The sequence below is a fragment of the Dermacentor albipictus genome, chromosome 1 (genome assembly GCF_038994185.2).
Source record: "Dermacentor albipictus isolate Rhodes 1998 colony chromosome 1, USDA_Dalb.pri_finalv2, whole genome shotgun sequence".
NCBI classification, from domain to species: Eukaryota; Metazoa; Arthropoda; class Arachnida; order Ixodida; family Ixodidae; genus Dermacentor; species Dermacentor albipictus.
In genome coordinates this window covers 484,986,230-485,058,318 of record NC_091821.1, presented here as the reverse complement: position 1 = coordinate 485,058,318, position 72,089 = coordinate 484,986,230, and the positions used below count along the sequence as shown (strand labels likewise).

Sequence of the window (72,089 nt, the reverse complement as noted above, 5' to 3'; positions counted from 1 at the left end):
ACAGAGAAGGGCATGATGAATGCTAAGTGCTTGTTTCAAATAAGTTTGCAGCGCAGCGATGAATAACTTGTGGCAAAGTTACATCCTATCTACGCAGCTATGGAAGCTCACACAGGAAATCAACCTTTATGTGATAGTGGAGTGCAATTGGAGTGTTGTGTATCCGTTGGAATTGTTATGCACTCTACCTCTATGTCATTTACAGCATTTCAATTTGACTCTTAGCAACTGCTGTGTAGTGAAGTGCTACGTATGCTCGCTGGTGCATCACAACAACTTAGTGGCAACAACAAGCTAGCTGAGGCAACCTCACTAGTAAATTATGACAAAAGCAAAGCCAACGAGGCTCATGTTTTAACAATATGTAAAGCAGCAAGTGGTCTTTCTTTCCCAAACAGAAGGTATTGAAATGAGTCGATAGAAAAATGAAACAGGGCGCATTGCAAAGGTGCACTTAGTGACAGCTGGTGCTTCCTTTGCCATCATGCAGTTATTCCTTCCTGCACAAGCGAAGCCAGCAAGTGCACTCGTGCTGCAGAGCTCCCACAGCACCTCAACAGCCCGGCATAGCACTCTGTGGATGTGTGACACCTGTACATAGTTGCAATCAAACTTCACGTGCAGTGCTGCGTAAGGCGCGTGCACAGTTGCCTATTTTATATCTTTTTGTGCTTGCAAGTAGCGAGCAATTGTGAAGCACTGAGGCCTTACCGTTATTGTGTGGATAATATGTAATTCGCGCAGAAACATTTGTATTATTCAACAGTGCTTTGTGCCAGGATGCAAACACATTACTTGGACTGATATCATCCTTGTTGCAGTCTTGTGTTGTTCTATGTATTTCGCCTGCAAATACCTCTTGTGAATATTCATCCCTTTTGCGTATGTGCTTAATTTGCAAAGGCTCCAATTGTGCTCTTCCACAAATTTTGTTTTGTTGTCAGGCAATCATGGCGCGGTAAAAGGAAATTGCACAATGTGAATATAAATGCTTAAAGTCTTCACAGATGTGTGCTTTATGACGTATACAGAAGTTCGTGTTTGTTTTTGCAGTGAATACAGGCAAAAATAGTGTGCTTCTTTTCAAAGGTCATGTCAGACATTTCATATGTCAGTGATATAGCAATGCACTGGCATCTATAGAAATAACGTTAGCCTCAGAAGAACTTCAGTTTGGTCTAGTTGGTATTTACTGCAAATCATATTGACCGCAAAAAAGACGGGGACAGGGACATTTTGATTATAAAAAGGGTTCAGCTTAATACCCCTCCTTGCGGCACGCCAGTTTCTTGTGTATATGGCCTGGATAGAGCGTTGCCCACCCTAACGCGAAATGTACGGTTTGATAGGTAACTTTCAATTACATTAAGCATATTCCCTCGAATACCCATTTCTGAGAGGTCTTGCAAAATCCCATACCTCCAAGTCGTGTCATATGCCTTTTCCATGTCTAAGAAAACAGAAAGAAAGAACTGCTCATGGATAAAGGCGTCGCGAATGCCTGCCTCAATGCGCACGAGCTGGTCAGTAGTCGACCTACCCTCTCTGAAGCCGCATTGATAAGGGTCGAGCAATTTATTCGATTCAAGGAAATGTAAAAGATGACGATTTATCATTTTCTCGAAGAGTTTGCATAAGCAACTTGTGAGTGCTATGGGACGGTAACTTGAAACATCGGATGGGTCCTTGCCTTGTTTCAAGACCGGTACTACGATAGCTTCTTTCCAGGAGGATGGGAGGTATCCAGCAGCCCAGACAGAGTTAAAGAGCGCCAGAAGTGTCATCTGTGTATCAGTGTGTAGGTTTTTAATCATGTCATACATGATTCTGTCAGCTCCAGGTGCAGAGTTCATACACGAGCGCAACGCAGCTCTAAGCTCGGCAATATTGAAAGGGCAGTTGTACGGTAGATTAGGTCTGCATTTGCGGTTTACTGACCTAAGTTCTGCTATTTGCTTATATTTAAGGAATGTTTGTGAATAGTTTATGGAACTAGATATACGAGCAAAATGTAATCCAAGCGCATCGGCCTGGTTTTGCAAAGTATTTCCTCGCTCATCAATCAAAGGTAATGGATTGATCTGCTGCCCCTTTAGCCTTTTCAGACCGTGCCACACCTTAGCCTCTTGGTTATAGGAGTTGATGCCTGAGAGAAACCTCTCCCAGCTTGCTCTTCTAGCCTGCCGTCTCGTGCGCCGTCCTTGTGACTTGATATGTTTTAATGCAATGTAATTTTCCGCCGTAGGGTATTGGCGCAATTTGCCCCATGCCTTATTTTGTCTTTTTCGTGCATCTCTGCACTCTTCATTCCACCAAGGAACTCGTTTCTTAAATGAGTGACTATTTGTTTGTGGAATGAACGTTTCAGCTGCATCAATAATAAAATCGGTAAAATATGCTACAGCGTCATCCATGCTAAAATCCCGTATAAAATCTTGTGATAAGTAAGTAGATTCCTTAAAACCCTTCCAATCAACGGAGTCAAGTTTCCAGCGACGTACCTGTGGGCGAGTGTCGTGTCGTGTTAGTAAATTTAAAGTTATCGGAAAGTGGTCACTCCCAAATGGATTTTCTATAACATTCCATTGTAAGTAAGATAAAAGTATAGAAGATCCAAGAGCTAAATCTATGGAGGAGTATGAATTGTGCGCAGCATTGTAGTAGGTGGGTTTTTTCCTATTAAAGAGGCACACACCGGACGTAACAAGAAAGGATTCGATTAGTCGACCCCTCGAATCAGTCCTGGAATCTCCCCAGAGACTGTTGTGCGCATTAAAGTCCCCGACAATAAGAAATGGCTCTGGAAGTTGATCAATGAGTTCGTGGAATTCGATTTTACTCAAGTGATAGTTTGGAGGTATGTAGATAGAGCAGACGGCTACTAACTTCTTAAAAAGAATTGCGCGAACCGCAACTGCCTCGAGGGACGTCCGAAGCGGCAACTGTTGGCAAGCAACAGTTTTATGGACAATTATCGCTACACCGCCGGATGAGGTGTTGACCTCGTCACGATCTTTACGAAAAATAATGTGTGACCGGAGAAAATTTGTCTGTGTAGCTTTTAAGTGCGTTTCCTGAACACACAGTACCTTTGGATTAAGTTTGTGAAGGAGTTCTGTTACGTCGTCAAGATTATGGATGAGACCTCTCACATTCCATTGCATAATTTGTGTATCCATTTTGATGGAGTTGGATACTGTGTGTTCTGGAAAGGAAAGGTTATTTTACCGGCGCTTTGCAGGCGCCGTGACGGGAGTTTTATCTGTTTTGGAGCGATCGAGAGATCCTCGCCGCTCCTTAGGCGCTGGTGGTAGTGTCCATCGCCTCTATCGAGGCGCTGGACACGCGGTCTTCCGAGCGCTTTGCTTGATGTGAAGGCCTCGGCACGTTGGACGACGAGACCTTCGAGGTCACCTGCCCGGAGGTAGATGGCCCCTTCTGCTGGGGTGACGGAGCAGCGCTAGCTGCAACCGCCGCGGGGGCAGGTGGCGTAACTGCCGACTCACTGCTTGCGGGTCGGACAGCCGCCGGAAGCCGTTGTGTCGCTGCCCCCTGACGCGTCGCATCGGCAAAGGCTTTCTTGGGCAGGTACGATACCCGCCTACGTGCCTCTTTGAATGAAATATTCTCCTTGACTTTGATCGTTACGATTTCTTTTTCCTTCTTCCAGGAGGGGCACGACCGCGAGTATGCGGCGTGCTCCCCGTCACAGTTCACACAGTGGAGAGCATTCTCACAAGCTTCAGATGTGTGTTCGTGGGCACTACATTTAGCACAAGTTTGACGGCCTCGGCAGCTCTGCGAGCTGTGGCCAAAGCGCTGGCATTTGAAACAGCGGAGTGGGTTGGGCACGTACGGCCTAACACGGAGCTTGATGTACCCGGCCTCGATTGACTCGGGCAGGACACTTGAACCAAAGGTGATTATTAAGTGCTTCGTCTGAATTTCTTTACCATCTCGCCTGATCTTTATTCTTCTAACATTGATAACATTTTGCTCACTGAAGCCCTCCAGGAGTTTCGCCTCAGTCAGCTCAAGCAGATCATCATCGGAAACAACACCGCGGGTGGTGTTCATTGTACGGTGTGGCGTTACTGTTATAGGGGTCTCCCTGAATGACACTAGTTGCGGTAGTTTCTCATATTGTTTTACGTCGCGGAGCTCCAAGAGGAGGTCGCCGCTTGCCATCCTCGACACCTTGTAACCTGGTCCAAAAACATCAGTCAAGGACTTTGAGACAAGGAATGGTGAGATGTTTCGCACTGCTTTGTTTGGCTTTTCAGAGTGAATGACGTGGAACCGGGGAAAATTCTGGATTTGGTGTCCGAAAAACTGAAATACATCTTCGGTGCGCCCTCGTTTCGGAGGGCGATCAGGAAGTTTGGGGAAAGAAGTTTCCATGAGAATGTATAAGATTCGGCAACAGCGCCGACCGCCCACCACGGAGCCCAACGTGGGGACGCGGCAGAGCTTGTGTACAAGCCTGCACGACGCCAGCCGTACGCCATCACTATAACCCAATATGGTGTACCAAGGTAGGATATCCACACAAGGATAACCCTTGCCGCCGTGGAGAAAGGAAGTAAATGGAAGAGAGAAGAAGACAGGAAAGATATAAAGTGAAAGATAAAGACGAAGGTTTGATAAGAGAGAGACAGGAAAAGGCGACTACCGATTTCCCCCGGGTGGGTCAGTCCGGGGGTGCCGTCTATGTGAAGCAGAGGCCAAAGGGGTGTGTTGCCTCCGCCGGGGGGCCTTAAAGGTCTAAACACCCAGCATCAGCTCAACCCCCAGGATCCCCCTTTCCCCAGACACGGCTAAGCCACGCACGGTTAAACGCGGGAGGGTCCGACCCTCGTGTGCTCGGGTACGTGGTGTCGCAACACACCAAACGCCTGCTAACGCAGACGCCCCTGCGGGGTAAGATAGTAAATGCTAGGGATGGATGTAGTACTGTACGTGCAGAAGAAAGCAACTATTCTAGTTGCATTTGCTTTGCTGTGTAATACTGTGCTCCAAGCAAGCACTTGATGTTGAACATTTGGCCGGGGTAAATGCATTGCCTTGCATAAAGCCACAATACAGCGAAAACTTTGCAACCGAACATACACTACAGCAATGACAAAGGCCAAAAAGAGGTATGACGTTTGCGCTGACTCACCAAGGCGCATACAGTGACAGAAACCACAAGTCTGTGCCCCACGGAAAAAGGCTTTGTATCTGCATTGTAAACAGTTTACATGCTCCACACCCAATACCTGATTCACGTACGTTCCAGCTGCATTCGCATGTTCAATGTTGAAAAATTGCGTTTGTCCTTCATGACTATATTCTTCACATGTTCGCAATAATATTCATATCGTACACAACTGACAAATGCATCCTGTAAATAGGAGTGTGCATGATATTGCGAGATGTGTGCAGGTGCCCACCAGATATTGTCCTCTGTCGTATGAATGTGGCAACAATGTGGTACAACAAACACATGTAAGATAGCTGTACAGGTGGTGTAAAGATATGTATAATTACATAAGTACATTCATTTTAATGTGTGTTTTGTTTTGATTGCAAAATAATTTCGTGTTACATAGCATTTCAAAACTTCTTTCTTTTGAGCTTTTATGTTCGGCTTTCTGTGAACAACAAAATGTACATGTAAAGAGCTGTCACATAGAGCACTCTTAAAATGTATATATACCCGCCACGGTTGCTCAGTGGTTATGGTGTTGGGCTGCTGAGCATGGGGGGGTAGAGGTCGAGGGATCGAATCCCTGCCATAGCGGCCGCATTTCGATGGGGGCGAAATGCAAAAGCACCTTTGTACTTACATTTAGGTGCACCTTTAAGAACCCCAGGTGGCCGAAATTTCCGGAGCTCTCCACTACGGCATGCCTCATAATCAGAAAGTGGTTTTTGCACGTAAAACCCCATAATTTAATTTTTTAAATGTATACGTGGACATTTGCATAAATAACTTGGCAGTGGCTGGCTTGAGCAGGTATCGTACCGAAGTACTACTGCGTAAATGTATGTGACATTAATGATTTAAGTGAAGCAATCTGCAGTGTCATATTGCAACTTTCAAGGAATGTGTTAGCATTTATGAGTATGTCGCAACACCTTGTCGTTTCTTTTTTTTTGTATATCGAACGTAATGGCTGTATATCTTTCAGCTTGAAATTGCTTCAGTAGTATGTAATTCACATCTCTTTTGACACTGTGTGCTCATTTGCGCATGCCAAGACAATACCAAAGGCTATAACTGTATTTAGAACAGCACAAACGCTTTGAAACAATCGTGATTATACGTGTGCTACAGGTTTGAATAAAATGTGCCATTTGCTTTAGTAATGCGATTGTTTTAGCAATACTGTAAGCCTCTACAGGCTCATACAGGAGTGGGTCAGAAACAAAACAAAACTGGAGAAAGCAATGAAATGTGGTAATTATTATAAAGCGAACAAATAAGATGCAGACAGCTGGAATAGTACATACAAAACAGTGCAAGGCAGATAATACAGGCAAGGGGGAAGAGCTGCGAAAAATGCAGACGTGTTGCTGAGCAATGAAAACAGTTGCGCAGCACAGCGTTGTAGCAGAGCATATTGACAGTAGGTAGCAGTGTTTGCCCTAGGTACAAACATTCCATGTGAATGAATGGTCGCTTTGCAAACATTGAAGACATGATGCAGTTGATGCTCTAGTACATGTCTTTCCAGCAGGCAGTTCCTGTGTGGAGTGTTGTGTAAACTTGAGAAAACTCCCTGAAATGTTGGAAGTTCTTTAAAAAGCAGTATGATTTTCATGGTTCTGAAGATGTAAAAGCTCTTATGAAACTACATTTTCAGTGTGCAGAATGAACTGGTGGCTTATTAGCTATTGCTAACTAGGTACCCAAAAACAAACTATAGCACTCATTTTCAGTGATACATTAGAGGCTCAAGTGATCACATTACACCACTATAAGACATGGCAGTGTCTTGTAAATGAGTGGTCATGGTAATTGCATAGGCACACTGGTCGTGGTTGACAAAGAAAATGTCCTCACCTATTATACCCTCGTGAACGCATAAACGAGGAAGAAATGTAAAGAAAAAATGTACTTCTCAACCGACTAGGAGCTACCACTACTTGCTCAGATAACAAAAAAAAATGAATGAACTTTTAGAGCTGCCATAACGTGAACATACGCATTCATAAAAGAACCACACCTCATGATGCCTGTTACGAATTTGTATAACATTGGTGCGTGTGACAATATACGTTACATTAAGCCACAAATATCAGGCTCACACAAGAAGTTAAAAACAAACTTTCAAAATAAACATTAATCACATGACTAGAGCAACCAACAGGTGCTAAGATCAAACCAAATTACAAAGAATAAGTAAACATTCAAAGTACCCATAACAGAAATAATGCACTGTTCATAAAACAACATATCATGCCACATTCATAATTCAACATATCACATAACAATTCATATCACATGAAATATGACTGTTTGATGCAGCATTTCAAGGTAAATTCATCTATCAAAATGAACACACTCTGGGACTCTAAAAATATGAAATTTTTCATCATCTGACTAGTAATGACCGCCAGGTGGTCAGATCGCAACAAAGTACACAAAATAATTGAGCTGTCATAGTAGTGAGAGGTATTGTTATGGCTTTCCATGGCATGAAATAAAAATGTGCATTGCAACATTTTGCGTCATGTTCATCCATCAGGACAGCTTTTCTGTTGTAGAACCACTGAATATCTCCTCTGGATTGTATTGGCAGCATGCGCACGAGTAGACGCCCTCTAGAAAAAAAACTTTGGCAAAACATCGATGGCCTGTTCATTTTACTGCGATAGCAAGTATGTGGATACTCCAGGTGCATCTAGTTTTCCATATATTCAGACAAAGCAGTTTTGTTAGGTGAACTAACTACACTCGAGCATGTTTATAATAAAATGTTTGGGGCCTCCAAAACAATTGATTATACAGATCACTTCGTTGTAAAAGTCACACAGCTCACAATAGGAGTGGGACAGATTAATGCTTTCGTTACAAAGGTCATTTTATCGTAGAGTTGCTCGACTTTACAAAATATAAAAAAAGAACGCCACGCTTTAGCAGTTCTTTGCGAAAGGGACTTTGCACAACAGTCAAGGGCAAAATGGACGCCGACCAGAAACATAAAACAGAAACAGAAAAAAGAAAAAAAAGCTGCACTACACTTAAAGGCAAACTGAAACATACACGGGAAATAAATTAAACTGAATTTTCTCGTCCTTGCTGCTCGGCAGCGGCAGCAGTCCGTTCAGCAGCAGCAGCAGCCCGCTCGGCAGCCGCAGCGTTTCTTTCCACAGCAGCGGCCATCTGCTGCACTGTTGGGCCTAGCTGACGTAACATCTGCAGATACATACGTAACTTGCCAGATCACAATTTGCTATGCCGTGTTGCCAAATTTAGGTATCCACTTGTGATGAATCGATTGGAACATTTATAAAACTCATGTGAGACCTACACCTGGTAAGCGCTGCACAGAAATGAGGCACAAACATTCCTATGAGTAATGCTATTTCCTGGATCTTGCCACCAACAAGGTTTTCATTGCCTTGACTTTGACGAAAATATTACACTCATTTCATAACGCCAGTAAACGCACTGCCAAAGTAGTGTCGCAATTCCATGGGCAAGAGAGAATCGCTTCCCCTCCTATATTAAGAGTACTTAAAAGGCACTGTCTAAGGCATAGCTGCACTTGATGGCGACAAGCTGAAAAACAAAATGTGTTCTTGCTCCTAGAATCCATTTTTGTGAAACAAAATTCACGAAATGTAACTTGAAAACATATTATACTACATTGACAGTATTTTACACTCTTGCATCTGACATTGCCAGAGACAGCTTGCCGTTGATACCAGCTTCTTGCCAGCCTTTCCAAAATTTCTTGATTGTTCCTACAGCTATAACTGCGAGAGGAACAGCGTTGGCATAGAAATGCATAATTTTGTATTGTAGCAAACAGTTAACACAATAACTGCAGTGATACTTGACACATGTGGTGGTAATCAACCACGAGAAGTTGTGCACTTTTAATTCACATGGATTGTTTAGCAGCACACAAAGTAAGATGGCATAGTGCGCACAAAATTTTAGAACTGTACATCGATTCCAACATTTCATTACTTGTAGATATCTATGTGACAGTGCACAATAGACATACCTAGTTATTCTCCTCATGCAGCCTCACCGACTGCAGGTAGTTCTCCGCGACCTCACCCATCACCTCCTCGACAATTACACGAGGTCCGCGATTTGGACGACGTGCCTGGCGTGTAGGTGCTGTGAACATGGAAATGGTACTTTCTAGAACACTGTACAAACCTTTAAGCAAATACACTGACTTACAGCAAGCACAATTAGGAAAAACCTGGCAGCATAGGAAATTTTGGATGGATATTCATTGCACTACTGTAAACCAAACAATGTGCTATTCAGAAAACGTCTCACAAATCATCGTAAACGAGGAACATTTTATGTATTTAGCAATGCAGGTAACAATGCAGTGTAGAAGCAGACAACTACCACCATTTTGTCCTTTTTGATTTGTCATAATTCCTGCTCCTGAACACATACCTCACCTACACACCTGTGAATAGTCTGGCTTAAGCTGAACAGATTTCTTATGAGCTTGCAAATGCCAGATAAAAATGGAGCAGCCTCAACCTATTTATTGTGGCACAGTGACTTATGCTGCCATTCATGATGCTTCACTGTTCTACTGATGAACACTCCATGTAAGGCTTTACATCAACATGTAAGATATCTTTGGTGTGAGCAATGTAGACAGAAGGCACTAAAAGAAGGGAGAAGGGACACTGCTTTAGTGCACATTTTTGTAAAACAAGCTTTTTGGTCAAAACAGCATGGATGGTAACTCCATGTATGACATGCATCCAGGACTCCTTTATAAATGCATGAGCACACATTAGAACAAAATAGCAACTGTTAAGCAACAATAAACAGCTACTGATACATAGTAATAGCACACATTCAAGGTTTGTCTGCAATATTTTCTTCAAGTATGCTTCTTCCATCCTTACTTTGCATAGCAGTGTGTACTTCACGGAACGTTGTACGACTGCCTTGTATTTAAACAGTTATATCTGTTGAAGGAAAAGTTATTAACCGCATTTTTAGTACTAATAAAGGGATAAACCGACAGGCAAAAAGGTTTTCCTGTCGTTTTATTTCACACCCACATTTCCTGCATAGTGGCAGGGTGACAGTAGCTGTACCTACAAGCTAAGAAAAAAGTGGCACGATACTAAGGATCACACAAGGTGCATTCCACAGATGTGCCACTATGCAACATCACACTGTGCAGTTCACCTTCACGTGCAAAGGTGCAAAATTCATGAGCAAAATAACAATTACATTTCGTGAGCAATGACTAGTAATAACTGTGATAATAACACAGTACTCCATTTCACCACTGAAAGTCACTCAGTGCTCCAATTCAGTAAGTATACTCGACAAAACCCTCTTCAGTGTTACCTGGCCTAGTCGGTGGCTCCGCACGATATTCATGGTCCAGCAGGCTGGCTGCAGGTTGTGCTGGTCCCTCATGCGTCTGAAGCTGCTGCGGCTCCTGGCGCTGCTGCGGCTCCCGATGCTGTTGCTGCTGCTGCTGTTGCGGCTCACCACCTGAGATGTGTTTGTAGAAATGATTACTACATGTACAGCGCAGCTTCATTTAGCAAAGGTACATCCTACAGGGAAGGGATAACATATGTATAGTGCGCAATGCGAATGAACAAAGGGGGCTGCCAGAATCAGCAAATGTTGCTTACGCGCGACACCACTCGTTCCAGGTCTCGTGCCGACGGCCATGCGCGCTACGCGGGGCACACCTATAGTAGAATGCGGCGCCTGCGTAGAAGACGTTTCAAAATACATGCTGTCCCCAAAATAGCGACTGTTATGTCGCACGAACGGGCGCGGTGGCTCATTTTGTTGAATAGGTGCAGGCGGAAGTTATAGCTACAAATCGCGCGAAAACAATGGACGCCTAGCTTAACACGAACCTGCCTGCTCGATGGCAATACGTAGGCTGTGATTTTGATTCTCACCTGCTCTGGTGGAACGAAAAATGGCGCACAGACGCCGGTCGCGCTGCTGCGGCCCACCAATGTAAGAATGCGGCCGCGAAGCCCTTGCAGGCGCCCTCCACCAGTTCCCCTGCAATGAGCGCGTACATGAACTGCATATCAGTGTTTCATCTCAATGAGCGGAACTCCAGTACTTACTGTTGCTCGGCTGATAAGACAGCGGCGTCGTGACGGGAACTGTAGGTTTCTTTCTTCCAGTACTGCCGCCACTGGGCCGCTGTCTTCACAGCCGGGCCTTCCATGTTGAGCAAGGCCGCCAGCTCGTTCCACAGCTCGCTTCTCCGCGCCACGGTAAGCATTGGCCCCAGCACGCATGACGCCTTCGCCAAGTAGGGGTGCTCCTCCATGAAGGAGACGAGCAGCTCCCTTTGTCGGTGAGAGACGTGTGGCCCGAGGACGACGTCTCGGTGCGAAGACATTTTCGAAATTAATGGCCGTACCAACAAATATTCAAAATTAGCGCGACTGATAGCGATGATGGTGTGGCTATATTTTTTTCATCGAGTCGTTATGATTTTTAGCGCGTGGGTTGCCACCTGGCGACGAACAGTTAAACAAACGGTAATATTATATTTCCAAATGTGCAATAAAAGATATGTCAACGCGCGATGATTCCTGAAAGCGTTTAACAAGATGTTTAAATAATAGCTCACATTTATTGAGCAAGCAGAAACATTCTGCAGTTCCTCGATTAGTTCGTCATGTGATGACGCACACTTCAGAGGCGGCACCTTCCCGTCTATTGGTCGCGTCCTCCCCTTCTTCCACCTCTGCCTTGGGCGTCGCCCATTTAGTGACGTAAGCGGCGAAGCGGACGGTTCGTATTCCGAACCGTTATAAGACTCGGCCCCTGGACATTCCGCCATTTTCTTCGATGCGTGACGTAGGCGCGACGCAAATAAAATGGCGCTGGTGGCCCCGTTTTGCTTACGTAACGTGACGCTAACTTGACGTTTCGCCTAAGGAACTGTAATGAAGGCACTGAATGTAGAGTTATCGGTAAAGCAAAACAGTTTTCCTCCGCAGTAAAAGTAAAGCAGCGATCTCAAAGCGTATGATTATTCCGTCGAAAACGCTTCTCGCTTCCGTCGTCTGCTGCGTACAGGCCGTCGTCTGCTTCAATAGCTAGGATGCGTGTCCCCGGAAAATGGAATGAGTCATCGCATGTTGGCGCTAACGCGCTTGTTTTCTTGCTTGAGACAACATACGCGACCTACCATTGTTGATGCGTGCACGTTCTAGGCAACGGTATCGCTATCTTGTGAAACGCAAGTGACTCAGCCCGACTCGGCTGGCTGAGATACGGCCGAATATCACCGATAGCGTTGCGCGCGCCAGAGATATCCACTAGCGCGACGCAAGCCCCGGCGCTGCCATCGCTTGTTCATTTCACTGGTTACTCGCACCGCGGGAGGAAACTTCAAGGCGCCGCCTTGCGTACATTTCTTTTTATAATTTAGAAAGAGGCCGTTGTCATGACTTTTGATTGTGCGAAAAGGCATTAATCTTGATTACAATACAAATGCCGCAGGGAAAAGTGGACAACATTGCCGAAAGTTTGCTATGTTCAACCAATATTATTTCGTATAAGCGCGTTTTCAAAAAAAAAATGATGGCCCCAAACACAAATGCCAACACCACCCGAGAGCGATGCAAATACTATGAGCACGCGTTATGAACAAAAGATTTTCGTGGCGCCAAACGACGGGGGAAATGTGGCGATACGCATTCCTCTTGGCTGCCATTGCATATGGCTGCTCATTACCATAATTCGCGCGGCTCGTTGCAGCAAAAATTATGGCGGAAAATCTCAGCAATGGCGGCCCAGCGCAACGTCACGCATCGTCAAAATGACGTTTACGAAACAGGCCTTCCTGTGACGCTCCTCACGGGATATTCCTTCAGCCAATCAGCAAGCTGGCATGGCGCATATCTTGGATCGCCACCACATGTTCGCGCAATTTCATATGCATTGCACTGGCTTCTGCACGCTACCGCTCACATTCTTTTTGAAGCGCTAACATCACTATATATCTGCCAAGGACCAAAAAAATGTATTAGCCCATAAAATTTGCAGCTCCACGTCACGTTTCGTCATCTTGATGAAAACGCAAAATGACATTTCGCAAAACTTCGTTTCCTGGCACAAATTTCGAGGCACGTGAGCTCTCCACAGCCAATCAGAGTGTAAACACGGCGGATAATGGCGACCGTGCAGCCGCCATGCGTGTCGAGAATAGCGACGCTGTTCTATAGTGCCTAGAATATACTGCTAGTGTGTCGTACGGAGCGCCCTCACAATGGGAGAAAGTGGCAGCGCGCGCGATGCCTTCCAACTTTGGCCGCGAGAGGCGCTGCTCGTCGTAAAGGTGCCGTCGCTGCCGGGCATGCCGCAGTCGCTGCAGTTGCATTGGTCGTGTACGGTGTGTATTATAGTATTTTAGTGGGATCTGCGCTTTTTCCTGCGTTTTTCTCCGTGCTGTTCCGTGTGAGGGAAGACCACAGCGACTAATGATGCTAAACTGGAAGCATCAAGGCCGGGGAAAAACGTGTTTCGTGCCGCTCTGTCGGAGTGGCAACTGGTCGAATCCAGACAAAGCTTTAAAGAGGGATAAATAAAGTTTTTCATCATCATCCATGTTCGGTGTGCCCTCGGACCCAACACGGCTTGCGGAGTGGGAGCGGCTGATCAAAAGACAGGACCGCAAGTTGACTCCAGCGTGTGTTGTCTGCGAAAAACATTTTGAAGACCGCTATATCGAAAGAAGGTTCAAAGTGACGGTGAACGGTGTTGTCAACGAGCTCGCCCGAGACAGACCACGTCTCATGCCCGACGCAATGCCAACGGTATTCGACAACTACCCGAAATACCTTCTGCCTAAAAAGACATCGAAATGAACAGTAAGGAACTTGTGTGACCAACCTGCCGCTAAACGGCAAAAGCGCAGTGCCGATGCAGGCGTCAGCAATGGAGCGTCAAGCACGCTCGACGATGTCTCCGATGAGCCGCCAGCAAGAGAAGAGCCGTGTGAGAACTCATGCCCGCTGCAGCAGATGGGTTGTATTGCTGTTAAAGATCACCATCCGTTCGACTCAATTTGTATTCCTGAAACCTGGGCCAAGCTATCTGAAGCACCTGCTGGCTCTGTAGCCTACGCACGTTATCGAGCGGAAAAAATAACTTTGCCACTTTGTATATAGAAAGAATGCTAATATTTGGAAGCTTGATGCCTGAAAGCAGCTCTGTGGTCGCTACAGTGTATTTTCTTGGAAAAGAACACAGCAAGCACGTGCTTACAACAAAAGTTGAAGCTGAAGAACTAATTAGGCGCAGTGCATTGGAGGTTCCTTGTGGCGGATGTGGCCTGAAACCTGATTCAGCAAAGCACATATCATTCATGGGGAAGTATTTTGCAGAAAAGTGTCGCTTGACCGCTGAGCCTGAAGGGGAGAGCTGTGCTCAATGCAAATACCAGCGGAGACTTACTCAGAACAAGCTGCGCAGCAAGAGGAAGCAAGAATGCAGTCAGCCAAACAAAAGCAGTAACATTTCTCGTGCTCTGCAAAGAGCGAAGAGAAAACTGGCAGGTGCGCAGCAGCAAGTGGCTCTAATGAAGGCGCAGAATGAGACGCTAAGTGAGTCTGCAGTCGAAGCTAAAATTAAGTCCCTCCCTAAAAGCAGCAACTTGCTGTAAGGACTTGTCTTCATGCTGCTCGACGGAGGTCTGTGAAGGGAATGGCATATGACGTCAACTGGATTATCGAATGCATCTTAAAGAGAATGCGAAGGCCAAAATTGTATGAGCACCTGCGGAGAGAGAAGATATTTGTTTTGCCCGGACGAACTTGCCTGCAAAAATACCTGCAGCAGTTTAAAGGTGGATTTGGACTAAATCCAAATATCTTCAGCCCTTTAAAGAAGAAGACAAAGCACATGGATGCCTTTAGCCGTCGCGGCGGCCTGCTCATTGATGAAATCAAGCTTTCGGAGCACCTGACTGTGAATTCAACAGGTAAATTTCATTATGATCTTCAATATTACCTTCCTTTGAGCCTGCACTTTATCTAGAAGGTTATCCCTGTTTATTTGGAAAGGATCACACAACCAAATGCTGCTTTGATACTTATTCTGTTGTTTTCCATTCAGGCAACTTAGAAGGCTTCATACACCTTGGTAAACACACGACAGGTGACCAAAAAGGCGTCCTGGCCGACCATGGCATGGTAGTGCTATTCCAACCTTTCACAGGTGAGGTTATTCATTGCGCAATGTACTGTCAAAGCAGCTCATTTTTAAATACTTTGATCCCCAGGAAACGGGACACAAGTCCTGGGTGTGTTCGCTTCTCGGGGCAACGTGAAAGCACCCACACTGGCGAAGATAATCGTTGAGAGCACTGTTCTCGCAGAACAGGCCGGCCTCCATGTGGACACTATCACCTGTGACGGGGCCACTGTAAGGTCGCTCTGATTGTTCGTGTTCTTAAGTGTCATGAATCGGCCACGTGCTTTGTGTATAGAGAGGGGGTTCACTTCCCCCCACGTCAGCGGGGCAACAGTTGCTGTGTTATGTGGGGTCACAGGAACCGCGCGGTGTTGGGTGACGCGTCGTGGCAGGCGCCAGGAGGACGAGTGCCGATTCCGGGAACTCGGTATTGTGCGCACGGTGTTGGCAGTCCGCCGACGGTCGAACGAGTCCACACAGACCAGCCTTGAAAGGGACCGCTATACACGGCATTGTGGGTCTGGCTCCCAAGTACCTGACTAATTGGAGGCGCCGCCGAGGTCAAGAAGGGCTTAGCAACTTTGACCCCGTGCCGCATGTACTGAGCAGGGACCTATTCTTCTACGCGTCCGGAACGCAATCGCCAGCCTTGTTGTTGGGTGCGACTGCCTGTGTGGTGTCGAAGGCCAGCTTACAGTGCACGCTGTAGGGATGCGGTGCACACGTGAAGAGTGCATTCAGACGGCGGCGTCTTGGAAACACGCACTCGGAGAACTTTGTCTTGTAGACAATAAGTTTGAAGAACAAGGAGGGCCATCAGTCTCCCACGCGGACAAACTTTGAGTACGGCCGCACTACGTGGTATCGATGCCCCTGCTTCGGAGACATTTGCGGCCTAGAGACGCCCTTGGGATTTGAGGCGGCCTAGCGATAACTTGTTCGGGCCTGGCGTGTTTTGCTGAGCCCGTCACTAACTACGGAGAAATGAGAGGGCAACGGAGTTTTAGGGAAGAAGGAAAAGAGCTTTGTTTTCCAATATGTTTATTTTTAGGAGTAAGCCCATCCCTGTGGGTTGTGGCTTAACAAAGGGTTGACTGATTGGCAACTGAACCTGTGGGACGGACCAATGGCCCTACCGCCTTTTTTCCTTTGTATATTTGGGCTATAAAAATCGGGACATGCTGTCCCTCAGACTTGGCTGAAATCAGGATTGCTGATAGATCAGTGAGCCTCCGTACTATGTACGTTAAAACGAGTCTGGGCTCTAACAGTCATTGAGACAGTCGAAGAGTGAGACTTTGTTTCTCAATTGTTCAAGTTTGTAATGTATTTGTTTTACCTGCCATGTATATGAGAAGTTCAACTATAAGTATTTCTTGTACATCTGATCTCCATCGCTTCCTGTCTGCATTTGATCAACAACTGCCGATCATCGTCCGAGAAGCTTCAAGTTCCGACTGAGAAGCGAGGACAACAGAGAACGAACGAAACTTTACTGCCACCTGGAACAGAAGCATGTGGCGTGTTTTCGGAATACAAGGTAAGCAAATCGCTCCACACAAGTATAAGCACAAATTAGGTCACCATTTATGAGTTCCTATGATGTGAATTTACTTGTGATTGAATAGCGCAGAGCGCGACTCCAAAATACATTATGATGTTTGGGGGTTCACTTAAATATTCTCTTACATATAATGCCTAGTAGAGGTGTACCCTTTAGATCGGTTGCTAATAATTAAGTGAAATGCATGCTTTGCTTTTAGAGTGATAGCTCTGCTTCCTGACCTCTCGTGGTGTATCAGGGTCACCACTTTTCCGCTTTCACCTTGAAGTTAAGCCAAGGTCAAATTAGCGCAGCCTGTGTAGCAACAAGCCTCGCCCGGTGTGTTATGCTATGGTATAGTGATGCAAGACCACATGACTGATGACCACTCGACCATGACCTTTGACCTTGAAAGGCGACTGTTAATATTGTCAGATATGATAGGAGCGTGATGACGTCAGTTGAACGCATGGTATTGGCAAAACAGAGCTAGCGCTCGTTAATGTTTGTTTAACTGCTTACAACCACTGCTAAATTTTTGTGTAAATGATGACAACACACTACAATGTTTTCTCGACAGGCTCTTCTCATCGGCTGAGGAGCAGTGCGCAGCATCCAGTCGACCATCGAAGACAACTTTATTTTGTATCAGATTTTCCTCACTTAATCAAAAATGTGAGGAATGGTTTTGAGAGCAAGGGCTACACGACGCCCTCTGGACATGTCCACTGCGGCATGATTGAGGTTGCATGGAAAGCAGATTGTGAACATGTAATGCTCAAGGCAATGCCAAGCATTACGCTTGCACACGTCGAACCAAATTCGTTCGAAAAAATGAAGGTAGACCTTGCCTTCCAACTTTTCGGGGATGAGGTAATCAGAGGAATTGCCCTCCATAAAGACAAAATAGAATCCGTATATCATAAAATATATCCTACAGAGGACCTTTCGATGCGTTTCAACCGGCTCATTCGTATAATGACATCAAAAACAAATGCAAATCCACTAAGGCTCAAGAGTGGCAATCAAGCGTTCTTGGAAGAATTCTTGAAATATTTGGACAAATGGGAAGCATGCACGAAGCCTGTTGGCGGTGGGTTTCTTTCTGAAAACACAGCTGCAGGATTAAGGGTAACAATCAAAAGCACGCTCGACTTGCTGACTTACCTTAGCTCAAGTGAAGGCTTCAAGTACCTGTTGACAAGCCGTTTAAGCAAGGACAAGCTTGAAAACTTCTTTGGCATAATCAGGCAGTCGCCGGGCTGCAATGATCACCCGACCGTGTCGCAGTTTTTAGTGACCGTAAATCTGATGGCATTTTACGACCTCGCCAAATCGCCAAGAGGAGGAAACTGTGCATCAGACGTGGCCAAATCATTGCTGAGCCGAAACTCAGTGACGCATACGCCCCCCAAAACTCTCTTGTCATCAATAGATGACCTGTTAGAGAAACGAAAGGTTGATGAGGCTGAGGAAATGATTGACTCGGTTATGGCTCAAAATGACTATTGCAGCTATGCAGAAAAGAAGAGCCACAGTGCTCTGACATATTACGTAGCTGGCTACGTTGCTAGAAAGACTGTCGCCAAGAACTGTTGCCCTAGTTGCGCTGCTTGTCTCTGTACAACACCAAACGAGGCAACCATGGATGTTAACCACTGGTACACGGCACATTTTGACAACGGCGGTCTTGTGTGCCCAAGCCATGCTCTTTCAGAAGCAATAATGTGCATGGAGGACGTGTTTACTACTTTCTTCAGTAAGCACGCTCTGCACGAAGAGAGCTTGGCCGATTTTGGCAGTGAGCTCCGCTCGATCACCTTGCCAAAAACATGGCTGCCCAAAGCACGAGGCAGCAACTAGGCTTCCAGTTGTGAAGTTTCATGTTTTATTAAGGATCAGATTCTATGTTAAAGGGCTAAATAAAGACAGGGAGGCACAAAGGCAACGGAAAAAACTGCTGAAGTTAAGACACTGCAACTAGGTCGCTATCATAAAGGACAGCATGTTTTCCCTTCCTGAATATTGAAAATGTCTTGCCTTAACAGTGTGGTCAGGGCACTGGTTTAGCCATTTGTATAAACCATTCTTGTTACTGTCACTGCACATGGCCATATTCGCAAATTTCTTGAAGCATGAAAGCAGTGCAGTTTTTCCATATATTGTGAGTATGGTGTAATTTCATGGCCATGAGCCGTTTGTGTGTGCGGGTGCATGTTTCTGAATTCGCATTGATGAGCAACTTGTTTAGACGTCTGTCAGAGCGGCCCTGTGGCGCCACTTGTGTCCAGTTCTGAGTGAGGTTCGCGTGTGCTTCGTTCCATGCCCTTTCGTTTTGTTTGATAATAAAGTTGTAGAACAGGTAAATCTTTATCAACCAGCCGCAAATAATTTATTTTTACTTAATCAACAATGATTCCAGTGTAATGTCTCATTTGATGAAAACGTTTAGCTAAATAATGTCAAAATTTCGCTTGTTTTTGTTGCTGTGCATTTTTTTATCTGTTTTACTGTATTCCATATTTCTAAATAGGAATCAATTGTACAATCACCATTTTCTTTTGTTCTGTTACAAAGAGAAGCGCAAGCTCATACACACCTGCGTAAGTATTTATGTATTAAGCAAGGTAGCTGTGACTTGCAAATAAAATACACCAATAGTGTGTCCTACTTCAACTGCTTCTGTTGATCGTCACATGCGATCTTTGAAGACGGAAGCCGTGGTGGGAAAGAGCGATAGTGCCCTGCTATTGTCTTTTACCTATATACAACGCCATTCCGGGTTAGATGTTCTGCTCGCCATTGACAATGGGGGCCACTGCTCGGTCTTTCCACCTGCACAGAGCTGGCTGAGCGCTCACTCAGCATGAAGGTGTATACGATATCTTTCACCCGCGATCGCGATGCGTGATCGCAATCGAATGACCCCTAGTCGAACAAAATCTCGATCACAATTAAGTTTCCATGTAGCAACAATGAGTCCGGACCATACTCGATCGTTCTATCACAACAACGTAATGCGGCGAACGCATCAAATTTCGTTGCTTATTTCAAGTTGGGTACATCGCTGAACATTAGCCGGTCAATATGACTTCTGCTTAAAGGGACACTAAAGGTTACCAGAAACTCGAATTAAAGTGATAGAGCAATGTTCTAGAACGTCTAAGGCGTCAATATAATCGCGAACAGAGCTTTAGTAACCGAGAAATTGAGGTAAATGCATGACACGATTTGAGACCTCCCAGCGACATTCCGGTACTAGCCCGATGACGAAAGCACTCCTCATAATTTGTGTTACTAACACTCAACTACTCGTATTAAAAATATCATTTCATTCGATGATGATGTGTGGTTTTTTGTGGCGCAAGGGCCAGGTTTCGCCAAAGAGCGCCATGACAAGTGGTAATGTTGACGATGTATTATGGAACATGTAACTTGGCTGTAAAGTGGCCTAAAAATATTCGCTGTAAAGTGCGTAAAATTAACTTGTTATAAAATTATGGCGATGACAGATGACGAATACTACGAACATTAAAATCCATCGCAAAAGACTGCTGCAGAATAGAAAATATATGAGATGGTAAAAATGCCTGGAGCACTGTTGCCTCGCCAGAGCCCTTGAAACATAAGGGCCTAGAGGCACGTGCTACACGAAAAAACTATCGCAGCGCCATCCTCTGAAGAGAGGAGACGCTACGAACATGTTGAGCTAACAACATGCAACACAACATCTTTCAGATAACTTAGGACTGCGTTAGTGTCGAAGAGCGGTTCTGGGCCGAGTAACATTACAGGATGAAGGGGAATATGCTGCCGGTATGCTAACGGAAAATGTTTCTGTCAAATTCGGCTTTCCGACACTCCAGGAGGACATGGAGGACGGTCAGCCTCTCTCCGCATCTCCCACAGGCTGGAGGCTCACTTCCGGTGAGTAGGAAATTGTGGGTGCCGAACGTGTGTCCTATTCTGAGACGACAGAATAGGACATCCGTTCGGCGCGATTTTGTAGTAGACGGCCAAAATCCTAACTGTGGTTTTATCAGGTGGAGCTTATTATCCGTTTCCGCATCCCACATGTGTTGCCATTGATCTCGCAGCCTCCTTCGCAAGAAAGGTCTCAGATCTGTGACAGGCACTGCAGCGGTAGGGTTAACAGCTTGCAATGTGATTGACGTGGCCATCTCGTCCGCCAGAACGTTACCTTTGATTCCCCTATGGCCAGGGACCCAGCATATTATGATGTTCTGGTTAGTTGAGCACGCTTTGCACAAGACCGAATATAGTTCATTAAATACGGGATTTTTATGTTTGCTGAGTGACATTAAGGCCTTCACGACGCTGAGAGAGTCTGTATAGATCGCTGCTTTCGGAAGTTTCGATTTTCTGATGTGCTTTACAGCAGAGAGTAGTGCGTAGGCCTCGGCCGTAACGATGCTTGTTTCCGGATGCAGTACATCGGATTCCGAAAGCGATGGGCCGACGGCTGCATAGGATACCCCGGCATTTGACTTCGAAGCATCTGTGTAAAACTCTGCGCAGGAGTGCTTGTGCTGGAGCTCTAGGAAATGCATTCGGATTTCGGCCTCAGGAGCGTGCTTTGTAACTTTTATAAAGGATATGTCACACTGTATCACCTGCCACTCCCAAGGAGGTAAGAGCTTGGTTAGGTGCATTAATCGATGCTCGAGGAGTGGGACATGCATTTCCTCGCTAAGCTCCTTCACACGCAGCGAGAAAGGCTGTCTTATAGAGGGACGATTGCTGAAAAGTGTAGCGCACGTCATATCGGTAACGTTATGAAAACATGGATGTTCAGGATTGGAGCGTATTTTAAGGAAATATGTAAAGCTGATGTATGATCTCTGTAGGTGGAGAGACCATTCATTTGATTCTACATATAGACTTTTTATGGGACTCGTTCTGAAAGCGCCAGTGGCCAGTCGGATTCCTAGATGGTGCACTGGGTCTAGCATCTTTAGTGCGCTCGGGGCGGCAGAGTGATAAATCACGGCACCATAGTCTAGTCGCGATCGAATGAGGCTTTTATATAGATTCATTAAACACTTTCTGTCACTACCCCACGTAGTCTGGGATAGAAGTTTCATTATATTCATTGTTTTCAGACATTTTTCTCTAAGATGTTTAATGTGGGAGACGAAAGTGAGTCTGTAGTCAAGTATGATACCTAGGAATTTGTGCTCTTTGCTGATAGGTATTCGTTGTCCACACAATTCTAAGGAAGGATCCGGAACCAGGCCTCTCTTTCTTGTAAAAAGAACGCAAGAGCTTTTGTTAGGATTGATCTTAAATCCATTCTTGTCTGCCCACACTGAGACTTTGTTCAGGCCATGCTGTACCTGTCTCTCGCAGACTGCGAGGTTACAGGATTTGAAAGCTATTTGAATGTCGTCCACGTAGACAGAGTAAAAGATGGCGGGTGGTAATGAAGCACGAAGCGTGTTCATCTTCACTATAAAGAGCGTGCAGCTGAGCACGCCTCCTTGGGGTACACCCGTTTCTTGCGTAAAAGGGCGTGAAAGTGCATTGCCGACTTTTACTCGGAAGGTACGATTTGACAGATAGCTTTCTATTATATTATGCATATTACCGTGGATGCCCATTTCTGACAAGTCTCTTAAGATTCCGTAACGCCACGTCGTATCGTACGCCTTCTCCATATCGACGAATATGGATAAGAAGAATTGTTTGTGTACAAATGCGTCCCGAATATTTGCTTCTACACGTACAAGGTGGTCAGTTGCGGAGCGTCCTTCTCGGAAGCCGCACTGATAAGGATCAAGAATTTTGCTCTGTTCAAGGAAAAAGATGAGTCGCCGATTTATCATTTTTTCGAACACCTTACAAATGCAACTTGTGAGGGCTATCGGGCGGTAACTTGCCACTGAGGAAGGGTCCTTGCCTTGTTTCAAAACAGGGATCACAATGGCTTCCTTCTATGCAGCTGGAAGGTACCCTGCATCCCAAATGGTGTTGAAAAGTGTGAGTAGTGTAACCTGCGTGTCATTGTGTAAGTGTTTGAGCATTTCATACATGATTCTATCAGATCCTGGTGCGGAGCTGTTGCATGCGCTCAAGGCAGCTCTCAATTCGGCAATACAGAAAGGACGGTTGTAAGGCTCATTCTCTCGACCTTTTCTTGTTAATGGCTTACGTTCTTCTATTTGTTTATATTTTAGGAAGGATTGCGTATAATGATTTGAGCTTGATACACTCGAAAAGTGCTCTCCGAGTGAGTTGGCCTGATCTTGCAGTGTATCTCCCTGTGTGTTTACTAGGGGGAGTGAATGTGTTTGCCGCCCTCTAATCCTATTTACTCTGTACCAGGCTTTGGCCTCATCCCTAAACGAGTTAATACTTGATAAAAACTTGCGCCAGCTTTCTTGTCTGGCCTGTCGGCGGGTTCGCCTGCCTTCGGATTTTACTTTTTTAAAGTTGACTAGATTCTCTGCGGTGGGAGAAGCGCGTAGCAACCCCCACGCCCTGTTCTGTTTTTTACGAGCGATCCTACAATCGTCGTTCCACCATGGGACACGCCGTTTGCAGGCCAAGCCTTTTACTTCTGACATGCATATAAATGCGACATCTATTATGAATGCTGTAAAAAACTCGACTGCAGCGTCAATTCCTAACGAAGACAGGTCATCCCATGAGATACTAGTTAGAGATCGAAATTCCTCCCAATCAGCTGTCTCAATCTTCCACCTAGGAGCGTATGGTGGATATTCGTTTTCTTTATACAACCTTAGCAGTATAGGGAAGTGGTCGCTACCGTAAGGGTTGTCGGTAACTTCCCATTCAAGTTGAGGCAGTACAGACGGGGAGACTATACTAAGATCTATTGACGAAAAGAATCGGTTTGCAAGAGAGTAATATGTGGGCTCTTTCTTGTTGAGAAGGCACGCTCCATAAGAGAAAAGGAACTGTTCAACAAGGCGACCTCGCGCATCTAAACGAGAGTCGCCCCACAGGGAGCTGTGCGCATTGAAATCGCCAAGAACAGCATAAGGTTCTGGCAATTGATCGATCAAGGAGTGAAATTCATGTTTGTTCAGTTGGTAATGCGGGGGTATGTAAAGGGAGCAAATGGTGATGAGTTTGTTTAGAAGGACAACTCGAACCGCCACTGCTTCAAGGGGCGTTTGTAGCTGTAAAGGTTGACATGCAATACTTCTATGAGTAAGTATCGCAACACCACCCGATGATGCGACGGCATCATCGCGATCTTTGCGAAACGTAAGATACGTACGGAGAAAGTTTGTGTGTTTAGATTTGAAGTGTGTTTCCTGTAAACACAGCACATTTGGATTATGTTTGTGGATGAGTTCTTGCAAATCATCAAGGTTTCTAAGGAGACCTCTGTTGTTCCATTGAATGATTTGTGTATCCATGTTTAAGGTAAATTGGTGCTGTGTTTACGGAAACGGAGTGGATGCCTTATATTACAGAGCCCTTTCGAGGCCCTGTAATAGGTGTTTTGTTCTTTCTGGAGCGTTCGAGCGATTCTCGACGCTCCTTAGGCGTTTGGTGCGCCTTGGGGTCAGGTGTAGTGTCCATTGCCTCGTGTGAGGCGCCGGACAAGCGCTCTTGCGAGCGAGAGGTTTTCAGAGGGAGTCCCGCCTTGGAGGGCAAGACCCCTGCGCCCACCAGCCCGGAGGTCGATGGGGTTCCCTGAGGGATTTGGCTGCGCTGGACGTTGCCAGCGCTGGAAGGGGCCTCGGAGGTTGGGGCAGCCTCGGCTGCACCCACCTTTGGGGTGGATGGTCCCTTTTCCTCGGTTGACGGAGCAGCGCAAGCTGCAACCGCCGCGGGGGCAGATGGCGTAACTGCCGACTCACTGCCTGTGGGTCGGACAGCCGCCGGAGGCCGTTGCGACGCTGCCCCCTTACGCGCCACATCGGCAAAGCTGCTCTTAGACAGGTATGACACCCGCATACGTGCCTCCTTGAAAGATATATTTTCTTTGACTTTGATTGTCACAATCTCTTTTTCTCTTTTCCAGGACGAACAGGCGCGCGAGTATGCGGCGTGCTCGCCATCACAGTTGACACAATGTGGAGTCTTCTGGCATGTTTCGGAGGAGTGTTCAGTGTCACTACACTTGGCACATGTCAGCCGGCCTCGACAGTTCTGTGAACTGTGGCCGAACCTTTGGCACTTAAAGCATCTGAGAGGATTGGGCACGTATGGCCTAACACGAAGTTTGATATAACCAGCCTCGATGGACTCGGGCAGGACACTTGAACCGAAAGTGAGTATCAGGTGTTTCGTATTGATCTCTTTACCGTCTCGCCTGATCTTAATTCGCTTAACATTTATGACGTTCTGTTCACTGAAGCCCTCCAAGAGTTCAGCTTCAGTGAGCTCTAGCATGTCATCGTCCGACACAACGCCGCGGGTGGTGTTCATAGTACGGTGCGGGGTTACTGTTAGTTGGTTATCCCCAAATGACACTAGCTTAGGCAGTTTCTCGTATTGCTTCTTATCGCGGAGCTCCAGGAGGAGATCACCGCTTGCCATCCTGGTCGCCTTATAACCGGCTCCAAAAACATCAGTCAGGGTCTTTGATACAATGAAAGGTGAAATGGTGCGTACTGGTTTGCCTGGTGTTTCCGAGTGAACTACATGGAAACGTGGAAAGTTGTGGACTTGGCGTCCGAAAAACTGAAAAACTTCATCGGTGCGCCCTCTTTTCTGAGGGCGATCAGGGAATGGAGGAAAGGAGCTATCCATAAATATATGTGAAATTTCGGCAGCAACGCTAGCCACCCACCATGGAGTCCAACAAGGGGACGCTGCAGGGCCTGAAAAACAGGCCTGCAAACGCCAGCTGTACGTTGCCGCTATAACCTAATATGATATAACCAAGGTTGGCTACTCACACGAGGTTAACCCTTGCTGCCAGGAAGGTCGGAAGTAATAAAGAAATGAGAAGGAGACAGGAAAGGTGGAAAGTAAGGAAAAGACGAAGGTTGTAGGGAGAGAGAGACAGGAAAAGGCAACTACCGATTTCCCCCGGGTGGGTCAGTCCGGGGGTGCCGTCTACGTGAAGCCGAGGCCAAAGGGATGTGTTGCCGCCGCCGAGGGGCCGTAAAGGTCCAAACACCCGGCATTGGCTCAACCCCCAGGATCCCCTTTTCCCCGGACACGGCTAAGCCGCGCACGGCTACACGCGGGAGGGTCCAACCCTCGTGTGCTCGGGTACGTGGTGTCGCAACACACCAAACGCCTGCTTACGCAGACGCCCCTGCGGGGATCATTTCATTCGATTATAAGACGGAAATAATGCTACTTGTCTACGTCTACTCGATTCTAAGAAAATATTACATTTTGACGTTACCCTTCAGTAATATGGGTGTTCGGAAGGTTTCGTTTTCGCTCGACTCTGCGCGCTCGACTCTGCGCCGCGCTGCGAGCTCGCCGCAGCCTATAGTTTAACGAAAACGGACTCTCCGTGTGCCGTTGGACGTAATGCTGGGAGCAGAAGGAATCGGTGACGCCGATCCGGAGAGACCTAGCCCAGCCTCGAAAAGGCGTCACCGTCATTACTTCTGTGTCATGGGCTGCCATGAACAAGAAGGCCTGAATCCCAACATCAGATTCTACCATTTTCCTTCAAGGCCTCACAAAGTGGAGCGTCGGGCGCGCTGTATAGCTGCAGTTCATCGCGCTGAGTAAGCGAAACTTCGTGCCGTGCTGGCTGCTTCGCCTGTCTTGAAGCTTGCTTGATTATCTGCGTTCGAAATTTCGGTATTTTGCACCCACAGTACCGACAGCAGACCGACATAGCAGCCGGCATGGCTGGTAATTCACGATTCGAGACCCGGCCACAGCGAGAATTAACAATTCGACCGATGCGAAGTGGTGAAGTGTGTGCAAATGAGCACAAATTGTCGGGCTCATTCGATGTCAATTCACTACTACTCTACGAGCAGTACAGTTTAAGAGAGTTAAATGCGCTCATACTTGATCTCAAGCCAGCACGCTGAGGCAGCGCAGCAAGACAATATTGATTGCAGCACATCGATGTTCGAGCGCTGTCATTAAAAGCTACATCAAGCGAGCAGCGCACGAGCTCGTGCTGCAGCGCGATTCGCACGTACGTGCGAGCTCACATGCATTGCATCAGTTTAGCGGCATGCAGTGAACAAAGATTGCAAGTAGCCCGCCGTTTGGCGGCATGTCGAAAGACGGCTGCCGTCGCGGCGCGTACGATCGTGCGCTCGAGCAGTTCGTACGTCGCGGCGCGTACCGTCGTGTGCTCGAGCAGTTCCGTACACATGATGTCTGCTTATCGCTGCTGTGGATTCATTTATAGCACGCATTTCCTCGCGTTTGCGAACCCGAATCTAGCAGCTAGCGCGCAAACCTTACCTGTAGTTCCACTTCGTACGCGACTTACGATTCACACCGTGCTAAAACTTCGCCGTCTAATTCTTGAACCGCGTACACGTATTCGGCACTGCATAATTTCTTGCCTTTACGCAGCGTGCCCTCCCTAAAAAAATATTCGACGCCCGATATACGCAGCAGGCCGTGCTACAACACAACCGAAAGTGGCGGGTCCATATTGTAAACGTGCTTTCCGAAGCAGACGACCGAGCTTGGTACGACCCATTTTAGGACAAAGGGCGCTTTTTAGCACCTTTCTTGCAGCGCCCCCTGGACAATGCAAGAGCCCCACGGTGGTGCGTTTCTCCTTCCTCTAGCCACCTTACCCGCTTTCGGTACAGTGGCTAGAAAGGGGAAGTGTGATTATCCCCGAGCGGCCACTATGGGAGTCGCTGACGCTGCCTAGCGATGCCACCACCAGATGGCGCTCGATCCCGTTTACACGTCGTCGTCGAGTTGACCGCTTTTACAGCGGGTGACTGCGAGTTTCCTAAACGTGTTGTCGGAGTTTTTTCAGTCTGCTTGCTAAGATTTTTGTCGAAGTTTGTGCGAATGACGCACAATGAGCCGCCGTCAAAGCCATTGTTTTGTGCCCGGATGCACGATTGGTTACAAGTCATGCAAGAATAAGTTTTCATTGTTCGGAGTACCGAAGGAAGACGCCGTGTTTCAGAAGTGGCAAAGGAACATACCGAGAGCAGACAAGCCGCTTGAATGCAACGCAGCCGTATGTGAGCTGCCTTTCGATCAGCAGTTCATCTAACGACACTTTGAACACTCAATTGACGGCCAAGCAGTGCTCTTGGACCGAAGCAGGCCACTTCTTCTGCCGGGCGCTGTACCGACGATATTTCCAAATGTACCAGAGTACCTCTCCAAGGCAGTTCCGGAGAAAGGAAAGCCTAAAGAGAGGTCAAGCTTGCATTCCCCAGTGCCATCAAAAAGGCGTCGAAAGGATGGGCCGCTGCAACCACCTTCGCAAAACGATGTTGATCACCTTGATCTACCTGTGCCTTCCCACAATGAAGACGCACATCACTATAAGAATGTCCGTCTTCCGTCCAGCCGGTGGGGAAAGCACATTCTCAGCGAAGAACCGTTAGAGGTAGCTTACCGTTATATTTGCTGACTTCCCGCCTGAGCCAGGATCCCATGGTGAAGTTGTTTGGCATAATTCGCCAGTTTTCAGGATGTAATGATCATCCAACCTCAGCACAGTTATTTACTGCTGTTAACTGTCTGAGCTTCAATAATTTAGTAAAAGCTCTAGACACAGGCAACTGCTCAGGTGGCGCAATCGTGTCATTTGTCGGACCAGCTGAGGCAGCCGACCAAGTGGACAACTTGATTGGTGCAGGAAGAATTGACGACGCCTCCAGCGTGCTTGAAACATCATCCTTGTGCACTGATCATCCTTATCCGGAGAAGCATAGTGATGCAAGGCTGGTATTTTATTTGGCTGGCTATGTGGCCCGACGGAAAATACTAACAACGAAATGTCGGGACTGCTTTGAGCAGCTGCTGACATCGGTTGAGAATTCAGATGATGATGTGTGGTTTTTTGTGGCGCAAGGGCCAGGTTTGGCCAAAGAGCGCCATGACAAGTGGTAATGTTGATGGTGTATTATGAAGATGTGACTTGGCTGTAAAGTGGCCTAAAAATATTCGCTGTAAAGTGCGTAAAATTAACGTGTTATAAAATTATGGCGATGACAGATGGCGAATACTATGAACATTAAAATCCATCGTAGAAGAATGATGCAAAGTAGAAAAATATAGGATGTTAAAATTACTTGGAGCACTGCTGCCTCGCCAGAGCCCTTGAAACACAAGGGCCTAGAGGCATGTGCGATACGAAAAAGCTATCGCAGCGGCATCCTCTGAAGAGAGGACCCGCTACGAACATGTGGGGCTAAAAACATACAAAACAACATGTTTCAGAAATCTTAGCACTGTGTTGGAGTCAAATAAAGGTTCTGGGCCGAGTAACATAACAGGATGAAGGGGGATGTGCTGTCGGTATGCTAAGGGGAAATGTTTCTTTCTTTCATATTCGGCTTCCCGACACTCCAGGAGGACGTGGAGGACGGTCAGCCTCTCCCCGCATCTACCGCAGGTTGGAGGATCATTTCCAGTGAGTAAATAGTTATGCGTGCCAAATGTATGTCCTATTCTGAGACGACAGAATAGGACATCTGTTCGGCGTGATTTTGTTAGGGAAGGCCAGAATCCTAACTGTGGCTTTATCACGTGGAGCTTATTATTTGTTTCCGCGTCCCATAGGCGTTGCCAGTGGTTGCGTAGTTTCCTCCGTAAGAAGGGCTTCAGATTTGTGACAGGAACTGCAGCGGTGGGATTAGCAGAATGCCATGAAACTGACGTGGCCATCTGGTCCGCCAGAACATTACCTTCGATGGCCCTATGACCTGGCACCCAGCATATCTATCACATGCTGGTTAGATACGTATGCTTTACATAAGACGGAATAGAGTTCGATTATAACAGGATTTTTGTGCTTACAGAACGATATCAAAGCCTTCACAACACTTAGGGAGTCCGTATATATGACTGATTTTTTGAGTTTCGATTTGCTAATATGCTTCACGGTCGACAATACTGCGTAGGCCTCAGCCGTAAAGACACTAGTTTCTGGATGCAGTACGTCGGATTCCGAGAAGGATGGACCGACGGCTGCATAGGACACCCCGTCGTGTGACTTTGATGCGTCTGTGTAGAACTCCGTGCAGGAGTGTTTGTGCTGGAGTTCACGGAAATGCATTTGGATTTCAATGTCTGAAGCGTGTTTTGTACTTGCATGAAAGATATATCGCATTGTATGAGCTGCCACTCCCAAGGAGGTAGCAGCTTGGCTGGATGCATTAGGGGGAGCTCGAGGAGTGGGACATGCATTTGATCACTAAGCTCCCTCACATGCAGCGAGAAAGGCTGTCTTACGGAGGGACGATTGCGAAAGAGAGTAGCATATGTCATGTCATTAATGGTATTAAAACAGGGATGCTGTGGATTTGAGTGGACTTTCAGAAAATATGTTTGCCTAATGTATGTTCTCTGCAGATGAAGTGACCACTCATTTGATTCTACATATAAACTTTGTACGGGACTCGTTCTGAAAGCGCCTGTGGCCAGTCGGATTCCTAGATGGTGGACCGGATCTAGCATCTTTAGCGCGCTCGGGGCTGCAGAATGATAGATCACGGCACCATAGTCTAGTCGTGATCGAATGAGGCTCTTATAGATATTCATTAAACACTTCCTGTCACTACCCCATGTAGTCTGGGATAGACGTTTGATTATGTTCATTGTTTTCAGACATTTTTCTTTAAGATGTTTAATGTGGGGGACGAAAGTGAGTCTGTAGTCAAGTATGACACCTAGAAATTTGTGTTCTTTGTTTACAGGTATCTGTTGTCCACGCAGTTCTATGCAAGGATCTGGAATAAGTCCTCTCTTTCTTGTAAAAAGAACACAAGAGCTTTTGTTAGGATTGATCTTAAATACATTCCTGTCTGCCCACATTGACACTTTGTTCAGGCCATGCTGTACCTGTCTCTCGCAGACTGCGAGGTTACAAGATTTGAAAGCTATTTGAATGTCGTCCACATAGACAGAGTAAAAGATGGCGGGTGGTAGTGAAGCACGAAGCGTGTTCATCTTCACGATAAAGAGCGTGCAGCTGAGCACGCCTCCTTGGGGTACACCCGTTTCTTGCGTAAAAGGACGTGAGAGTGCACTGCCGACTTTTACCCGGAAGGTACAATTTGACAGATAGCTTTTTATTATGTTAAACATATTACCGTGGATGCCCATTTCTGACAGGTCTCTTAAGATTCCGTAACGCCACGTTGTGTCATACGCCTTTTCCATATCGAGAAATATCGATAGGAGGAACTGTTTATGTATAAATGCGTCCCGGATATTCCCTTCAACACGCACGAGATGATCGGTTGTGGAGCGCCCTTCTCGGAAGCCGCACTGATAAGGATCAAGCATTTTGCTCTGTTCAAGGAAATGAATGAGTCGCCGATTTATCATTTTTTCGAACACCTTACAAATGCAGCTTGTGAGGGCTATCGTGCGGCAACTTGCCACCGAGGAAGGGTCTTTGCCTTGTTTCAAAACAGGGACTAAAATGGCTTCCTTCCACGCGGTTGGAAGGTACCCTGCATCCCAGATGGTGTTGAAAAGTGTGAGTAGTGTAAGTTGCGTGTCATTGTGTAAGTTTTTGAGCATTTCATACAAGATTCTATCAGATCCGGGTGCTGAACTCTTGCATGCACTCAAGGCAGCTTTCAACTCGGCAGCACTAAAAGGGCAATTGTACGGTTCATTCTGTCGGCATTTATTGGTGAGTGGCTAGCATTCTTCTATTTGTTTATATTTTAGGAAGGATTGCGAATAATGATATGAGCTTGATACACTCTCAAAGTGCTCTCTGAGTGAGTTGGCCTGATCTTGCAGTGTATCTCCTTGTGTGTTTACTAGGGGGAGTGAATGTGTTTGCCGCCCTCTAATCCTATTTACTCTGTTCCAGGCTTTGGCCTCATCCCTAAACGAGTTAATACTTGATAAAAGCTTGTGCCAACTTTCTCGTCTGGCCTGTCGGCGGGTTCGCCTGCCTTCGGATTTTACTTTTTTGAAGTTGACTAGATTCTCTGCAGTGGGAGAAGCGCGTAGCAACCCCCACGCCCTGTTCTGTTTTTTACGAGCGATCCTACAATCGTCGTTCCACCATGGGACACGCCGTTTGCAGGCCAAGCCTTTTACTTCTGATATGCATATAAATGCGACATCTATTATGAATGCTGTAAAAAAACTCGACTGCAGCGTCAATTCCTAACGAAGACAGCTCAGCCCATGAGATACTAGTTAGAGATCGAAATTTCTCTCAATCAGCTGTCTCAATCTTCCACCTAGGAGCGTATGGTGGATATTCGTTTTCTTTATGATCTTAGCAGTATAGGGAAGTGGTCGCTACCGTAAGGGTTGTCGGTAACTTCGCATTCAAGTTCAGGCAGCACAGACGGGGAGACTATACTAAGATCTATTGAAGAAAAGGATCGGTTTGCAGATCCTTTCGTAAGAAGATACCCAATATGTGGGTATCTTCTTAATCAGAAGGCACGCACCAGAAGAGAAAAGGAACTGTTCAACGAGACGACCTCGCGCATCGATGCGAAAGTCTCCCCACAAGGTGCTATGCGCATTGAAATCGCCAAGAACAACATAAGGTTCTGGCAATTGATCTATATAGGATTGAAATTCATGTTTCGTTAATTTGTAATGTGGGGGTATGTAAAGAGAGCTAATGGTGATGAGTTTGTTTAGGAGAACAGCTCGAACCGACACTGCTTCGAGAGGCGTTTGTAGCTGTAAACGTTGACACGCAATGCTCTTATGGATAGCAATGGCGACACCGCCCGATGATGCGACAGCATCATCGCGATCTTTGCGATAAGTTATGTACTGTCGGAGAAAGTTTGTATGTTTGGATTTTAGGTGTGTTTCCTGTAGACACAGCACTTTTGGATTGTATTTGTGGATGAGTTCCTGCACATCATCAAGGTTTCTAAGAAGACCTCTGACGTTCCATTGTATTATCTGTGTATCCATATTTGGAGTAAATAGGTGCTGTGTGTACGAAAACAGAACTATTATTTACAGAGATTAGAATACAGAGCTCTTTCGAGGCCCTGTAATCAGGGTCTTGCCCTTTCTGGAGCGTTCGAGTGAACCTCGCCGCTCCTTAGGCGCTTGGCGCCCCTGGAGGATAGGTGTAGTGTCCATTGCCTCTTGTGAGGCGCCGGACACCTGCTCTTGCGAGCGAGAAGTTACCAGGGAGAGTCCTGCCTTGGAGGGCAAGACTCCTGCGCGCACCAGCCCGGAGGTCGATGGGGTTCCCTGGGGTATTTGGCTGCGCCGGCCGTTGCCAGCGCTGGAAGGGACCTGGGAGGTTGAGGCAGCCTCGGCTGCGCCCACCTTCAGGGTCGATGATCCCTTCTCCTCGGTTGACGGAGCAGCGCTAGCTGCAACCGCCGCGGGGGAAGATGGCGTAACTGCCGACTCACTGCTTGAGGGTCGGACAGCCGCCGGAGGCCGTTGTGACGCTGCCCCCGGACGCGCCACATCGGCAAAGGTTTTCTTGGGCAGTGTTTGAACCGCACCGATGGCACCGGCTGTTGGAATCTCAGCCCTGCCACCAGCTGTTGGAACCTCAGTGCTGACACCCGTTGTTGCAACCGGACCGTTGGCGCCCGTTGTTGCAAATGGGTCGCAAGCCCCAAGGGTAGCGTTGGCCTGGCGGCCTGGGGCACACTGGAAGCATCCGAAGGTCCCAGCAAAGCATGAGGCGACTGCTAACAGAACAACTTGTTTATTCTAGCATCGCAAAGAGCGGGCGGTCAGGTCGACCGAAGTAGAGAGACGGGAGAGCGCACTACTCAACAGAAGAAATCGGAGCCTCCTGGCGTCCGGGGGCAGCTGCTCTTATACTCTTGGCGTCGCGGGCAAGAAGGAAGGTCACGAGATGACACCACGTGACAGCGAGGCACGGACGGACTGAGACATGTAGAGACGAGTGTAGTGACGCATTAGCCGGGCCGGCGCCGGTCAGACCTCCTCGCTTCACACTGGGGGAGCTCCTCTCCCCGGCTGCCGCGCTTTGACAAGCGTGGGCACACACACACACACGCACACACAAAGACACGTGGCACTGAACATGCCGGGACGCGCTCGGCGGGGATGCGTCGCGGCCGCTCCGAACGGGCCAAAATGTCCGCCGCTTTGAACGAAGCCCCGGCGTCCGTTGAATCCGCGCCGGCTACACCGCGCGTCATAGGCGAAACGTAACAGACCGCCCCGCCGGGGGAAGGAGATCCCGATGGTCAGGGGACTGCATCCGCTGTCCGGAGGGATGTCGCTCGATGGTGCTCATAACCGAAGTCGGTCGTCCCTCGGCGTTTCTTGAGCGCAGCGCACCGAGAAGGCCTCGTTCTCACGTTCAGGTTCACACAGGACACTGCAAAGTGACTTCGGGAGAGTTCTCATTTGTCTCTCGTTCCCAGCAAGCGTTAGAACTACGCCGAAACTCAGGCGCTCAGTCAGCAAGCACGGCACAACCCTCACTAAGCCATGCCAGGCTCTTTCCCCTTTTATACTACTGCCTAGTTCCTTACAGTAGTCTAGCAGCACTCAGAATGCGTCCACAAATCGGAAAATTGCACTAGAAAGCACATCATCACTTTGAAACACTACACAAAAGCAATATGTTAAAAATCCTGCCTCAGGAAGAAAAACATCAATAACAAACAATTTTGAGGCTGATTCCCACTTTAGGGGCTTCGACTTAAGCCATCGGCGTTACCGTTGAGACTCCCCTTTTTGTAACGCACCTCAAAATAATACTGTTGCATAGCGAGGCCCCAGCGCAGGAGGCGGCCATTTGTGGAAGAGATAGTCTGCAGCCATTGGAGAGGGCAGTGATTCGTCTCGAAGCATGCGAAGCGGAGATCGCAGCGAGCGACCGTACACTAGCTCACCTGGCGAAAACCCTGTAGCCGCATGCGGCGCGGTCCTCAATGCAAACATCACCCCAGGCAGAAACAGTTCCCAGTCAGTTTGTTGTTCAAAACACAATGCTCTCAACACGCGCTTCAAGACGGAGTGGAGCTTCTCAAGGGAATTCGACTGTGGGTGGTACACTGAGCTGTGTAACAGCTTTACCCCACACCTTTCGAGAAAGGCTGTCGTCAAAGCGCTAGTAAACACTGTGCCCTGATCTGATTGGATTTCCGCAGGAAAACCAACTCGCGCAAATATGGACAGTAGTGCATTGACTATCTCAACTGAGCTGAGTTCTTTAAGCGGCACTGCTTCAGGGAACTTTGTCGCTGGGCAGATCACAGTCAAAATGTGTCTGTACCCCGTGGCTGTTACCGGCAGAGGTCCCACTGTATCAATAACGAGCCGTTTAATAGGCTCCGTAATGATAGGTACCAACTTGAACGGCGCCCTCGATTTGTCCCCTGGTTTGCCCACCCGCTGACAGGTGTCGCATGTCTTCACAAAGTGGTCTGCGTCCCGAAAACACCCTGGCCAATAGTACTCTTGCAAGAGACGGTCCTTAGTTTTCTTAACTCCTAGGTGTCCGGACCACGAACCCCCATGCGACAAGCGCAACAGATCCTGACGATAGCATTGAGGCACGATCAGCTGATCGAACTCCACTCCCCTGCGGTCTAGATACTTCCGGTACAGGACCCCACGTCTTTCCACAAAGCGAGCATTTTTCTTGGCGATACCTTCCTTGACAATGCAGCGTATGTTTTCTAGGCTGCCATCCTTCTTTTGCTCGGCTATCAATGCCGACCGGCTGACTTTTAGCAACCTATTAAGTCCGTCTGACGTAGGCGCGACGAGCAAATCTGCAGATAGCTCTTCTAACTTTCCCGCATCGGGAATTTCTTCTCCAGTATCTGGTGCCTTTAACGCTACAGGCTCAATTTTATTCAGTTCGGGCGTGCTCTGAATATCAGCTTGCTGCGCCTCTGACCCTTTCTCATCGTTCGACAACATCGGCCCCGCAACTACCGCCTTTGCAGCGAGCTCCCGAACCTTCGATCTGGTTAAGGCCTGAACGCTAGCCTCACCAAACAAAAGCCCCTTCTCGCGCAGGAGGTGATCGGACCTGTTCGAAAATAGGTACGGGTACTGGGGGGGCAGCATAGATGACACTGCCGCCTCCGTCTCAATTGCTCCGAAAGGACCTTCAATAAGCACTTTTGCTACGGGCAGACACACGCTATGAGCTTCCACGGCTTGCTTAATCCATGCGCACTCGCCCGTGAACATATCGGGTTCTACGTAAGAGGGGTGAACAACATCCATCGTAGCTGCGGAATCGCGAAGCACTCGGCACTCTTTCCCGTTCACGAGGAGGTCGCGCATGTAAGGCTCGAGAAGCTTCATGTTCTCGTCAGTGCTGCATAATGACAAAAACACTACTTTTGTTTTTGTTTCCGGACACTGCGCCGAAAAGTGACCCGGCTTCTGACACGTATCACAAACGCGCGCTTGCCTCGTCTCGAACCGCTTTCTGCGTTCGGCTTCGGCTGCCGCCGTCTCCTTACGTTCGGTCGGACTGCTTTCACTCGCATCCGCACTACGTGTGTCCCCCTTTGCTCTCATGGGCGGGAACTTCGGCCTCTCAAACTTGGAGCCAAATTCACCCTTTTGACCGTCCTTAGCTCCGCGAGCCCGACGCGTCACAAACTCTTCGGCTAGCTCAGCGGCTCTAGCCACCGTACTAACGTCTGGCCTATCCAAGACCCAGTAGCGCACGTTCTCAGGTAACCGACTATAAAACTGTTCTAGCCCGAAACACTGCAGAACTTTCTCGTGGTCACCAAACGCTTTCTTTTCTTTGAGCCACTCCTGCATGTTTGACATTAGCCTGTAGGCAAACTCTGTATACGACTCACTTTTGCCTTTCTCATTTTCTCGAAACTTCCGACGGAACGCCTCCGCTGACAGCCTGTACTTTTTTAGCAGACTCGATTTCACTTTGTCGAAATCCTCTGCCTCCTCTCTCTCCAAGCGGGCGACTACGTCGGCCGCCTCGCCGGGTAACAAAGTGAGCAAGCGCTGTGGCCACGTTTCCCGAGAGAACCCCTGCTTCTCGCACGTTCGCTCAAAGTTAACCAGGAACAAACCAATGTCCTCTCCAAGCTTAAACGGCCGCATCAGGTCAGTCATTTTAAACAATACTCGTTCTCCTGCACCGTGTGCCTGACTTCCATTACGAGCGCGTTCCATCTCCACCTCGAGACGCTTCATTTCCAAAGCGTGTTGACGGTCGCGCTCTTCTTTTTCTTTTCGTTCGTTTCGTTCAAGCTCATCTTTCTCTCTCTGTTGCTGTTCTTTAAGTTCGCGTTCCTGTCTTTTTGCCGTCTCCCTCTCCTCAATGGTCTCAAGGCATTCCGACAGCTCGTCATCCTCAGCTCCTAACTCAAGAATAGCCCTTAGCAGTTCTGGTTTTCTGAGTTTCTCTGAGACATCCAGACCCAACTCTCTTGCAAGCTCCAACAATTTCGGTTTGCGCAACGACTTCAAATCCATGGCTGCTCTGAATGCTGCTTTCTCTACTGCCTACTATTGTCTTGCCGCAACTAACCCGGCAGCAACGACAACCACAATTACCAGCTCTGTTTCTGACACTAACAAAAGCCTGGCAAAACTCAGAAGAAGAAAGTCCCGCACTCACCAAACCTCGCAGCCAAGAATTCAGCGCAGTCGTTCCGCTGCAGGCAACCAGTCATCACACAGGGCTCGTTGCACTGCTCCCGGATGGTCGTTGTGCAGCTCAGCATACAGACAACCGCATATCTTCGCTGCTGGCCTCCGTTGTCGCGATCTCACCGCTGGCAACCAGATGTTTGAACCGCACCGATGGCACCGGCTGTTGGAATCTCAGCCCTGCCACCAGCTGTTGGAACCTCAGTGCTGACACCCGTTGTTGCAACCGGACCGTTGGCGCCCGTTGTTGCAAATGGGTCGCAAGCCCCAAGGGTAGCGTTGGCCTGGCGGCCTGGGGCACACTGGAAGCATCCGAAGGTCCCAGCAAAGCATGAGGCGACTGCTAACAGAACAACTTGTTTATTCTAGCATCGCAAAGAGCGCGCGGTCAGGTCGACCGAAGTAGAGAGACGGGAGAGCGCACTACTCAACAGAAGAAATCGGAGCCTCTCTCCTGGCGTCCGGGGGCAGCTGCTCTTATACTCTTGGCGTCGCGGGCAAGAAGGAAGGTCACGAGATGACACCACGTGACAGCGAGGCACGGACGGACTGAGACATGTAGAGACGAGTGTAGTGACGCATTAGCCGGGCCGGCGCCGGTCAGACCTCCTCGCTTCACACTGGGGGAGCTCCTCTCCCCGGCTGCCGCGCTTTGACAAGCGTGGGCACACACACACACACGCACACACAAAGACACGTGGCACTGAACATGCCGGGACCACAGAACACCTATACAAACTTAGAGAAGGGAAACTGTACCTTCCACAGTGCTACGGAAATAAGCGTAGCGGTGGCGTCGTGAACTAAAGTATGTGACCACGGGTGGCGCTGTACAACAGGAAACGGAAACGGGGTTTTGCACACGCTTTACCAGGTGTTTTGTGGCTTTACTGGGTTTCTGGCTTCCGCGCCTCGATCGTGCGCCCGCCAGTTAAGTTGCTGTGTAGCAAACGTAGCGCCTGTATTAAGTAGGCGCTACGTTTGCCACACAGCAACCAAACTGGCGGGAGGACGATCGAGGCGCAGAATACATGTACAGCTGAGTCATATCGAGTTAAGGCACACTCTGAACTGACTTTTAAGGGCATTCCGAGCGGTTTTTCGTTTATTACGCCGCCGTTACGCCGAGTTGTGCGGCCGCGCTCCAGCTGTTGCATTTCGTGTAGGGCTACTGACAAAATGCGGTTTCCAGGTGGCACGATGGCCTCGACTGGAATAAACGCACACGACACCAAAAATTGAGTAAGCCTGAAAATATTTTATTTGCATTTTACAAGTACAACAAAAAGCACACGTCTACGCATCCACACAAACGCGGTTACATAGTCAAGAACATAGGCAAGAAATGGCTCATTAATAAGGGTAGCACAAACGCACCAGAAAGAAGACCTAAGCTACAAAACGTACGGTCGGCTGCTAAGTATAATAATTTCCCTGTCACCGCGTGTCACTTTTATACAGCATCTTTACAGCACTACCAGGCCGGGTAGTTTGGCGGAAAGAATGCAACAGCTTACGGCCGTCAGCTGCCTCTGTCATAATTATCCTAATCTCCGCATCAACGTCGTGCAAGTCCGCATACAGGCATCTGTATCTGAACCATATATGTGCCAGCTTAATACATGTGTAGTGAAATTATGACAACCACTGCGTCTTATCAAACGTATTGGTTTTGCAAATGCGCATTACAGCTGACGGAACGACATACTGTAAGTGAAGCACAAGAGAAGGACAAAAGGAGGATACAACACTTGAAGAAATGAAGAATTAGTAGGCGTACAGCAAACTAGCGATGACGGAGAACACACAATGATAGGGTTTTCTGTGACATCGCTTTGCGTATTTACGGTGTTATGGAGATCAACGGCATAAAAACGTACCTTCAAGCGTACTCCCTCAACCTCCGCAGCATTCATGATGATAATCAACGCCTAAACAAAATGAGGCACTATTTTTTGCCAAGAGTAGACCTCTTTACAGCAAGTCTATGTAATGACTCGCAGACGAAACCAGCATGCTTTCGAAAATGTTTTACCGCCGTAGTATTCGAACGCCAACGGCCAGGAAACACATCGATGCCAATAGGCTGTCGGCTGTCGGTGGTTAATCAAGTACAAAAACCTTGACGCTATAACTAAAAAGCAGCTTCAACAATCAAATTTTAAAAAAAAATCAACTGCCTATTTGCCTGAGGTAACAAAACATCTTTAGACACCTCGATTGTTTATGTCAATGGTATGTGTAAAGTAAAAAATTCACCATGTTTAGCGCCCCTAGCAGAGAAAGCACAAATTAAAGTATTCGACCAAATTACAGTAACTCCACTTGCGCGCTTACGCTGAAACGCGCCTCGATTGATTTTTCGCCCTCTGTGGCCATTTGTTGAACTTGAGAGTGTACGGGGCCTGCCGGGACGCGCTCGGCGGGGATGCGTCGCGGCCGCTCCGAACGGGCCAAAATGTCCGCCGCTTTGAACGAAGCCCCGGCGTCCGTTGAATCCGCGCCGGCTACACCGCGCGTCATAGGCGAAACGTAACAGCAGGTATGATACCCGCCTTCGTGCCTCTTTGAACGAAATATTGTCTTTTACTTTTATAGTTACAATTTCTTTTTCCTTTTTCCATGAGGGGCACGACCGCGAGTACGCGGAGTGATCCTCGTCACAGTTTACACAGCGGAGAGAGTTATTACATGCTTCAGTGGCGTGTTCAAGGGCACTACATTTCGCACATGTTTGGCGGCCTCGGCAGCTCTGCGAGCTGTGGCCGAAACGCTGGCATTTGAAACACCTTAGGGGGTTCGGTACATATGGTCTGACACGGAGCTTGATGTACCCGGCCTCTACAGACTCGGGCAGAATACTTGAACCGAATGTGAGTATTAGGTGCTTCGTTTGAATTTCTTTACCATCCCTTCTGATCTTAATTCTTTTGACATTGACAACGTTCTGCTCACTGAAGCCCTCCAAGAGCTCAGCTTCTGTCAGCTGGAGCAAATCGTCATCAGACACAACGCCGCGGGTGGTGTTCAGAGTGCGGTGAGGAGTTACTGTCAATGGAACATCCCCAAATGACACTAGACTGGGCAACTTTTCGTATTGTTTCTGGTCATGTAGTTCTAACAGGAGATCGCCACTTGCCAGCCTTGATACCTTGTAGCCTGGACCAAGGACATCAGTTAAGGACTTGGAAACTAGAAAAGGGGAGATATTTCGTACTTGTTTATCGGATTTTTCAGAGTGGATGACATGATACCGTGGGAAGTTCGGTCTCTGACGGCCAAAGAACTGGAATACATCTTCGGTGCGCCCTCTTTTTTGAGGGCGATCAGGAATTGGAGGAAAGGAGCTTGCCATAGAAAAATGTAATTTTCGGCGATAACGCCAACCACCCACCGTGGAGCCCTACAAGGGGACATTACAGGACCTGTAAAAACAGGTCCTGCAAAAGCCAGCTGTACGTTATCACTATAACCAAATATGAGATAACCTAGGTTGGTTATTCACACAAGGTTAACCCTTGCTGCCTGGAAAAAAATTACCGACGATTACGTTACTTCCTAATGCGAAATTTGAGCGCAGCAAATAAGCTGTTTCACCTTTTCGATAGATTGAGGCAAAGAACACATGTATGCGCTATCACAGAATTTTTTTTTTTTATTTTTCAGAAAGAACTGGCAGATAATTTCCCAGTGGCGAACGGCAGCGGCAATTTCGGCTCGGGCGGTGCACATATACAGATCCGCCGCCACCGATCTGGCTCTCTGATTGCCACCGCACAGGGGTTGCATTGGAGGAGGAGCGAGACTCGCAGGAAGAGGGGGGCGGGGGGCGGCGTGTACACCCAGCGGCAAACGATGGGGGCAGAAGCGCGCGCAGCAAGCGTACAACACGATAAAGGGAGGAGGGAAGAGATATCAGCGACTGACTGATGCCGCTGACGCCGATAGTGAGTCAACCCCAGCTGCGGAGTTGGTTTCAGGGACAACGCCGCCGATGCGGAACAGGGGGGGGGGGGGGGGGCGACGGTGTTCTATGCAGTCACGTTATCTTGACTCTCTAGCGGCGTCAGCGGCATCCAGCGGTATCAGTCGGTCGCTGCTAGCGCTGGGGGGATGAAGGGGGGGCGGAGCTGGTTACGAGGCCGACGACGACGCGAAACCCAGGAACGGACGCCAAAGAGCTGCGCTCTAAAATTGGAAGTAAACGGAAGCTAGGAGAAGACAGGAAAGGTGGAAAGTGAGAGAAAGACGAAGGCTGGAGGGAGAGAGACACAGGAAAAGGCAACTACCGATTTCCCCCGGGTGGGTCAGTCCGGGGGTGCCGTCTGCGTGAAGCCGAGGCCAAAGGGGTGTGTTGCCGCCGCCGAGGGGCCATAAAGGTCGTAACACCCGGCATTGGCTCAACCCCCAGGATCCCCTTTTCCCCGGACACGGCTAAGCCGCGCACGGCTACACGCGCGAGGGTCCGACCCTCGTGTGCTCGGGTACGTGGTGTCGCAACACACCAAACGCCTGCTTACGCAGGCCCCCCTGCGGGGGAGAATTCAGATAAAGCTCTCTAATCTTTCACCCAGTTTTGTGATAAAGGAGGGCTTCTGTATCTCTCAAGACAACTTTTTTCATTCGTGGAAGCTTTGGAGGATAGCTTCACAATGTGGTTCAGTTGGAAGAAAGTCCAAAGAGATAGCGTCACCGATATTTTGCATTGTATGCAACACGTGCCTTCCATTGGTTGTGATGCCCACAAAGAAGCACTGTCAAGCAATATAGTGAAGTTTTTTATCTTGACACGACTTCACTTTTACATCAAGTCTTTGAACAAAGAAAGAATATCAACGCGAGAAAAAAGAAACATCTGAAGATGCGCCGCACTACATAACCAACATAACAATGCGGATGCTCACTTTGCCTAATCTTAACTTGCTGAATAAAGCTGATAAAAATTAAGAAGCTTGTGTGGATCTCAGTTATTTTTTATTTTCATACACAGTGCTATATGGTGCCTGTTTGTTAGGAATTGGTAGTCAACACCAGCATGCCAGCAATTTTGAATCTCAAGTAATGCAGGTCATCTCACAAGGTGAGCCGATTAACTTACTCAGACCTCACGGGTTAATGAGGAGCAAGATCGGCAGGAGAGCACGGAGGCAGTTACAATAAGGTCATTTTCGCAGTATTATTTAGAAGCTAATGCGGCGGTCGTGATAAATTAGTTTCGGATATAAGTCAAACATGGCGCCGTTCAACAGATCAGCGTCGCTTGTCGTATGGATAAACGCAGATCTCGGCACTAATACGCTCGGTGTTTAGTCTAGTAAACATGTGAAACTGCGATCGCATGGCCTCCGCTGTAGAATCAACGCCGCCAGACGCATGTACGGAATAGGCAGCTGTAAATGCATTTTGGACCGGCTTTTGCAACAGCGCAATGCGAAGTGCGGAGGCCATGCGATCGTAGCTGCCTCAGATATGGCTTCATTATGACTGCAGCTAATCTAAAAAAAGGAGTGTAGAACACCAAACTGCCTCAGTGCCGCGGCTGGAATGCCACAGTGCCTACAGCAGACCGCCGCCTCCGAGCGACGTGTAAGCGAATGCGAGCGCCACCTGAGGGGAACATCCGAGAAGCCCACGCGAGAGGCGGCGCCTTGCGCACACTTCCCCTATTCTAGCCACCGTACTTTCGCTCTGCTGTCGGCTCTGTCTTGGCTCTGTTTCTGGCCGCGCGTTTGCGTTTTGCGCAGAAAAGCCGTAGCGCCGTCTGCGGACGCCGTTCTACTCACCGATGGCGCAACGTCACTATGAGACCATGATGTCAGTACTCCTCGATCGGAGGGCGGGCGATTTGAACTGCGCTAGAGGTACGCGGGCGCTTCAGAACGCATTTTCTCTTAAAATAAGTCTCTCCTTGGCACGAATCAAGCGTTTCGAGGTTTCTGTGATGGTATTTCAACAGTCCACGTTGACTTAATAGTAACCTTTAGTGTCCCTTTAAGTCCTCTCGCGGTTCGCCACAAAGAATAAACGAATAAAAATTTAGCAAACTGGACCTCGTTGTACGTGTGAAACGTTTCACCGAGCGCTGTTTCAGTCCAGAATTTTTTCCGGATAATGCCAGGGCGGTAAGATTGTCTCTAGCCAGTAGAGTTTTTAAGCAAAAACTGCTCTCAAAGCCTTCAGAGACGGGCTTTCGCAGTGAAAAGCGCAGCGCACCAACGTCAGAGTTGCCGCACCTACGCTGCCTCGGCAGCGAACGAGGCCTGGTGGCACGATGGATGGATGGATGGATGTTATGAGCGTCCCCTTTGGAACGGGGCGGTGGGTTGCGCCACCAAGCTCTTGCTACTATACTGCCTAATATTCTACCTAGGTTAAACAATGAAAAAAGACAAAAAACATTATGAACTACCACGCCCAAATTTTCTGATCCCCTATTGCGAACTGTGCTTTTGTACGCCTCCGTCTTTTGTCGTTTCCCTACTTTTCTTCCACCAATCCTCCAGTCGCCTCTTACTAATGTCTATTGCGGACATGTTTGCTTTACCACTGCTCCCTCTGAACCCAAGGGCTTCAAGGAGGCCAGTGGTGCCTAAATCGACCGCTGGGTAGACGTCGTCACATTCTAATAAAACATGCTCCGTAGTTTCCCTAGCTTTAACACAGCAAGCACATGCTTCTTCTTCCTTCTTATATCTCGCTTTATAGGTGCGTGTTCTAAGGCATCCTGATCTCGCTTCGAAAAGCAATGAGCTTCCCTTTGAGTTATCATAAATGGTTTCTTTCCTGATTTCGTTTTTTCCTCTTAAGTTACTCATGGCAGGTTTCTTTTCCATTGCCGCAACCCATGAGATTAATTAAGCTTCTCTGACTTTCCGCTTTACCTTTGTTGTTGTGTTGTCCACCCTACAGGCCGCATACTTGCTGGTAAGCTTCCTAGTTCTTTTCCTCCACTGTGAATCAATGTTTTTCCTGTACAGATACCTGAACACTCTCCCAGCCCATTTACTTGCTTCCATATTCCTCAGCCGTTCTTCATACTCAATTTTACTGCGAGCTTCCCTCACTTCAAAACTAGTCCAGCCCATATCGCCCAGCACAGCTTCATTTGTAGTCTTCCCGTGAGCGCCCAATGCGAGGCGACCCACTGACCTTTGGTTCCCGTCGAGTCCTAATTGTACCCCTGATTTATAGCAAACAACCGCATTTCCAAAAGTAAGTCCTGGAACCATTACACCTTTCCACATACCTCGGAGGACCTCGTACCTATTGTATCCCCATAGCGCTGTGCTTCATTATGACTGCATTTCTCTTCCCCTTTACTGTTATGGTTTTTTCCTGTGTTTCCACATATCCATTGCCTTCGTTTATCCATATACCAAGGCATTTATATTCTGTTACCCGAGGTATTTCTTGGCCCTGTATCTCCACTGTCTGTTCACTGTTTTCATTGAATACCATAACACCTGATTTTCTAACACTAAACTGCAAACCTAAATCGTTGCCTTCCTGTCCACAGATATTAGCCAGACGTTGCAAATCACTTTGCTTGTTAGCTAGCAACACAATGTCGTCCGCATAAAATAAACCTGGGAGTTGCTGCTCTATTACTGTACCCGCCTGTTTGTATGAGAGATTAAACCCGATATTACTTCGTTCTAGCGCCCTCTCCATCCTCACCATGTACATCATAAACAACAGCGGGGATATAGGGCACCCCTGCCTCAGTCCCTTGTTGATATGAACTTTCTCCTCGCTCCTCATCCCTTCCCATTCAACGCAAACGCTATTTTCTAGGTAAATCTCTCACAAAAGCTGTATACAATCGTTACCTAAGCCTGCCTTTTGCAGGATATCCCACAAAATGTTATGGTCCACGTTGTCGTAGGCTCCTGTAATGTCTAAAAAGGCCACATACAACGGTCTGCTTTCTGCTTTTGATATTTCAATACACTGAGTAAGAACAAACAAGTTGTCATCCAAACGCCTACCTAATCTGAAGCCATTCTGAAGCTCTCCCAAAATGCCATTATTTTCTGCCCATGCTTGAAGCTTTAATTTGATTGCCTGCATTGCTAGCCTGTATATTACCGATGTAATGGTCAACGGTCTATACGAGTGAATTCTGTCTTTCTCCCCCTTACCTTTATAAATTAAATTCATTCTACTTTGTCGGCAACTGCCTGGTATTCGTCTATCTTTTAAAGTTTTTTCCACTGCTTTCACCAGAGCTACCTTACTTTCTGTCCTAGTTCATGTATCAGCCTAACGGGAACCTCGTCTAGCCCTGTGGCTGTACGCTTAGGAATTTTCTCTTCCGCTTTCTTCCAGTTTAAATTCGTCAGCACCAGCTGCTTTTCCCCTTGTGTCTCTTTCATGCTCTTTTTTTCAGAAAGTGTAACCTCGATATTGCCTTGGAAAGATTCGGCTGTTGCTTTTCGGATGTAATTTATTGCCGCTTCTCCTTCGAGTCTGTTTTCATCTTCGTCTAGGATATGTTGTATTGTTGTTGACTTCCTGCCTAATAATTTTATGTGGTTCCAAAATATTCTAGATGCGGCCTTCTGTTTCTCACGTATTTCTGACAACCAACGTTCACTTTCACCTTTTAGTTTTGCTTGCACCAGTATTTGAACCATAGACTTTATCTCCCGGTATATTTCCCATCTACTAGTTACTTCATCCTGTGGCAACTGCGCCTTCTTTGCCTGCCTGTGCTCTCGAGATGCCTTCTGTCGTTCGGCGATCGCTTCTCGTATCTCCTTGTTCCACCAGCTTTTCGGTTTCTTTTTTCCTTTCCAACGAACATGTTGGTTCTCTTTCCGTATTTCTGTCTTTATTACACTTATAAGCTCACCATATTCCCACTCTTTACTTGGCCATTAGTTAAGTTCTTCCTCAACTCTAGTGACTTTATTTGCTATTTGTTCAGCGTTCAAATTTGGACTGGCCATTTTGCTCTCCTTGCTCTCTTTCCCAACTACATATCCCATTTTCAATATGATGCGTTTATGGTCACTCCCTATGCTGTGAAACCCTTCCTCATCGATGAGCATTTCTCTCAACTTATCATGAATTCCTTCTGTCATCAGACAGTATAATCAATGGTCGATTGCCGGTTTCCCACTTCCCACGTGATCTGTCCTTCACACTTAGGCCTTGTATTCACGATCACGAGGTTATTTTGCTCACAAAGGTCCAGCATTGACTTCCCTTTATTGTCGGTATAGCCATCTAACTCCTGTATGTGGGCATTCATGTCACCTAATAGGACAATTTCAGCACCACTACCGAAACCCTTAATATCAGCGCTTATGCATTCCACTAACTCTTTATTCTTCTCTGTGCAATTTTTGCCGGTCCACAAATACGTAACGCCCAGCCAAGTTTCTTTCCCACTCATTGTACCTGATAACCAAAGGTGCTCTTGACATTGTGAATTTACTCTTTTCCACCTGGCTCCCTGATGGATGAGCGTTCCGACTCCCCCTCCCTTTCTTTCCGACTTAGTTCTGTTGCACCCTTCCCAAACATAATTGTCAATAACTGGTGGCTCTTCTGAGTCTCTAAGGTGTGTTTCTGTAACCGCATACACCCCTATTTGTTCTCTGTGTAACTGCTCCTCAATCTCTGCCCACTTTTCCTTTCTTCTGCCGCCCTGCATGTTTATGTAACCTATTGCATGGCGAGCTCTTTTTCTTGTTTTCCCCCTTTTTTTTTATTATCGACGGCAATGCTCTTCTGATGTTCCCCTAGGGGACCTTCATCAATACTATCTACTCTGACCTCCTGAGCGCCCGCGGGCCCCCTAAAAAAGCAACACCGCGACCACCAAGTCGCCAGCCCACTTCTCGTGCTAACCTGTAATTGAAGTGGATCCCGTCTCGTTTAAAACCGCCGCAACTTTTCACTACCCTGTTTACCTCGACAACCTCGAAGCCTTTCTCTCGGCTCATTTTCCATATTGCCTCATTAGCAGCCACTACGGCTCTTTGTGCACGAATGTCACGCACAGGCACCTCCGGCACCGTGCACACCACGATCTGCACCTGATGGGATAGCTCACGCAAGTCGTCCACCCCCTTCGCCAAGCGCTGGGCTAGACCTGGCCCTTTCCTGTTTAGGACGTCATTTAGCCCACCTGCTACTATGATGAGGTTGCGCACGTGGGCATTTTCCGCGAGCTTTTCTTTTGCTCGCTCCATGACAGAACCCAGTGTGCGCCCTGGAAATGTCCCTACTGCCACTCTTTTGTCGCCTTTCACCCTCTCCACAATTGCTTTTGAGCACCCAGCCAGGTTTGAATCGCCTGCAATAATCACCCTTTCACTCTCTCCTACCTCTGCCTCCTTCCCTTTATCATTTTCCGCGTGATTCGGACTCGACAAGGGGCATTGTCCCCTGGGCTTCTGCTTTTTCCGCGTAGCGGCCTCAAGGTAGGTGCTGCTCTTTCCAGCTAACCCTTCATCACCCTGCCTGCGTTCCAGGTATTTCTCTGACCCTCCCGCGCCTGTCACGTCGGGGGTCTGCGTTCCATTGTCACGCACATTCTCGGTCACAATGGCGACCCTGTTCAGCTTTTCCTCTGCTGCTTCCAGTCTCTTTTCAACTACTTTCCGTGCCTCACGCTCCCTGTTTAGCTCATTTTTGAGCTCTTGTACCTGTTTGAGAAGCTCTTCCTGGAAACTCTCCATTTTCTGCAGCCTAGTGTCGACATAACATTGTGTGCCGGTTGATTCGACGCCCTCTCCATTCTCACCCGTCTGCTCATCTGCCTTGAGGGTCACCCCCCGTACTGCCTGCTTTACCGGCTTTCTCGCCACGTATTGCACGGCTTTTTGCAAATACTATATCAATGCAGAGCACGTGCCTTCTAGAAAAGAACCGATACGCACAGGATCCAAATCCTCAAAATGCCGCAAAGCAACTCTCACCACTGTTTCAAAAACGATCAATGCCGCGGAGACCAAAGGTATGACGCGCTGAACCACGCGGTCACGCTCTCACTTTTCTACCAAACACGCACAGTAAAACCACTAATAGCTATTTCTCTTGCAACTTCTCAAAATGCCGCAAAGCAACTCTCACCACTGTTTCAAAAACGATCAATGCCGCGGAGACCAAAGGCATGACGCGCTGAACCACGCGGTCACGCTCTCACTTTTCTACCAAACACGCACAGCAAAAACCACTAATAGCTATTTCTCTTGCAACTTCCAAGCTACTACTTAAAGACTACAAACACTCAACGTCCCACTAGGCTGCACATGTTAGAACACGTGGCACGAAAAGACGCTGTAATCATCCTGCAAAACAAACGTACATGAAGCACACCCGCGCACCCGAAATACGAGAGACAAATAAACAAAAAATTAAAGAATAAGGAAAGAAACGGAAAAACCCCAAATTACTATTTAAATGCAAAAAAACAGTAAATAAAAACAGAAGCAAGCTCAAAGCATGCACAAAAACTTATGATTTTGTTGTCGCCACGGAGCCTCGAAAAACACGCCCATTCGCCACAAAATCCAAACAGACCATTAGCACCTTAGCGATAGGCACCTTAGCCAATCGATCGGCACCTTAGCAATTGGCAGCGCCACCACGCGGTGGCTGCGGGAAGGCATCGCCTCGGCGGCCACGCGAGCGCGCGCCCTCGGCACACTAGCAAGTATCGCCTCGTGCACCGCCTACAGAGGCGCCACTGAAAGCCACCTAGCGACCGCTTCCAACAGTACACGCGGGAGCAGTAGCAGATGACAACCCTTTGCAGCAAGGATGGCTGCAGTTCGCGGCTGCGATTTCTCCTTTGTTCTGGTGCCAGGCTGCTTCTTCTGCGGCGACAGCTGTAGGGAAGATGCTGACCTCTGTGCGAGCGGGTGTGAACACGATGTTACCGGTGTTTGGGACAACATGGTCCACATACGTGCAAGGTGTGTCCCGCAGACAAACGCCATGAACCCCATTTACATGACGTGGAGCTCATGTTCACTAGCCGATAAATTTTGTTGAATGGTGCTATCTCTCGATGTTTTTTTTTTATTCTACCCTTGCCGCAATGCTGATTCTGTACATGAATAATAAGCACCCGTCGTTAGTGCAGACTTATGTCAAACAAATCCGCACTCTGCAATCTCTGCATATGCCGTTGTGATTTTTCTGCCGATGAATACATGTGACATCGCCGAATAAGTGCAGTCGAAGTCGCCCCAAGAAGAGTAATTGCGAATTTATTCATGGAAACGCGTACACTAGCCAGCGAAGTCACCAAACACACGGGTTAATAAAAGCGCGCGTTAGTGCTGTACCGCCGATGCAATTCTGCTGCATACGCCGATGAACTACCATTCCCGCTGCGGTTTGTGCAATTTAAATTCCCCAAGAGAGCTGCTTGGTAACGCACAAAGCTAAAGACTGACTAACTTTTCAGTGCTTTTTATATTACTAGGGAGAGGTGCCACATGACATATTTAAAGGCAGAGCAGCGCCAGTCAAAGTAGATGAGCGCTGGCGGCAAGGCCCGGTTTAGTCGTCTGCAGCGCAAGTATAAGAAAGAGTTCAGTTGAGTACAAAACTCACATGCAAGAAGGGATTACGTTGTGAAACAAACAAATCACTCGGCGTGTTAAGTTGGCTCAGGCAGCAACGAGATGTGATGACTTCTCAAACGGGACGCGAACTTTTCAGCGAGAAATGGAACAAAAATACCAATGTGCAGCAGCTATTAGCAATTCTCGCCCTGAACTACCTATTTTCTAAACACATTTCCAAAAACGCAAGCAATATTTAAGATGACCTCGGGCGAAAAGAATAAAGCTGGTAAAGAAGCACTTCCTTGGTATCATTCCGATAAGACAAAGCGTGATTTATACCCTTTACAAACAAGGCAGGGTGAAAACTTCGCAGCTCAAAAGAATCGACAAGAGTTATTCATGGAGCAACTATCAACAGTCAAACATGTGCAAAGCCACGCATAAAACAGATGTAAAAACATGAAATGCGCGACAGCTGGTGCGAGGATTTACTGCGCCACATGAAACCAACCTATTCAGTTCTTGCAAACTTCAGTAGCTTTAACATACAACGCAATGCGCTCGTGCAGTCGTGCTGCCTAGCTAGCGCAACGCAATAAAGAAGCGGAAAACAATATAAGCGGCAAACAGCATTCCGAACTTTAGCGAAATGCCTTTAAACCTCATGCTGCACTGCAGACGAACTTCGTTGCTCACGCGTCTAACTATGATCGAGGGGAAAAAAAATGGCTGTGGCTTAGGTAAGGTTAAGCCCAGGATGCGAAGCATACTAGCCTTTATTTTAGTTGTTGAACCACTGTTTAGCCTGGTGAACTGCTGTTGCTTGGCTATATTTGGTTCGGCTAGACGAAGAAACAACTCATGCATTACTGCTTCGCCTTCAAGAGTGGAACGCGACAGCGTTCCCGTCGACCCGCCAAGGGGTGTAAGACAATGGGCTACAGGGCAGCGACTACGCGCCCCGCATTGGACGCGGTGAGCGTCGAGCAAAGCAGCGTTCGGCGCGGCAACGAAATGTGCGCCTGAGCAAGAGACGCACGCCTTAGAAACAGCTCGTTTCTAAGGCAACACCGCATTCACTAGAGGCGCTTTTGTACCGCTTTGAAGCATCGTACTCGTGGCTCAGTGGTAGCGTCTCCGTCCCACACTCCGGAGACCCTGGTTCGATTCCCACCCAGCCCGTCTTGCAAGAGTTGAGCCAAAGCCACTTCTCCTCTGTCGTGACGTCACGGTGTCACGTGGTTTCAAGGCGACACCGCCGCGCCTGAGGAGCTAGTATCCTGGGCTAGTATCCTGGGCTTAACCTTACCTAAGCCACAGCCATTTTTTCTAGGTGGCTTTGCTACGGCGCAGCGACTACGCGCCCCGCATCGGACGCGGTGAGCGTCGAGCAACGCAGCGTTCGGCGCGACAACGAAATGTGCGCCTGAGCAAGCGCCGCACGCCTGAGCCGACACCGACGACACCGGCTTTTCTGCGACACGAGCTCCTTAACGCTGTCGCGTTAAAATAAAGGCTAGTATGCTTCGCATCCTGGGCTTATCCTTAGCTAAGCCACAGCCATTTTTTGCTACCATTAGGCTTTGCCGGGAATGATTAGAACCGTATCCCCGGCCCGTTTTCACCGGTATTTGAGCCCCCCACCCTGCAACAATTCTTCTTCGACATTCCCTGAAGCTTTAGCCACCCCACACGTGCGAATGGTGTTGCCTATCTTGCTCTGAAAACGTGAATAAGACAGAGAAGCACGATCAACGAAACAACAAACTACGGCGCGCGCCAGGCTCCTCTCCCACGTGTTCTGCGCAAGCCTGCCACCAGTGGCGCGTCCGTCGGCGTGCACGGCGCCTATGGAGAACCAGCTCTCGACAGATGGCGCTCCAAAAATAACGGAATAGCGCCGTCTGTAGTGACGAAAATGCATTTATCAGTAACACACACTGTGCGAGCAATGCTGTCATATCCGCTGCCCGCCGCGGCGACGTGGGTGTTGTGGGCGTTCGTTTTGGTGTCGTGGTGCGTTCCAACATTTTCACAGGTTTCAAAAACTTCGACGCCACCTCCGCGGCTGCAGCATGGCACCCGTAGTGCTGCGCTACGGTTTTAGAAAAGTGGCCGGGATCGACGAATATTTCCGTGCTAGTGCGCTTGAGAAGGGCCGAAAGTTGTGCGCTGCGAAGTACGCTTACGACGTCGAGGAGACCCTGGAACGCTTTGATGGCGATTCACAAGTGGTGGCGAAATGCCACTCGCAAGTGCGTCAAGCTACGTACGACGTCAACATTCAGGTAAGCGCGCATATTCGTTAAGCTTTTTCTTATTTCACCATGACCGCGAAGATTGGTGTCTTGCGTAGTTTGACCAGCGTTTACGGACTTCATATGCTTATTAATTTTAAGTTTTACGCGGCGTAGCGAAGCCTCACAAACTAAACAATTTCGAGCGCTGCTTATCTCGTGTATGCCTAACGCAAATTTCGCTACGTCTGTGCGCGGTAAGAATCACGTTTTCAGTTGTTTGACTAAATATATTTTTGCGTTGGCAGCTGTCATCGCAGCGGCGAATACTGGGTGCGCAGTGCACGTGCAAGGCCGGCCTTGGTGGCGGTTGCAAACATGTAGCTGCCGTCGTCCTGTTCGTCAACGAGGCCGACGCGCCGTCTTCGACTGATCGCCCTCAAGGGTGGGGTCGGCCGTCCTCTAAGCCGGACACTTCTCGAAGGGAGTCCATCGAAGAGCTTTTTGGAGGTACACTGTACATTTTGTCTTGCAAAAATGTGGCGTGGAGAACTACTGGTTCTCGGTACAGCGGAAATTGAAAGCCTTTTCGAAACACGATTTCATTTTCTTATTTACATGCCTGTTTGACAAGTCGACATTAACGTGGTCAAAGTGGTGTCTAGCTGGTTTTGGGCATGCTGATGTTAAGCATATGTGGAAGGAAGCTATGTGCATGTGGAAGCTTGTGTATGTGTGTGGGTATGCAGGAAGGGGGGGGGGGGGTCAGCAGCACTAAGCTGCTGGTCCTGTCGCTTGCGTAGGGACGCCACTGCATTGACAATGCAACAGTGCCATATCTAATTAGCCTGCATTTTCTGAGCATGGAGTCGGTATGTGTGTATGCCTAGCACAAGTTTGGCTATGTCTGTACTCAATCACAATCATGTTTTATATTGTTGCACTAAATACTGATCATACTTTTGCATCTGCAGCTGTCGCCACTGCAATTTCTGTGCTTTTAGTTTATTAAACATGTAGTTCACAGCTGTTATCTCTTGCAGAGTACAAGCCCCTGTATGTTGGTGGCAAGTGCCCAAAAGAAGAACCGCCATCCTATGTTCTGCACCATTTCCCCGACATAAACTGTGTAATGAATTCAGCTTTGTTAAGTGAGGAGCAAGGGCGAATTGAACGAGACGTGCAAGACGTCCTAGAAGACCTTATTTCAAAGGCAGCACTCCATGCTGACGTATTATCTGTAGAAGAGGTGTTGATCTGGGAGTGTAGTCTACCTCACTATACAGCAGGACAGTGTGCCTCACTCACTGCAATTGAGCAGCAATTTATTGCCACAAAAGTGGCATGTACAGGCTCCCAGGCAACCGTGACAGCAGCTGAAACTATAATGCAGGCAAAATGCCCCCGGTTTGTAACAAAGCACTGCACATTTCTGAAATTTCGCATGTTTTCCTTTTCTTACCTTTTCTGCTGCATGAGAACATGTAGTGCACTATACTCTTTCTTGGTGCATGCATGGATGCATGCTTTCAGAATGTGCTCTACGTTTTATTACTGGCCATGAAATTTAACTGATCCTTTTTGTGTTGCAGTTGGCACAAAGAAAGGTCGGTAAGGATATCAAGCTCCATCGCACACCGCATCCTGACTAGGCAAAAGGCCTTCGAGTCCCTGGCCGAGCAGCTGCAGAACTCCAAAACACCACTTGTTCCGGCGCTGATGTATGGTAGGCACCCAATTTTTTTTATAAATGACTTGATGGACTTGACATGTAATAGAAATTAATAAATTTTGGTTTAAAGCAGCAGCCCTGAGCCAGTGATGGCACTAAGCACTGTAATCCACTGTAATATACCGCTTTACATCACTTAGGAACACCTCAATCATGCAACTGAACAAATGTTTACATATGCACTAATAAAGATTGGTCTTTGCTTGAATACTACTGCAGCGTGGATCAGGTTATCAGTGACAGTAAAATTTGTAGCTCTGTATTCCGTTAAGTGCATGAGTGAGGAACAGTTCCTCTAGAAATGCACATTTTAACAAGGGAACATACAGCAAGGATTATGACAGCCGTAGATTCTTGTGCAGGCATTTGAACTTGAATGCCATGTGCCTATACATACACCCTGTGAGCCTGTAAGCATCTAGGCAACCAACATATTGGTGTCTGTTGTATTCACACAGGGAGACGTAGGCTTCAAGAAATTGTTTTATTTTCCGTGGTGCATACTGGCAGCATGAAAGCAACAATTGATGATAGTGCAGTACACAAACAGCAATATATATACACCAAGATACAGTCATACATAAAACATCATGGTGACATTCATTAGCCAGGTCATTGTCCTGAATACCAGCTAAGGAGGCATACAATGTCACATTTCTCTGCTGGTGGGGCCGATTTGCCAGTGCACCACAAGGCATGTGGCTGCTGTAGTGAATTAAAAGAAATGTTCATTACTCGGTGTGCTAAGGAAAAGAAGCAACTAGAGGTTGAAGTGGCAGCAATGCTTGGGTTGGGGCTTGGATGTCCGTGTTAGCATGCCATCGTTTCACTGACAGAAAAATAAAGTCTTGAGAAGCAGATATGGCCCTTGGGCATGCGCAATACACAGTTTTTGCTAATTATTTTTCTTGTATATCTGACGCTGGCTTTGCATGTAATGTTTGATTACCATGTTCGCAAGAGTGATTATGGCAGGCCTTGTGCGTGCACTGTACTCCACTGGGTTTTCATCAAATGTTGAGTTGTAAGCCAATGCTTGTGTATCATGTAGTATTCCTTCAGTCCTGTCTGTATAATTGTATTTCACCTGGAATGAAAAGTAGCTGTGGTGTACTGGTAGGGCACTTGTTTCAGAGTTTTGCTAGTGTGTAGATGTGCTCAGTAGACGACAAAAGAAAGAATGAGATGCGCACAGCTGGCGTGTTACCCGTGTCTCGTCATCTCTTCTGTAATGTCTGGTAAGCACATGAACATGCACGATTGCAATTCTCAACTCGCCCAACTAGCTGTGTTGACCTGCTTTGCAGTCATGAGGTTCTTTGTTCGAGGCAACGAAAATTCATGAACCTTTTCTTCCTTTTCACTTCTGACACATCCAAGTTTGATGTTACCAGGGGCCATGATTTAAAAGGGATACACTCATAACTGCTTAGCACACTAAAAATGTTCAACACTGCTACTAACAAGTGATTTATGGAAGGATTTCAGAGCAAAATCCATGATATCATTAATGAGCATGAGGCTCTCTAAGTATTGCTACATTGAACTCGTGCACATAGCATCTGCATTTTTTTTTCTACTTTTCTGAAGGTACTGCTATGGAACCAACAGCAAGGGCAACATTCGAGAAAAAAATTGGTGCCAAAGTAACCCAGGTTTGTAACTACGTTCATCATCATCATCAGCCTACTTTATGTCCACAGCAGGCCGAAAGCCTCTCCCTGCGATCTCCATTTACCTCTGTCCTGCGCGAACAGATTCCAACTAGCACCCGCAAATTTCCAAATTTCGTCGCACCACCTAGTCTTCTGCCGTCCTCTACTGCGCTTCCCTTCTCTTGGGACCTATTCTGTCACCCTAATGGTCCAACGGTTATCTAATCTGCGCATTACATGACCTGCCCAGCGCCATTTTTTTCTCTTAATGTCTATTAGAATATTGTCTATACCTATTTCCTCTCTGATCTAAACCAATCTCTTTCTGTCTCTTAAAGTTATGCCTAGCATTCTTCATTGCATCGCTCTTTGCGTGGTGCTTAACTTGTTCTCAAGCTTCTTTGTCAGTCTCCATGTCTCTGCCCCATATGTCAGCACCGGTAAAATGTGCTGATTGTATACTTTTCTTTTCAGTGATAACAGTAAGCTCCCAGTCAGGAGCTCATGATGTCTGCTGTATGCGATCCAACCCATTTTTATTCTGTGTATTTCCTTCTCATGGTTAGGGTTCCCTGTGATTAGTTGACCTAGGTAAACGTACTCCTTCACAGACTGTAGAGGCTGACTGGCGAACCTGAACTCTTGTTCCCTTGCTCGGCTGCGTATCTACAATTGCTCGTAGGTATAGCGGGGCGTGGCACTTGCGCAGATGACGGATGTTTGCGCGCATGTGCGAGTAAGAGCGGTTGCAAGAGAGGAAATGTGGGGAGTTTTGCTCCTTGAAAATGCGACTCTGCCTAGGCACTGCGGGGGAGTTTCTTAGCGCGTGTTCTATGTTTGTCCCTAGGCATGCCGGCAGAAGCTGCGGGGTGTGGTAGTGCTGAACTTAGTGTCGCAAATTGGTGGCTGGATGTAATTATTTATTCAATCGTCTTTTGTACTAATTGAAACAACGTGCCATTATTTCGCATTATTGGCTGCACCTCCAGGACACCAAAGCAGCAACGAGGACATCAAAGCTGGAACCCAGACTGGTCTGTGGGTTGGGGCTCGCCGAGTTATCTATGGGCCACCCTGCTTCCAGCTTTGATCCCCCCGCTACCCCTTGGGTGCCCTGGAGACCTGCGCCTCCTGCTTTATTGTAACCTCAGGTGCTCTCCTGAGGCCTCCGTTTGCCAGTTACATGTGCCCTCCTGGAGCAGTGCTTGTAAAAAATGCAATCTATCGTCCCGACGAAAAAACACCATGACTTATACAACACCAGTCAGAACCTTTCCCCTTCAGACACAGCGATCACCAAATGGGGCGTCCGTGTCCACTGCCTCACCGTGCCAGCAGCCAGCAGCGGAGCGTAAACAAACTGGACCGCACTTCTTAATGCCGGCATGCCTAGGGGACAAACGCATACAACACACGCTAAGAAACCTCCTCCGTAGTGCCTAGGCAGACTCACATATTCAAGAAGCAAAGGCCCCCAGATTTTCTCTCGCACCTGCTCATACTCGCGCCTGCGCAGAAACGCAGAAACCACTGCAACCACTAGCAATTGTAATAACGCTGTCCAGCTATTCATCATTATCGTTGTCTTCTACGTATTAACGTTAAACCCCACTCTTACACTCTCTCTTTTACGGTCCTTCCAGTTTTCTGGGCCCCTTGCAGTCGATAGACACTTCATATTGAGAGCCGCCATTTTTCCAAGCATTATGTCTCCTCCATCTTTGATTAAATAGACTGTTATTTCATCTCCTGCCACTTTTCCCCATTTCATGTCTTGCAAGGCCCTTCTACCTCATCTCTAGATATAGGAGGAGTTTCTGTATACTGTTCAGTATTGTTTCGAATAGAGTACTCCCGAGGCTTTTGGGTACTGTACAGGTCAGTACAGAATTCTTACGCTGCTATTATTATACCTTCAAGATTGCTGATATTACCCTGCTTATCTTTCAGTGCATACATCTTGGTCTGTGCTATGCCAAGTTTCTTTGTCACTGATTTCAGGCTGCGTCCATTTTTTACGGCTTCTTCACTCTTTCTCACGTTATAATTTCAAATATCACTTATTTTCGTTTTGTTGATCAGTTTTGACAGTTCCACGAATTCTATCTGATCTTTTGAGTTGGACACTTTCATTCTTTGTCGTTTCTTTATTCGGTCCTTTGTTACTTGGGAGAACTTGCCTATTGGTTACCTTGGTGCCTTGCCTCCCACTACAATTCCTGCCTCTGACGCCAGCTTCGTTACGGTTTCATTCATTGCCTCTATGTCATCATCATCATCTCTGTTCTAAGGCAGCATATTTGCAAGTACCAGCCTAAATTTGTCTGCTTTTACCCTTCCTGCCTCTAAGTTGACCTGTTTTTTTCTTGAGCGATTGTACTCTTTTTCTGTTCAAACTGAGGTGAATCCTAGCCCTCACTAACCTATGATTATTGCACTTTACCCTACCTATCACATCTACATTCTGCAGTATGCTGGGATCGGCAGAAAGTATGAAATCCATTTCATTTCTTGTTTCACCATTAGGGCTTTTCCAGGTCCACTTTATGTTGCTACGTTTCCTGAAAAAGGTGTTCATTATTCTCAGCTTATTGCTTTCGGCGAAGTCTACCAGCATCTCTCCTCTAGCGTTTCTAGAATCGACGCCGTAGTCGCCAATTGCCTGCTCACCTGCCTGCTTTTCCCCCAGTTTTGCATTGAAGTCACCCATTACTACTGTATACCGAATCTGCACTTTTCTCATCGCTAATTCAACATCTTCATAAAACTGATCTACTTCCTCATCGTCGTCGCTGGATGCTGGAGTGTAGGCTTGTGCTGCCTTTAATCTATACCTCTACTGCTACGACTACTGCTACCCTCTTCATTAAAACTTCTTTCTGGATGAGTTGGTGCATACTTGACGTAAAAATTGTAACAGCGCCAATGCATGCATCCACTAAGTAACAAGCGCTTGTGTCTCGTCCATTGTGGATGCATGTGTTGGCACTGTTACAATTTTTATGTCAAGTGTGCTACCCTCTCGTTAATGCTGTAGAATTCGTCAGTGTTGCCCGCTATGTCCTTGTGGATTAGGAATCCTACCCCGTATTGCTTCTTATCAGGGAGACCTTTATAGCAGAGGACATGGCCGGTATTTAGCAATGTATAAGCCTCAACAGTTCTTCTAATTTTGCTAAGGCCAATAATATCCCAAATAACGTCTGGTAGTTCCTCAAAGAGTTTTGCTAAGCTAGCCTCACTCGACAGAGTTCGGCTGTTAAAGGTTGACAGGGTCAGTTTCCATTGGCGGCCTGTTCGTACCCAGAGATTCTTAGCACCCTCTGCTGCAATACAGGTCTGACCGCCTCCTTGGTCAGTAGCTCCGCAGCTGTTGGGGACTGAGGTCTATCAATTGTAGATATCATCAGGGAGGTTGTGGCCGAATACTGCACCAGGGAGGCCAATTGCTGTTCTGGTGGTAACTACGTTGTCACATAATGCATTTTAATATTGTACAACTAACTAATCTATCAGTTTACTCATACAGACATCAAGTTGTTTTTTGTAGTGCTTTTATAGGAACTGCTAAGCGAGTTCATAATGGATAAGGGCAAGTTTGAATTTCATCCACAAGAGCACGTTACTCAGCAAGCTGAAAGAATATACACTGCAAGAGTGGGTAATTAGTAGAGCTTGGCAGTGTTGCCCTTGTCTCTCTATCCCCCTCTCCACTATGCATTACTGGAATAAAAGTAAAACCGATCATTTTTTCCCTTAGCACATTTATAGATCAGCGTAATGCATTTTCATCGAAGTGCTTGTACACTGAGGCTGGCTCACACATACTGAAACTGTCACAGCCACTGCTGCACACACGGTGGTTGCTACTGATATTTGAAAGCATGACTGTTGGACAAAACATATTGAATATGGTGTTCGTGCATGTTGTACATATTATTTGCTAACTTTACAAAATATGCTTTGCAGGTTGGCGTTGTGATTCACCCCTGTCAGCCATGGCTTTGTGCAAGTCCCGATGGCCTTTTCCAAACAACCAGTGGTGTCGTTTTGCTTGAAATCAAGTGCCCCTACAGTCGTAAAGATGACATAATCATAGATCATGCTCTGTGCGAAAGCTACGTTAGCTATGTGACATATCATGATGGAATGCTTCAGTTGCCTCGCAGCCACCCATATTATTCACAGGTTCAGGTTGCCATGTATGTCACTAACACTACAGAATGTTTCTTTTTTGTTTATACAAGCAAGCAAGATATTACTATAGTTGTTGACAGAGATGAAGACTTCCTTGCTCGAAACATTCCTCGGTTGGAGGCGTTTTATTATTCGTACTACATTAAGCAGCTCCTGCGTTAGACCAGATTCCTGCTTGCAGGAAGTAAGTTTGCTCTTAAAGGTACATACAGCTGCTCAGCACATGAAATCAGATAACCCTGCTTATGGAATGATTCCCTATCATAGTGGCTAAAACAAGCCATGTTTCTCTCATTAAATTTGGAAATTTACTTTTTTAACCTATCACTAAAAGTCGCGAAAAATGACCTTTCGCGCACCACATGGCACACACATGAAGCTGCATAAGAGCTCTGCCACGTGACCTTCTACTAGTGTACGCGGTTACTGGTCTTTTTATTAGTACTGAAATGCAGTATACTTCATATTGCGTGTTTTTCCTGACTTACAGTGTGCAGATTTACTGATTACAGTGTGCAGAGTTGGCCCACTTATGGCATAGTTGATGTCATATTGTATCTCATAGGGGGGACCACAGAACTTGCGTTACTTGCATGCAAATTCGCGTGTGTACAAAAGCATCTATGTGTACCATTATGCATGCCTTTTTTACCTTGTAGTACTCACAGATTAAAGTGCCTGTGGTTTTCAGGCAGGTAAAGCACAAATAAAAAAACAGACAGCGGAAAGAATGACAAAATACATTGTTATTGCCATACATGCCTTACCAAAACGTGTTACTGTCTCGACCTTCCACTGTACCAGCTAGCTTGAATACAGACCCTAGGTCTGTGTAATATAAAGGCTGATTTGTAAATTATGCTGCACTTATTAACAGCTCAATTACCTACAGTATGTCAGTATCAAGGTTTCACTTCCAGTGAGTGACAAAGTGTTTTTCGATTTCTGTGCCAATTTAAAATTATAATAGCTACTTAAAACATGTACAGCATCCTTGTTTCTATCAATATAAATCATCGTCCTTTCCTTTGCACCATTTCATGACACATTTTTTGCACTTGTTGGCCCTTTAAGGAAGTTGCTAGAGTGTTAAACACTGCTGAGCTACCTGATGGCAAAAGCTGGTTTTAGTCTGAAATCTTCCTCTGAAATTGCCTGGCTTTCAGGAACTTGCAAGTGAACAGCAATGCTTTATTACCACCAATTTCTTTGCTTATTGTCGCTTTATAACTGCAACATGAAAGACTGCATCAAAAAGATCCCGAACGTCTGCCATGGCTTTTACATGTCCATTCTGTCACTGAAGGAGTTGCAGTGATTCTTTCAGTTGTATCTGTAAGCTTGCACTGTATTTCCTTATTGAGAGCCTCTGCTGTTGCACAGTTGAGGCTAGTTCACAGTTGCAGTGTTTAAGCCATTTTTGATGCCTGTAGTGAATGTAGCCTTGAGGCACTGTCGACCTAATCACGTCTCCTTTAATTTTAATTGATGTCTCCCATGTTTTTGTGTGTGTTTGTATGGTGGTTGAGAGCCACACCATAGCTTCTTAGATATGTTTGCAAATTTGTTCAGCCTAGTGCTGTCCCCTTGCTTTACAATTTCTCATCCAAGTTTATAATTTCAGAGTCGCAGATAAAGCTGCTAGCTTTCCTGGTGACCTGGGCACTACTATGTTAGCTGGCTAAAATATCACTGCTATGAGCAGTTTCTTCAGTGTCACACTGCGCTTAATGTTCTAAAAATAAAGCATAGTAATTTATTTCTGTATGGTGCTTGCCTGCAAAACAGCAGTATTGTGTTTGCAAGCTAGGCACATAAGTCTACACATGTTTACACGAATGGATTGGTCCGCTTTTTATTATTGCCAAAAATGATGAAAAACATACATGACCGGAATATTTTTCAAAATCTCTGTGGGGAAGTTGGCCTTTAAATATTACAATTTTGTAAAAGGTGGTAGCAGTGCTTATGCCAAAAATATGTCTGATACTCTGTGCTTGTGTATCACAGTGAAAATAAAGCACCTTACTTTGTGTTGCTTTGAATTATTGGACTTTGCAGATTTGCCAAAATGCAGCACATATGAAAAATTTCACTCATGGCAGGAATCAAACTGACAGGAATACGGTGCTCCAAAATTCCATGAGTTTTTATGCGCTGTATCACTCTCTCTACATGCACGCGCACTTGAGCAACATTGTATGTTTCTTGCAGTTCTGCAGGTGAGAAAGGCTGGTTGCCAGTTGAGAATGGTGGCATAATCAGTACGGCACTTTTACCTGCTACACCTGCTAGTATTCCAGGAAAACCCTTATCAGCAAGAATAACATCATGCTGACCAATTATTTCAAGGAATCCTGATTCCAGCACGATTTGTGTGTCTGAGCAACGCCCACCATAGGATTTGGACTTGAATACAATGAGGCCAGAGGGGGCAATCGCAACTAAAAATTTCAATGTAAAGCCACTTTTGTACGTGGAGTAGAGGACATGTTGTTGCCTCACCTATGATGGTGTTTCTGTGCGCACTTCAGTGCAATCGACAATGAGTGTGCAGTCAGGATAGTTGACCTTAAAACACTCTGGACGTGTATCCCGTATCACTTGCATATGTGGCTTATATATCCACTTTCTTGTAGCACCCGCAAGCGTGCCCAGAACTGCATGAAACGTTCGTGCTGCTGTTGTTTCATGAATGCCAAAAATCACTGCAATTGCACTAAAAGGCACTCCGTGCCTCATTTTGAATAGACATATTAAAAGTTTGTTCGGAAGGCTGACATCAGTACCCTTATCTCTCGTGTGAGGCAGGAGACTTAACAGGAGCGAGAAAACATTGTCTGAAACGCCACAGAGATCTCTCACTGCACCGGGTGTTAAGGAAACTGTGTCGAATCCCCCAAAAAAGCAAACCCTAGAGTCTGGTCCTGCAGCACGGTGCGATAGGCATGGCAAATTTCCTGCTGGTGTTATGAAGCATGGTGTGGCTGATTCTTCTTTCTGGCACACCTTTTGCACTGTAAGGTCTAATGCCTCAATGTGCTCCTCTTCAAGATTGCATTCAACCTGAAAGTCGCAAATGAGAGAGAATATGAATCGAGCTCCAGCAAACGGTGAACGTACCAGCTCCAGGCTACTGTGTCCATTTGGCGGTTCAAGGCATGACTGCTGCTGATACAAGCCTCCAGCCAAACTGTGAATGTCATTGTCCTGTATAAATGGAAAAAGTCAATTAACTGCTGCTGATTGGAGCCTCCAACCAAACTGTGAGTGTCCTTGTCCTGTGTAAACGGAAAAAATAAATTTTTCTATGATTTCTGAACCAAAATGCAACATTGTTTTCCACTTGCCCTCCTTTCACTTTGTTGTGATGGCTCCTGGCAATTCGTAGGTGATTTCGCACGTGCTCGAGCTCGCTCTGCCCATCTGGTAAGAAAAAAAAACATAGAATCGGTGCACTTGTATGTACGGTTTTTAAAGACATCCCCCACTGCATCAACGCGACATTAATGTGATAGGTTGATGAAGAAGACATTTAAGATTAGTCGAAAGGCGACTCTTGGACTTTGAAAGCTAACTAACAGCTCGTCAGCCGCTACAGTCTTTGTATCGTTGAAACCAATAAACTATAAAATGGAGTTAGGTGTCGCGATAGCCCGGAAACAAAACCGTCGGCTGCGTACAATTAAGCGACTGGGGTATGCGAACGTACCAAGCAGCGGTGGTGTATTGAGATGTCGAAGCGTACATGGAGGCTTTTACTATAAATCAACAGTTTGCATCGTTTCTACTGCAATGCAGAAATAGCCCAAGAAATAATGAAGGCGGCCGCGATCGTTCGTGGCCAGGGCGACGTCCGATCGTCCGCGTTATCAACGGGATCAGCCGGCCTTGAACGGTGGATGACGAGTGGCATAAAACGAACAGTTTGGCCTTTATGGTTGTCAAACACCTGCTCACTGGCACAGTAGCCGAACACAGCGCAAATTTCCAACCGCCTGACGGGCCCTTACGCGCGCGTCGTGCAAGTTCCGCTCCTCTCGGCAACAAATTGACGGTGCGGCTTTCTCGAGGCGCGATCGCTCGATGCCTAATTTAACACAACCCACAACGATGACACGTAGTTTTGCTTTAAAAAACCTCACCGGTGGTAACGCTCTGTTGGTGCCGAAGGGTCGCATGGAATCGTGCAGCGGTATGCTGAAGGAAAAATTGTTGGCACGTAGGCGGGATGGTGCATGCAATTACTCTTTGCATTGCCGAAGAAGTGCCGGCTGCATATTCTGGTGTTCGCATTCGGCTGCCATGGCTTGCCGTCAGGCCTGTCGAACAAATTAAGCATATAAGTTCAAGCGTAGTCCCACCTGTTTAAGTGTCACGCTTTAAAATTCAACACACTCACCCAGCACGTCGAACAGCTTGTATCCAACGTTGCCGCCGCTCTAACTCGTACGGCTTTGAAGGGAATGTGTAAAAAGATACGCTGCTATCATAGCCTTCTTGGTTGTGGCACTTAAAAACACAGCAATACCGCCGGCCTCGAAGTTTCTTTTTCCGCGTTTCACCTATGGTTTCACTTTCACGCACCGCGGTGTCGTTGACGTTTGCTGCCATTTCTATTTGTTTGTATTACTGAAAACTTCCGGCCGCGTCCAAGAGGGCGGCGCTGCATGTTCGTCGAAACTCCAGCGCTGGTTCCCCATAGGCACTATACCTGTTCATTCACGCAACTATATATAGAGTTCACTCTAACCACTCTAACGCAACGAACACGTGAAACGAGGCAGCGTTGCAAGTGCGACCTTCACAGCATCAGAATTCCGCGCTTCATGCTACTGTGAGCGCGGCTGCGGTTTATGTGACACCGTTCGTTTATAAGCTCTTCGTGGGATCACTGATGATGAACAAGCGTAAGTAATTTTCTGCACTTGTGGGATATAAGTGGCGTGTGTGCGCAGGCGTGGCTTGTCATTCTTTGTTTGGGCAGTTTGTTAGCACTCTTTGGAGTTTCATTAACGTGAAGCTACGTTATCGTTAGTACTCTTTAAAGTTTCATTAAAGTGAAATACATTTACACCATTTAATCTATTCAGGTTAGAGTTGCGTAATCATAGAATAAAATATTGCAGTGCGAGAATTGGCTTGTAATTTTGGCAGAGCGGCATAGTTTCAACAGGTCGGAAATTCTCCGGCGATTCGCGCTGCACGTTCTCGCGTTCGCTCAAACGCTTGCATGTGAAACAGGTTTTACGCGGACATATTCAGCTTTCAGAATACGCATTTTGTCACCACCGAATGTCTTTCCATGCATAATCAGACGAGTATAGTGGGAACCTTGTTTAGCGACCAAGGGGATCGTCTATAGAACAGTATCGAAATTGGGCACGTTCACATTTGCGCTCTTTCGCCGATCAGGAGTTAACCATTCGCGTTGTCGAAGTTTGCACTTTAACATGCGCTTGCGTATACGTGGCTATCGAAAGAGGAACGTTAATGTGTCCGTTAGCAAGACTCCACGCAGATGCTCCGATTTTTTTTTCTTTTTCAGGGGATTGGTTGGTTAGGTTAGTTAATTTGGGTTTAATGGCACAAAGGCAACTAAGGCCATGCTGCGCCAGACACAAGACAAAATGAAATGCAACGTTAGAATAGGTAAACCTGTATTACATTATAGTTGTGTAAATAACCACTTTTTTCTAAAAAGTCGCACAAATGGCACTAGGGGGGTCATCTGCTAGTAATAGGGCAGGGTGTAATGGAGTGTGCAAATTATATAGGCTGTGTAAAAACCTCCGTCTCAGTATGTCGATGTGTGGACATGTTATTAGGATGTGTATGACTGTGAGAGGTTCAAGGCATTTTTCGCAGGTTGGCGGGTTTTCTTTTCGGAGGAGGAAATATATGGGGCTAATGTTTCTTGATGGGAACCTATGCTCAGTGTGGAATTATTTATTTTCGTATTGAAACGTGTGATCCTGTTGTTTGTAACGCAAAGTTTAATGTTTTGTCTTTCTAGGGCGAAGAAGCACAAAATTTAATGAACCCATCCTCAATGAAGTGGATTCCAACAATGATGTCATTAATGTGTGGTGCAAAAAGGGAACTAAAGAAACGGATGCCATTTGTGTGCTCTGCAATACAGTCATTTCATGTGCTATGCATGGAATTGCGGCCATCAAACTCCATGCAACGATGAAAAAACACGTTGAATTTGCTGCAAAGCACAGGGACAAGGATGGAAACCTGCAGCCACTCAAGCTAGTGCAAACTACGTTGGACTTTTCACATGGGACAGCTGGCATATCTGTCCAAGATCAAGTTATGAAAGCAGAAGCCGTTTTTGCTATGTCCGTCGTCTGCAACTCTGTACCTTTTTCCTGGGGAGACAAAGCAACAGAAATGTACCAGTGCATGTTTCCAGATAGTCAGGTTGCAAAGGGGTTCAGCTGTCGCAGGACCAAGTTGTCCCGCATTGTTTCTGATGGGCTTCGTCGTTACTCCAAATCTCAAGTAATAAGTGAACTGTGCCACCCAAATGTCTACTTCTCAATAATGGCTGATGAAACCCCGAAACCCGAGCAAAGGGTGCAGCAGCTGGATGCACTTGTAAGGTACTTTTCTAACAAGCAGCAATAAGTGGTTGTTGACCACCTACAATCATTTCATCTTGGACGTGGAACTGCAGAAAAAATTGTTGAGTGCATTGAAGATGCTTTGACAGAACTTCCGAAGCAAGGGCTTATTTACTTCTTTAGCGACGGCCCTAATGTCATGAAATGCTAGTTAGTTAGTTAGTTAGTTAGTTTGGGTTTAGTGGCACAAAGGCAACTAAGGCCATGCTGCGCCAGTCACAAGACAAAATAAAACGGAACGTTAGGGCAGGTAAACCTGCATGACATTATAGTTGGTGTAAATAACCTGTTTTTTCTAAGAAGTCGAAGAGGTTAGGAAATGGCACTAGAGGGTCATCTGCTAGTAATAGGGCAGGGTGTAATGGAATGTGCAAATTATACAGGCTGTGTAAAAACTTCCGTCTCAGTGTATCGATGTGTGGACATGTTATTAAGATGTGAATGAATGTAAGAGCTTCATTACATTTTTCGCAAGTTGGCGGGTTTTCTTTTCGGAGGAGGAAATTGTGCGTCAGATGTGTGTGTCCCATGCGAAGTCGACACAAGATCACCTCGTAGAATCGTTGCTGGTGACTGCATGTTTTCCACTCACCAATTACAGGTTTAATTAGATGAAGCTTGTTACTTAAACAAGTGCCCCAATCGCGTTGCCATTTTGAAGTCAAGGCCTTACGAATCGCATTGACACTGTCTTTATATGTTTCGCCTTTATATGCTTCGCCGCTTCGTTACCCAATATTCCAACATGGCTTGGTACCCAGCAAAACTTGATTGACCTGCCATATTTGTTTGGCGTCAATGCATTCAAAATATCGCCTAACAAGGGTTCACTTTGGGATTTCATGTGCAGAGCCTTCAGTACGCTTAATCAATCTGTGTATATGACAGTGTTTTCTAGTTTGTCAGCAATGATCTTTTGAACTACAGTCCATATTGCGTACACTTCGGCTGTGTAGACAGAGGCATGCTGAGGTAATCGAATGCTTGTTTCCCAATTTTCTGTTACGGTCCCTACACCCACGTGTTTTTCCGTTTTAGAGCCATCAGTATAAAATTCTATGTAGTTTATATACTTGTCTTGAAGAGCGCGGAATTCCTGTATAATGTGTTGGTGTGCTGTGTCTCTTTTCTTTAGATGTGTTAGTGTCCAATCACATAACGCTGTGAAATCACACCACGGGGGTAAACGTTCTGGCTTTCTGGCAACCTGGAGGACTTCCCGGGGGATGTCATAATCCCGACAGTATTCCTCGTATCGCAAGATAAGCGGCCTAATCATGTTTGGTTTATTTGTGTAATGTAAGCGTGAGCTGCACTTTGTGACGATGTTGTAGCATATGTGTTGTGGTGAGGATCGGATTCTGAATATGTAGGAAAAAGTTAGTAGCGCTCTGCGATGCTGTAAAGGAGGTTCATTGCATTCAACATGTCAGCTCTGTATAGGTGATGTTCTGTAAGCACCGCATGCTAGTCGTAGTCCTAAGTTGTGGACTGGGTCAAGTCGTCGGACGTAAGATAGTCTGGCTGAACCATATGTTATGCTACCGTAGTCCAATATGCTGCGCACCAAAGTGCGGTAGATGTGTAGCAGGCATTTACGGTCAGAGCCCCACCGTTTCCGGGAGAGGATTTTTAGAATGTTAAGCGCATTGTTCGCTTTGATTTTAATACTATTGATGTGTGCGAGAAAGTTTAACTTTTTATCAAACAGAACACCCAGAAACTTGTGTTCTTGTTTCACGGGTAGTGTGGCATCCTGTAGTTTAAGGATGGGATCTGGTTGTAGGCCTCTTTTTTGTGTAAAGACAACACTAATCGTTTTTTCACTTGAGAAGCGAAAGCAGTTTTCAGATGCCCACTGCGTTAGTTTGTTTAGTGTAATTTGAATTTGTCGTTCGCAGGTTGCCATGTTCGATGCACGACATGCAATTTGAAGATCATCCACATATAGTGAATGCATTATAGAAGATGGAATTACATTATTGAGCGAGTTCATTTTTACCACAAACAATGTTGTGCTCAATACGCATCCCTGAGGTACTCCGTTTTCCTGAATAAATACGCTGGACAGCACCGTTCCTAAACGCACCTGGAATGTTCGATCGGACATGAAATCAGCTAGACATTTAAGCATTCTGCCGCGGATTCCTAAATCCGCTAAATCCCTTAAAATACCGAACCTCCATGTTGTGTCGTACGCTTTTTCAAGATCAAAGAAAACGGTGAGACAATATTGCTTTTGTAGAAAGGCCGCACGTATCTCGTGTTCTAACCGAACTAGATGATCTGTTGTAGAGCAGCCTTTCTTGTACCCACACTGATGATTATCGAGCAGGTTCTCAGTTTCGAGGACGTACGTCAATCTGATGTTTATAATGGATTCATATGACTTGGCGAGACAGCTTGTGAGTGCTATAGGTCGGTAGCTGGTAGCTGTTGTAGAATGCTTTCCAGCTTTCAAGAAAGGGATTACAATGGCTTTTTTCCACGTATTCGGCATTTTTCCTGTTTCCCAGATTATGTTAAAAAAGCGGAGCAATGTCTTAACTGCTTTTGAAGATAGGTGTGCGAGCATTGTGTAATGTATTCTGTCCGGACCTGGCGCTGTTTTTTTGCCAGTAGTGAGTACTCTGTTAATTTCGGAAAGTGTTAGGGGGGCATTATATGGTTTCTCGGAACTTCCTACTGTCGGAAGCTTTTGTTTTTCTGCTGATTGTTTGTACTTTTGAAATTCAGTGGAGTAGTTTAGTGAGCTTGATATGTTATGGAAATGCTGCCCTAATATATCTGCTTGTTCTTTTAAATTCGTTTGTGTACCTGGAGGTGAGAGTATGGGGATCGTATAAGGAGCATACTCGCTTCTAAACTTTCGAAGCTGATCCCACATTCTTTTGGATGTTATTGAGCTATTTATGGAGGATACATACGCTTGCCAAGACTGTCTTTCGGCTTGCCTACGCGTGTACCTAGCTTTCGCCTTTGCTTTTTTGAAATACAGGAGGTTATCATGTGTTGGATATCGCCGAAAGATACCCCATGCTTTGTTTTGTGCTTTTTTAGTTTGAGTGAGTTGTAACTTAAGTGAGTTGTAAGGTTCCGTGAAGGTACTTCGAATCGTAACAAAAAGACAACTACACATCAAAGGTATGATGATGATGTGTGGTGTTTTGTGGCGCAAGGGCCAGGTTTGGCCAAAGAGCGCCATGACTGGTGGTAGTGTTAAGGATGTATTATGGAAGATGTGACTTGGCTGTAAAGTGGCCTAAAAATAGTCGCTGTAAAGTGCATAAAATCTACGTGCTATAAAATTATGGCGATGACTGATGACGAATACCATGAACTTTAAAATCCATCGTAAAAGAATGATGCAATGTTTAAAATATGCGAGATGTTAAATTGCTTACAGCACTACTGCCTCGCCAGAGCCCTTGAACCGCAAGGGCCTAGAGGCATGTGCTATTCAAAATAATTATCACAGCGGCATCCTCTGGAGAGAGGAAGCGCTACGAACGTGTGGGGCTAATAACATGCAACACAACATCTTTCAAAAAACCTAGGACGGCGTTGGTGTCAAAGAGTGGTTCTGGACCAAGTAACATAACAGGATGAAGGGGGATGTGGTGGCGGTATGCTAAGAGAAAATGTTTTTTTCTTTCGGATTCGGCGTCCCGACACTCCAGTAGGACGTGGAGGACGGTCAGCCTCTCCCCGCGCCTACCACAGGTTGGAGGCTCGTTTCCCGTGAGTAAAAAGTTATGTGTGCCAAAAGTGTGTCCTATTCTTAGACGGCAGAATAGGACATCTGTCCGGCGGGATTTTGTTACAGGACGCCAGAAACATAATTGTCGCTTTATTACATGCAGTTTATTATTTATTTCTTCGTCCCACATGCGTTGCCAGTGGCTTCGTAGTTTCCTTCTTGAGAAAGGCTTCAGGTCTGTGACAGGGACCGAAGCAGTAGGATTAACTGCATGCAATGAGATTGATGTGGCCATCTGGTCGGCTAAGGAAATGGATGAGTCGCCGATTTATCATTTTTTCAAATACCTTGCACATGCAACTTGTGAGGGCTATCGGGCGGTAGCTTGCCACTGAGGAAGGATCTTTGCCTTGATTTAAAACAGGGACCACAATGGCTTCTTTCTATGCGGTCGGGAGGTACCCTGCGTCCCAGATAGTGTTAAAAAGTGTAAGTAGTGTAAGTTGCGTGTCATTGTGTAAGTTTTTGAGCATTTCATACATGATTCTATCAGATCCTGGTGCGGAGCTGTTGCATGCGCTCAAGGCAGCTCTCAATTCGGCAATACAAAAAGGACGGTTGTAAGGCTCATTCTGTCGACCTTTTCTTGTTAATGGCTTACGTTCTTCTGTTTGTTTGTACTTGAGAAAGGATTGTGTATAATTTGTTTGACTTGACACGCTCTCAAAATATTCCCCAAGTGAGTCTGCCTGGTCTTGCAGTGTATCGCCCTGTGTGTTTACCAGGGGGAGTGAATGTGTTTCCCGCCCTCTAATCCTATTAACTCTGTTCCAGGCTTTGGCCTCATCCCTAAACGAGTTAATGCTCGATAAAAACTTGTGCCAGCTTTCTCTCCTGGCTTGTCGGCGAGTTCGCCTGCCTTGGGATTTTACTTTTTTAAAATTGATAAGATTCTCCGCAGTGGGGTAGGCCCGCAGCAACCCCCACGCCTTGCTCTGATTCTTACGAGCGATCCTACATTCGCCGTTCCACCACGGTACACGTCGTTTGCATGCCAGACCACTTACTTCGGATATGCATTTTGATGCGACATCTATTATGAAGGCTGTAAAGAACTCGACTGCAGCATCAATTCCTAACGAAGACAGCTCAGCCCATGAGATGTTAGTGAGAGTTCGAAATTTTTCCCAGTCGGCTGTGTCTATCTTCCACCTGGGAGCTTGTGGAGGATATTCGTTTTCATTAGATGTTCTTATCATTATCGGGAAGTGGTCGCTCCCGTAAGGATTGGCCGTAACTTCCCATTCGAGTTCGGGCAGTATGGGTGGGGAAACTATGCTAAGATCTATTGAAGAAAAGGTTCTGTTTGCTAGGGAGTAATGCGTGGGTTCCTTCTTATTCAGCAAGCACGCACCTGAAGAAAAAAGAAACTGTTCGACAAGACGACCTCGCGCGTCTGTACGAGTGTCGCCCCACAGGGAGCTGTGCGCATTGAAATCGCCAAGAACAACATAGGGTTCTGGCAACTCGTCTATAAATTACTGAAATTCATGTTTGTTTAATTTTTAGTGTGGGGGTCCGTAGAGCGAGCAAATGGTGACGAGTTTATCCGGAAGAACAGCTCGAACCGCCACTGCTTCAAGGGGCGTTTGTAGCTGTAAACGCTGACAGGACACACTTTTATGAATCAAAATGGCAACACCGCCTGATGATACGACAGCATCATCGCGATCTTTGCGAAACTTGAT

At 46.8% G+C, this 72,089-nt stretch overlaps 1 long non-coding RNA gene and 1 pseudogene across 1 annotated transcript; one reads left to right on the top strand and one right to left on the bottom strand.

The window, feature by feature from the left end:
- Nucleotides 1-52,272: 52,272 nt before the first annotated feature.
- LOC139059664 (uncharacterized) lies at nucleotides 52,273-60,465 on the top strand. Its single transcript, XR_011514289.1, has 5 exons — nucleotides 52,273-52,476; nucleotides 52,734-52,935; nucleotides 54,018-54,151; nucleotides 55,748-55,812; nucleotides 59,782-60,465. It is a non-coding gene; the product is annotated as an uncharacterized lncRNA (long non-coding RNA).
- A 1,541-nt stretch (nucleotides 60,466-62,006) lies between these two features.
- On the bottom strand, nucleotides 62,007-64,190 carry LOC139054567 (uncharacterized; annotated as a pseudogene).
- Between the last annotated feature and the right edge of the window lie 7,899 nt (nucleotides 64,191-72,089).